We start from the raw sequence: 72089 nt of genomic DNA on the forward strand, positions 1-72089 counted from the left end.
TGCTGCCTCTGTTTACCACGCCGCTTGGTCCTTGGTTGGTGGGTGATTCTGTAACGGTTTTCTTCTGGGGAAAGAGAGGTGGACCAAAATGCAGCGTGGTTAGTTTTGTGCATCTTTAATAAAGATGAAAGTATAACATTCTACAAAACAAGAAACGTGAAAAAACCAAAATAGTCCTATCTGGTGCCACAAACACAAAGACAGGAACAATCACCCACAAAACCCAACACAAAACAGGCTACCTAAATATGGTTCCCAATCAGAGACAATGACTAACACCTGCCTCTGATTGAGAACCATATCAGTCCAAACAAACCAGACACACAACATAGAATGCCCACCCAGCTCACGTCCTGACCAACACTAAAACAAGGAAAACACACACGAACGATGGTCAGAACGTGACACCCGCAGCCTTTCCTTGTTGGGGAAGGAAGTCCATATAAGGCTTGGGGGTGGAGCCAGCTACCTGCAAGATATTTCTCCTCAATTACCACTCCTCTCACCTCTCCATGCCGTCTGCCACAATGTATTGATTAAGGGGTGTGGATACTTATGTCAATTAGTTATCTCTGTATATCATTTTCAATAAATGTACAAAAAAATTCTAAAGACGTTTTCACTTATTCATTAAGTGTGTAGATGGGTTAAGATACAATACTAACAAAAAACAAGTGCACACTCACCGACACATGACACAAACACACACTCTGTTCATCACAAAAAGGTTGCACAGAAGCTGTCATCCTCTACACAAAGGTCCTGACCTATCCCAAAGATGGTTTGTAGAGAAAAGCATTATAGAACCCCTCCTAATTCTACTTTACAATACCCAGAGTGTCACTTCATGGGAATACAGTTCCCTTGTGATTCAGCATCTTCCTGTATGTAAAGAAGGTCGTCACTGAGTCATATGATACAATACAAAAGCCAATTATTTTGACAGGCCTAATTCTGCCATAACACCTTTATTGTACAGTATGTGTGTGTGCATACATGTGAATTAGCTGTGCCTAACGGAGTGCTGAGTCACTGCTGCAGCCTGGTAATGAGGCATTTGGAAACCTGACGTCGCACTGCCCCTCCCTCTCCCTAGCGACACGGAACATTTGTTCTTACGTAACATACGCAAGGACAAGCTTTTACAGGACTCAGAGATGCGCGTCGACGTGTGAGTGTGTGTTTGCATGTGGATGTCTGTGATAGTATTTGCATGTAGGCTTTCCTCCCAAACACGTGGGTAATTCTTAGAATCAAAACTGGTGGTGGTCAGCCATCAGCAAAAGTGCTTCTCGCTAAACATAAAACAATCAAGCTTTCAGCTGATTAGTTTAGAAGCTCACCTATGAATCTTCTGGGTGAGATACATACCAAATATTGAAATGACAAAACACAATGAATAAAACGAAAGACCAACAATGACACACGCACACTCGCATGCGCACGCACACACAACCACATGTCCTGACACTATCCTAACATCCCAAGCCCAGACTCTCAGTCCATAATCCCTATGTAAAGCTCTCCACAGAGTAGAGGAGATAATGGGGAAGGAAGAGGAAGAAGAAAGCCTATGCATTCCACATACTAAGCCAGCGAGAGGGGAAGTCGTGGAGGAATCCAAGAGCAAACATTTTGGGGTTTGTTTGCTGTTGACATTGTGCCCGATGTGTGTTTGGCCCCTGCTCTGCTCCTGGACTGTTTCCTGTCTAGCTGACTTGTGCAAACAGCAAGGGTCATCTCTCCCTCCACCCCTCCATCCTCATTTCCATCCTCTTGTCGCCGCAAAAAGACACAAGTTTTGTGAATGTCTGAAATGTCAAAATAATCTGTCACACTGATCAAAGAACTGACTTTTCGATTGAAGATGGAACAAGAAACACACTTGCTCACACAAAGAAAAAGCCCTGGAAGCATACAGTAACATATGCATAAAAAGCATTATAAGCAAGGCCTAATTTTCAGGTCAAATGAGCACAGCGATATTGACCCATTCTCTCTCGGGCCCACGCTAACCCAGTAAGCCGTTGTGTTTGGCCCTCTCTCTGTTTGTTTGGCTGAGGGCCAATGCAGCCTGACCACAATTTCTTCATACAGCTCAATCCCTTGCTACTTTACACCTTGCTTTCATTAGTAATTGGGTCGGTAACAGATCGCCGGGCCTGACGTGTGTGTGTGTGTGTGTGTTTGTGTGCCCTGGGGGGGGGTCTGTGGGGGGAGGAGCAGTGTGTGAGGGGTGTGTGTGGGCACATCCGGCACCAGCCAGAGAGGCGTGACCGACACAGGGCTGCCGTTCTTTACCTACTGTCAGGTGAGGCTTTGAAGTGGCCCCAGTCGGATGTCAATGTGTTTCTCGTTACACACGTAGCAAATTTTTATTGCCAGTCAGTCACACACTACAAAGTGACCAATAAACAAGGTTTTGGAACCAGGGAACAGTTTGGGGTCACTCCAGTTTATGTCTGTACGCATACAGTCTGGACTCTGTGGAGTGTCGCCATGATAACTCTGACAACATCGGGCCGATCCCTTATTTTCGGTGTACACCAGTGAATCTGTTAAATGATCAAGTCATAAACGTCAGAAAATGTCAGCGGGACTAAAAACATGTTTATGCTAGCAGGAAGTGGATTATATAAGAGCACCCCATTTACCTTGCTGTTGTGTGTTGTGTAAGCAGTCACCCTGGACAATGGCTCCTCTTGAAACAAGTAGGATGTTCCAGGCCTTCCCACCCCATCCCCAAGCCCCTGTCCCTCATTCCTTATCCCCCTGTATCCGTACCACCCAGCCCTAAACCAGCTGGGACCCCTGATCCCTAACAGGCCTTTGAGCTGACACCTCATCTCAGAGGCACTATTGATGATGATGGCAATAGGTAGTGACAAACATTTGGGGACAAATAAGTGGACTGTTACAAGACCTGTTGCGCCACACTGCTAGCCAACATACAGCATGCATGAACACACACACAGTCACACACACAAACACACCCCAGGCACTGACAAATGAATGGATAAACACTCTCACAAAAAAGTCACAAAACCACCCACAAAGCTCTCTCCAAACTCAAGTCTCTCCTCACTCCGCCATTAAACTCCACACATACACACAAAACACACACGCAAGCACGCACACACAAATCCCTCTCTTATCTGTCAAACAATCTATCTCCATGGAGCCCCACCTGGCTACGTACTTATCTGACTCCCTTTGTAACTATTCGGGTCAGCGCCGTCTCATGGCTGTTGCTTTGTCTTGGCCTGGCCTAAGTGATACTGGCTCATCTATCCCCCCCTTCAGAGAAGCCAGTCAGGGCCCTGGCCCCTGTGGCCCCTATAGCCCCTGGCCCTTGGCAGGGATAAAGAGAGAGGTAGTATCCCCTCACAGAGGCACGTCCTGGGACATAATTCTCAGCTTTGTCCAGGGTTTAACTGGTCCTTTAATTAACCCTTCTCTTCACTGCGCCGCAGACTGTAGAGGACCAAAGTTTAACAAAAGTCCACCCAACCAAAGCACTGTCAATGGACGGTGTGACCCCTCTGAGAGACATTCCAGTGACCTGATAGACACAATTACAAAGAGGACGCCTTCAATCGGCAGGCAACGTACACATAATGGACAAACAAATACCACACACAAGGCAAGCACACATGCCAACAAACATCATTATGAGTCTTTAACACATGGACAGATAGACGTGTGTGTGTGTGTGTGTGTGTGTGTGTGTGTGTGTGTGTGTGTGTGTGTGTGTGTGTGTGGGAAACAGCTCTGCACTCAACAATTGACCACTTTCCTTTATAGATCGTGATAAAATAGTGCTTACACAACAATTAGGAGCTGGTTTGACTCCAGCTGTATGCCTTAGAATGAGAAAGCTAGCCTGAGTGCCAGTTTGTTTGTACCATCATGCCAACTCCTTTTCACTCATTGTCATGCCAAACAAAACTTGCCAATGACAGTAATGGAGTTGGCAATAGCACAAAAACATCTGGGACACGGCTATGAGCAAGCATGAAAATTCCCAAAACTCTTCGTCAAACTTTTATGTTCAGGCTCAGCCCACAGACATTACAAGGAGGCCTTACTCACTTTTCACGGTAAGAATGGTTAGTCACTAACCACTGGGCACGTACTGGTTGAATCAACGTTGTTTCCACGTAATTTAATAATGTAATTTAGTAATTGAATTATGTTAACATAATGTTTATAATGTTTATATATTTTGCATTACTCATCTCATATGGATATACTGTATTCTATCCTATTCGACTGTATCTTAGTCTATGCTGCTCTGACATTGCTTGTCCAAATATTTATATATTCTTAATTCCATTCCTTTACTTTAGATTGTGTGTGTTGTTAGATATTACTTTTTAGATATTACTGCACGGTTGAAGCTAGAAACACAAGCATTAACATCTGCTTAACACCCGTATGTGACAAATAAAATGTAATTTGATTTGACTTTGATTTCAATGAAATTCCACATCATTTCAATGAAATTACGTTGAACCAATGTGGAATAGACTTTATTTAGAATTTATTTCTGTGCCCAATGGGTGAACTGTATGGTGATACAGTATGTTCAAACTAAGCTCTACATACAGTCTAAAAATAGTTTTCAGGTTACTCCATTAATCCATATCCTAAGTGCCTGTCTGTTTTTTCTTTCAGCGTTGAGAAGGGAATATTAAACTCTGGAGGGAGAGGGGAGAGGAGAGAGGGCTGACCTTAAGGGTATATGCAGGGGCAGGACATCAGCGTGGCTGACACAGGTAGAGATGGCCTGGCTAATGCCCCAGTGTCTATCCAATGGTCTGCCACACTTCCACAGCTCTGAGCAGTCTGACCATGTGTCTGATACATAGCTGCGGGAAGTAGGGGTGCTGAGGGTGCTACAGTCCCCCTGAAAAATATTTATAAAAAATAAATATGAATAAAAATGCCCAGAAAATCTTTAGAAGAAAAAAGAATGCACAATTTACTGCACTGGGCCTTTACTAGTCCTATATTAGCGGACCTAATAGCTGCCTGTAGAGCGGCCCCAAAAAAGATTCAGCACCGCAGTTTTATAGACAGCAAAGAAGACTGAGGAACAAATACAGACACTTAGGGTGAATATGTGCCTTGAAGTTGGGTAAATGGGACTGTGTGTAAATAGCCAGTGGTCCTTAGGGGTAAATAAAGAGAGGAGCCAGTGCTGGGAGACAGGGGGTCTTTTTTTACTGGACCCCCCCCCCCCCCCAAAAAAAACAACAACCTTGGGTCACACCAGTTACAATAGGGGTCAAGGGTCACACAGGGTGATGTGCTTAATGACTATGCTTTTACTCCAACATTCAACAACTCAGCATCTCTGTACATAGACTGCGGAGAAGAAAGTGTCAGAGAGAGAGAAAGAGCGACAGGGGGAGTGAGAGGGGGGTGATAGAAGATGAGGTTGGATTGATGTAACATATGGAATTGTTTTAAAATGGTCATACAATGGGTCGTTCAGCTATTTGGTTTAGAATTTTAGGACCCCTTTTGGTATCCCCCCCCCCCCCCCCCAAAAAAAAAGGGATAAAATATTGAACTTGGCCTTTATTTCTATAGCCCATATAAACGCATTGAATAATACATTCATAAATGGCAACAAAAAAAAGACAGTAAAACAAGGTTTTTAAGTTTCTGTTCTTTTTCTATGAGATATAAGAAGCTCAGGAAATGTATGTAAAAAAAATTGGGCACATATTTAACCCTTTATTTTTGTTAGCACAAAACTACCTCCATAATTCCATTCATTTGTATTGGATACCTTTAGACGAGTCCCGTGGCACTTGTGGAGGTTGTAGAGGCCAAACTGTTCGGACGCTACAGAGGTTTTCGTGAGAAGACCAATTTTCAGGATGACTTATGATCTGAAAAACACAGCTGTAGCTCGGCCATCTTCCACTGCAGATGCGGAAGGCCGACATAGACGGATGCAGGGGATTGAGAAGCAGCACATGCAAAATAAACTGATATCTCTAGCTTAAACTGACAGATTTTGATGTGGATTTTTTTTATCATGTTACTTAAATTGAAGCACTGGTGCATCAACAGACTCATAAGGATTTACCAATCAATCAATCAATGAAAAAGCCACATCAGTGTTGATTACAGTAGTGATCATTTATTTAACTACATTATCATCTCACAATTTGTATGTTCCTAAAAAAGACAGGGCAAGACAGAGAGAGAAATAAAGAAACAGAAGGACAAAAACAGACAGAAAAAGAGATGCATCTTAAGACACAGACGGAAAGAGTTTGGAGCTTCAGGCCTGCAGCTGTGCTGTAGAGTCGGGTCGATTGAAGACAGCCAGGCCACCCTTTGTCTCTCTGTCTGCATGTGGGTCTGTCTGTCAGACTGGGAGGTTCCAGTAGGTTCCGGGCGGGTCTAGTTGTTCTGGATTATGGTGTTCCAGCTAGCTAATCTTCTCGGCTAGCTGTCATGTGAGCCATGTTCCTCTGTAGGACACGTCACAGAGAGGGATACCACTGACCCAAGACACTGCAGCCCTGCTATTACGCGACAAACCCTGGCCCACTGGCCAGCCGGTCAGGATGTAGCAGGCTCCTGTCCCAGTCCTGCTACCGCTCGTTAAACCTGTTTATTAGATGACAAATCTCAGAGCTATCTCTGCTCTCTGTAATTCACCCTAGTAACAGGACAAACAAGAGCACCAATACAGTGGCGATCTGGAGTCTGAACTTAGTCAAACTGTGTCAAACAGCAGTAATACCTATTGCGAGTGTGTGTGGATGGTGTCATCATTGTTGTCATCATGTGGGTGAACTCTGATTTATAGTGGCAAGTAATGAAAATTGTGAAGAGAGACTTGAATCTCTTGGGCCAAAGAGTCATGTTATATTCATCCAGACACAGACGCAAACTGAGTGAAAGTGCATGTTGCATAACTGCCTCTAAACATACTCTCATTTTCACTTTAACTACACACACACTCTCATTTTCACTTTAACCACACACGCGCGCACACGCACGCACACGCACACGCACACGCACACGCACACACACACACACACACACACACACACACACACACACACACACACACACACACACACACACACTGCTCTGGCCCAAGCGGTTCCTGATTAGTGAGTGTGACGTGGGAGGGGTGTAATGGGAAAGGCAGTGAGTCATGGGAGAATCAGTCTCCCTGGTCTAGGCCTGCGGTCAGGATCCCCTCATCCGGTGGACCAGCTGCCAGGCTGCTTTGGAACATTAGTCAGTCTGCTGTAAGCAGTATACACTGCTGCTCCAATCTGGTCTAGTGGGAGATTAGAGCTGAATAGCCGTACAGATCACAGGGAGGATCTCACCACAGACACCCTCCTCTTCCCCTCGCCACACACACTGGGGTGATTCTTAGAAACCTTATGCAGACTCACACTGGCTTGCGTAGATGAGTACACCTGCTCAGAGATTTGTATCTGGTGAAGTGGATAGTGTTGAATGTTAACATGAGAACGTAGACATATACAATATAAATTCGACTCCTACGCTTTTTTGTAAAGTATTGTTCAGGGTTTTGTTATTCAGCTCCTAGACAGTCAGTTGGTGGTCTGGAACTAGTGGGGAGTGTAAAGCCCTCACAGTCTGACTGCAGAATTCAACTTTTATCCACGTTCTCCAAATGTCACATTTCTAAGTTGTCAAGATTTTGTTGCTCTTGATGTTCTGTATCGTTCCATTTCTCCAAGTTAAGAGTTACGTTTAGGCACTCATTCCAAATGATTAAGGTAAGAGTTAAGGTTTGGAATAGTGTTACAAAATATATACATATATATTCAAATATAAAAACAGTGTCCATGATCCATCCACCTCCCCCATCCAAAACACATTAGCAAAAACCAAGCCTACTTACTTGATGGTAATAGCTGGTAACACTGTTGCCCCCGGTGGTTGGTTTTCAAAACATTTCCTTTCCTCAGGACATGGATAGACGTCCAATTTCGACTTCAATCTTGAACAACCTGACTGTTGGGTCATTTCATGTCATTTCAGCAAGCCATGACTCCCACCATTTCAGATTGTTCTGAAATCGTTTCTGTAGTTAGAAACAGATAAGATTAGCATTCCTGAAACATCGGACTCCTTTTTCTTGTGCTTTTTGAGGTGGAATGACGTGTGTGTGTGTGTGTGTGTGTGTGTGTGTGTGTGTGTGAAAGAGGGTAAAAGAGAGAAAGAACAAGGAAGAGAAAGAGGATTGTTCTGACTACAAAGCATTGAAATCACACAACCAAGGTGTCATTTATCAGGGTGAAAGGGGAAGGCGAGGAACGAGAGGAGAGAGGGTGACCCAGTTTACAAAGAATGTTCTTCTTCTTTATACCTCCTCTACCCTGGTTCCCTCTCACCCAGTGGTCTCAGCTGTTGTTTCACATGGTGAAATGTTTGGTTGGGTTACTAGTTAGGATGTTTATGAGGAGTAGGAGGGCGGTAATTCAGATAGTTCGCATTGAGTTAAGTTGTGTCTCAAGGGGTCAAATTGCCGATACACATTTAGCTCCAGGAACATACTTAGAGTACAGTACAAACTAAACCAATGATCCTAGAACCACTTCAGCATAACAAGTAAACATGATAGTGACCTTTTGCAAGTACTTAACCATTCACCTAGTCCCAGCTTCACTATTCTGAGAGAAGTGAGACCACATGGTACCTTCACAAAGATCTAAGGAATAACCAACACTTGTCTGACAACAACAAACTATTTGTCAATGGGGACATGTTGGTAGAATTAGAGGTCATGCTAGTCATGCTAGAGTGCCTTGCCTTCATCTTCATCTTAAACTAGGAAGGGACCATCACTCAACGTTTGTGGAATAAAAGTGGAAGAAAGGTATGTGTTTCCAGGCTTTGTGTGTATGTGTGTTTGCGCGCATGTGTGTGTCTATGTGTATTTTGTAGCCCAGTGAGTTCAGTGGTTACAAGTTTCCCCCTGCCAACCCAGACACCCTCACAAGGGCAGACAGGACCTCAGGATCAGTGTGTCTAAGTGTTTCAACTGTAATGACCTAGCTGAATTATAGTTATAGTCCCTCATTGTCAGAGTTATCTGGGGTGAACACTGTTTATTTTAACAAACTGGCTTGAATTCAGCAGGCACTGCTACCGAATGCCTTGATCAGCCCCCTGAGCAATCAGGGCAACCAAACACTCATAATGTAACCATACTCCTCTCCAAGCATAAATACCATGCATTCCAACACCATCAACGGCCCATTCCACCAGTCCACAAATCCAGTTGAGTAAAAACATCCAAATACTTTGTCTTTTACCTTCTCATCTCACCTACCCAGACAGACTGATGATGATCTGTACTCTGTCAGAGTTCATGGTGAAAGTAGGTGTGAGCTCCAGTCTACATGAGGGGAAAATGCTGTGTGTGTGTGTGTGTGTGTGTGTGTGTGTGTGTGTGTGTGTGCGCGTTTTAAGACAGGGGTTGGCCGGGGCACTAAAGAAACGTTTGAAGTACCACAGCAAGACCCTCCTGAGCGGTATGACATCCAGCCCTCGAACATGGAGAGCCTGCCACTCAGCGCTATCTGTGTGTGCGCAAGCAGCCTATCCCGCATGAAAAAATGCTATAGTTTTCTATGGTATAAATACTCTAATATTATTATATTTATATACTATAGTATTCACTGTAGTGTTTTTGCAGACTTTACTGTCGTATTACTGTAGTGTTTTTGATGTTGTTTTTCCGCAAACATTTCCATTAAGAAAATTATCTTACTCATAGAATGATTTTCAGCTTTCCACCATGATACATCATATTTTTTTCAATGGCTACATATTTATGGGTACAACTCATTAATTGTGTACAATATTGTCATTGCACAGTAATATGGATAATAAATACCATTATTTACAAAGTTATCATAGTACACATACATTTATTTTTAGGCCTACCATAGTACTCACCATATATACTGTGAAAAACTAAAGTAAATACTATATATAGTACACTATGGTAACATTACTTATGGCACAGTCTATCGCTATGTAGTAAAAAAATCTACAGTACAGTAAGTGACTACAGATGTTCTTAATCACCTACAAGCATTTTTTTGGACAAATGTAGTCGATTTTCAGAACTCTTGGGCCTTTGCTAAACAATAAATGCAAACTTTTTTTAATGTAGTTGCCTATTTAAAACATAAATGCATTCATCAAAACTATATTAAAATGTCATAATTACAAATACATTCATTAAGAACATTCAAATGGTACTGAATTGCTTGCAATAAGATTAACACAAACATCCTCATCTCTGGAATCCAAGCAGGCAAAACTAAAAGTTAGTCTGTGTTTTAAAAATATCAGTAGATCAATACATTTTCTTTGCAGTCACTAAATCATGATGATCAAAATATACACAGGCAATTAGAAAAGCCAAGGCTAGCGTTTTCAAGCAGAAATTAGCTTCCTGCAACACAAACTCAAAAAAGTTCTGGGACACTGTAAAGTCCATGGAGAATAAGAACACCTCCTCCAAGCTGCCCAATGCACTGAGGATAGAAAAGACTGTCACCACCGATAAATCCAATATAATTGAGAATTTCAATAAGCATTTTTCTACAGCTGGCCATGCTTTCCACCTGGCTACCCCTACCCCGGTCAACAGCACTGCACCCCCCCACAGCAACTCGCCCAAGCCTTCCCCATTTCTCCTTCTCCCAAATTCAGTCAGCTGATGTTCTGAAAGAGCTGCAAAATCTGGACCCCTACAAATCAGCCAGGCTAAACAATCTGGACCCTTTCTTTCTAAAATTATCTGCCGAAATTGTTGCCACCCCTATTACTAGCCTGTTCAACCCCTCTTTCGTGTCGTCTGAGATTCCCAAAGATTGGAAAGCAGCTGAGTCATTCCCCTCTTCAAAGGGGGGTACACTCTTGACCCAAACTGCTACAGACTTACATTTATCCTACCCTGCCTTTCTAAGGTCTTCGAAAGCCAAGTCAACAAACAGATTACCGACCATTTCGAATCCCACCCTACCTTCTCCGCTATGCAATCTGGTTTCAGAGCTGGTCATGGGTGCACCTCAGCCAAGCTCAAGGTCCTACAGTGCCTTGCGAAAGTATTCGGCCCCCTTGAACTTTGCAACCTTTTGCCACATTTCAGGCTTCAAACATAAAGATATAAAACTGTATTTTTTTGTGAAGAATCAACAACAAGTGGGACACAATCATGAAGTGGAATGACATTTTTTGGATATTTCAAACTTTTTTAACAAATCAAAAACTGAAAAATTGGGCGTGCAAAATTATTCAGCCCCTTTACTTTCAGTGCAGCAAACTCTCTCCAGAAGTTCAGTGAGGATCTCTGAATGATCCAATGTTGACCTAAATGACTAATGATGATAAATACAATCCACCTGTGTGTAATCAAGTCTCCTTATAAATGCACCTGCACTGTGATAGTCTCAGAGGTCCGTTAAAAGCGCAGAGAGCATCATGAAGAACAAGGAACACACCAGGCAGGTCCGAGATACTGTTGTGAAGAAGTTTAATGCCGGATTTGGATACAAAAAGATTTCCAAAGCTTTAAACATCCCAAGGAGCACTGTGCAAGCGATAATATTGAAATGGAAGGAGTATCAGACCACTGCAAATCTACCAAGACCTGGCCGTCCCTCTAAACTTTCAGCTCATACAAGGAGAAGACTGATCAGAGATGCAGCCAAGAGGTCTCACTCTGGATGAACTGCAGAGATCTACAGCTGAGGTGGGAGACTCTGTCCATAGGACAACAATCAGTCGTATATTGCACAAATCTGGCCTTTATGGAAGAGTGGCAAGAAGAAAGCCATTTCTTAAAGATATCCATAAAAAGTGTTGTTTAAAGTTTGCCACAAGCCACCTGGGAGGCACACCAAACATGTGGAAGAAGGTGCTCTGGTCAGATGAAACCAAAATGTAACTTTTTGGCAACAATGCAAAACGTTATGTTTGGCGTAAAAGCAACACAGCTGAACACACCATCCCCACTGTCAAACATGGTGGTGGCAGCATCATGGTTTGGGCCTGCTTTTCTTCAGCAGGGACAGGGAAGATGGTTAAAATTTATGGGAAGATGGATGGAGCCAAATACAGGACCATTCTGGAAGAAAACCTGATGGAGTCTGCAAAAGACCTGAGACTGGGACGGAGATTTGTCTTCCAACAAGACAATGATCCAAAACATAAAGCAAAATCTACAATGGAATGGTTCAAAAATAAACATGTCCAGGTGTTAGAATGGCCAAGTCAAAGTCCAGACCTGAATCCAATCGAGAATCTGTGGAAAGAACTGAAAACTGCTGTTCACAAATGCTCTCCATCCAACCTCACTGAGCTCGAGCTGTTTTGCAAGGAGGAATGGGAAAAAATGTCAGTCTCTCGATGTGCAAAACTGATAGAGACATACCCCAAGCGACTTACAGCTGTAATCGCAGCAAAAGGTGGCGCTACAAAGTATTAACTTAAGGGGGCTGAATAATTTTGCACACCCAATTTTTCAGTTTTTGATTTGTTAAAAAAGTTTGAAATATCCAATAAATGTCGTTCCACTTCATGATTGTGTCCCACTTGTTGTTGATTCTTCACAAAAAAATACAGTTTTATATCTTTATGTTTGAAGCCTGAAATGTGGCAAAAGGTCGCAAAGTTCAAGGGGGCCGAATACTTTCGCAATGCACTGTCAATGATATCTTAACCATTGAACTTATTCATTGAACTGGCCAAGGCTTTCAACTCTGTCAGTCACCACATCCTCATCGGCAGACTCGATAGCCCTGCTTTCTCAAATGATTGCCTCGCTTGGTTCACCAACTACTTCTCTGATAGAGTTCAGTGTGTTAAATCGGAGGGCCTGTTGTCCGGGCCTTTGGCAGTCTCTATGGGGGTGCCACAGGGTTCAATTCTTGGACCGACTCTCTTCTCTGTATACATCAATGATGTCGCTCTTGCTGCTGTTGAGTCTCTGATCCACCTCTACGCAGACGACACCATTCTGTATACTTCTGGCCCTTATTTGGACACTGTGTTAACAACCCTCCAGGCGAGCTTCAATGCCATACAACTCTCCTTCTGTGGCCTCCAATTGCTCTTAAACACAAGTAAAACTAAATGCATGCTCTTCAACCAATCGCTGCCTGCACCTGCCCGCCTGTCCAACATCACTACTCTGGACGGTTCTGACTTGGAATATGTGGACAACTACAAATACCTAGGTGTCTGGTTAGACTGTAAACTCTCCTTCCAGACTCACATCAAACATCTCCAATCCAAAGTTAAATCTAGAATTGGCTTCTTATTTCGCAACAAAGCATCCTTCACTCATGCTGCCAAACATACCCTCGTAAAACTGACCATCCTACCGATCCTCAACTTCGGCGATGTCATTTACAAAATAGCCTCAAATACACTACTCAATAAATTGGATGCAGTCTATCACAGTACCATCCATTTTGTCACCAAAGCCCCATATTCTACCCACCACTGCGACCTGTACGCTCTCGTTGGCTGGCCCTCGCTTCATACTCGTCGCCAAACCCACTGGCTCCAGGTCATCTACAAGTCCCTGCTAGGTAAAGTCCCCCCTTATCTCAGCTCGCTGGTCACCATAGCAGCACCCACCTATAGCACACACTCCAGCAGGTATATCTTTCTGGTCACGCCCAAAACCAATTCTTCCTTTGGCCACCTCTCCTTCCAGTTCTCTGCTGCCAATGACTGGAACAAACTACAGAAATCTCTGAAACTGGAAACACTTATCTCCCTCACTAGTTTTAAGCACCAGCTGTCAGAGCAGCTCACAGATGACTGCACCTGTACATAGCCCATCTATAATTTAGACCAAACAGCTACCTCTCCCCCTACCGTATTTATTTATTTTGCTCCTTTGCACCCCATTATTTCTATCTCTACCTTGCACATTCTTCCACTGCAAATCTACCATTCCAGTGTTTTACTTGCTATATTGTATTTACTTCGCCACCATGGCCTTTTTTTGTTGTCTTTACCTCCCTTATCTCACCTCATTTGCTCACATTGTATATAGACTTATTTTTCTACTGTATTATTGACTGTATGTTTGATTTACTCCATGTGTAACTCTGTGTTGTTGTATGTGTCGAACTGCTTTGCTTTATCTTGGCCAGGTAGCAATTGTAAATGAGAACTTGTTCTCAACTTGCCTACCTGGTTATATAAAGGTGAAAAAGTTCAACTATCCAAAGATGCAGAATGATGGGCATTTGATCATTGATATACTGCTATAGATATGTTTCAACACAGATCACAACATTGCTTGTGCACTATTGCTAAAAACTGTAATTGCTGAAAGAAACTACAGTTTGTAGTGTATTTTACACTACGCAACAAAATTCTATAGTAAGTACTACATGATCGAGGGATACTACAGTGTGTAGTATAGTATTCTAAAGTATACTACACAATTCTATAGTAAACACTACACGATCAAGATATACTGCAGTGTGTAGTATAGTATTCTACACCATAATACTGTTTCTATAGTCAACTGTAGTTTTTTTTATGTGGGATCTGTCAGTCGTGCTCTCACACACTATTAATCTACAACGCTATTAGACAAAGAAAAACAATTATATGTTAAAGTTATTGTTTGGGATTTTGTCACTGAAGCCCTTTATCTACAGTAGATACTATCCCAGGATAATGTTTGTATGTCTCTGCATCCAGTATGAAGGAAGTTAGAGGTAGTTTTGCGAGCCAATGCTATTTTAGCACAAAGATTGGAAGTCTTCGGGATCACTTCCAGTCTTTGCCCTAATGCTAGCATGTTAGCTGATCTGAAGACATCCAGTCTTTGCGCTGAAGCTAGTTATGAACTGCTTGTCAAGAGGTTTACTTAACTTTCTCACATACAAAAAAAAAAAGTTCATGCAATTTGTCACCTGCGGGAATATAAAAATTGACCTCTGAATCAAAGGAAAGAATACTGGGTTACAGGCTGTAGGCACAGCAATAATTATTTCCATCAGGATAGTTTTGAGTAAATACTTTTAATATAGTACAAAATAATATGTTTAAGGAAGAAATAACTTTTACAGGGAGCAATACATGACATACCAACCTCTGAAATTTGAAGCTTTCTGACTTTCAACACGTGGGACATCTTTCCCAATCTTCTGGTGAAAAAATGTATCTAGGGGCTTATGTGGACTGTTGCAATTTGGTGCAATCCTCTCTTATCCATCTATAAAATACCAATCTGTGACACCTCTCCTTGATGCCGCCATTGTTTCTACAAACCATAGTCTGTTTGCGAACAAATTGTTTCTAGAATGATGAATTGGGCCAAGAGGAGTTGAATGTATACAATTATTGTAAGTAGGCCATCATTGTAAATAAGAACTTGTTCTTAACTGTTCTTAACTTGTTCTTAAAAAAATCTAAAAAAAATAATGATTTACTTTACATGGAAATCACACCCTACACCTTTTCCACCATTTCCTCCTCTTTATATTTTAGTGGTGGCCAGGAGTGTCAGTAATGTAAACCCAGTCTGGGTGGCTGTGGGGCTTGGCCTGTCTCTGTCCCATCTTCCGCTCGCTCGCACGCATGCACGCACACACGCGCACACACACACACACACACACACAAACACACAGCGGCAGGTACAGTTGCCTAGTGGTTAGAGCGTTGGGCCAGTAACTGAAAGGTTGCTAGATCGAATCCCCAAGCTGACAAGGTAAAAATCTGTCGTTCTGCCTCTGAACAAGGCAGTTAACCCAAAGTTCCTAGGCTGTCATTGTAAATAAGAATATGTTCTTAACTGACTTGCCCAGTTAAATAAATAAATAAAATAAAAAAATAAAAAATACTCACTCACACACACTGAGGTCTCCACTCCCCATCTCTAAATAAATACCCCAGGTGTGTAAACATTCCTCATCCTGGTTGCCAGAGCACCCCAGAAGACATTAGGGCCTGCCCTGCCATGCAGGGCAGGGCAAAGCCTGCTTCCTACTCCAACCCACCCCATCCTGGATGGCACTCAACCTTACCCCAGATGGCCCACACATTAACCCTACCTGGAGTGGACCATGGTGGGATTGATGGGTATGTCCACAGGCTCAGGGTAATGACATTGTTGCTCTCATTGACTATGGATCATTAACTCCTTGGACATCCTGCTACTAAACATAGAGGTCACAGAGGTGAGGGGTCATAAACCCAGACCTGCCAGCAAACACTCACTCCCACACACCAGGAAATGTCAGACCACTGTCTGGAGGACAACACACTACCACAGGATACCTGGCATCTATAAACCTTCATTCAGACAGACTGATGAGTTTAATGTCTAACTGTGCTTCGGGATGGGCAGCGTAAGGTATATACACAGAGATGACTGGTCTACACTTACCTGACTGCATAGTGTTTTATTGCAGCTGACAAACCCATTTGAAATCTTAATTGGTTGTGAAACAACTCCATCAAAGTAGTGAGAAATGAAGACTTCAAATTAATGACACAGACAAGGAAGTAACATTTCAGATGGGGAAATTCTGCAGGATATCACATCAATCTTGTCTGAAGACTGAGTCAGTAACTTCCTTCATGGGATTAAATGACAAAGAGGGGTAATAAAAAATAGTTTTCCAGTGGTAGGCTGCACCTTGATACTACTTCCCTTAGGCAGAAGACTGACCTGTGAGGTCATTCCCTATTCTCCTGTAAGTGAACACTCTTTCTAGAAAGTCTTTGATTGATTGCTTATGTGTGTTATGAAAAAGTAGTCCTCTTCTCTGTGATTGGTGTGTTACAGCTTCTGCCTCGCAGGCCTGTACACTGATTGCGTTGAATTAACCTTTTCACGTGTAAGTTCGAAATATCTCTAACCGTCGTCCCTGCTCATGATGTCAGACAGCTCTCACTGTAGCAAAATGTGATTGTTACGCAACAGGACAGTTACCCGCACTGCCCTCACACCAAGGCACGATGCCTGCTAATTATCTGTAGGCTATGCTCCACCTCGTCAATTTCAAATTATTTTAGAATCCGTTTTATTTTCTAACAACAGTTTGAATTGAGGTGTGTTCCGCCTCCTCTTTAATTCACACAAGAAGTAGCCCATTACTCTGTTGAGGACAAACTTCTCTCTTCAACAAGAGCCCAAACGCTTCCCTAGTGTTTCCCCAGATCAAGTATGAAGATATTGCGCATGTCTAGTCAGAACAGGCCTTGCACAAACATTTTCCTCCAGCACATTTTCTGGCTGGCGCCTGCATTGCCTTCGTGGTGTTTTCCTTACAAATTGAACTTTGGACATGTGTGTGTTCCTATCAAAGTAAGCTGGTTATTTTCTGTATATCGTGTGGTCGTGTCTGCTTTAGCACACCATATGTATGTATGGATCATAATGTATTAATTGTTTTTTCCCATGTTTTCAAGTACTGGTGACAAATAATGCATCCTGATTCTTGCATAAATTGTAATGGACACATATGATGTGTGTAAAATACATTTATGAATGTTGTACTGATTATGGCGAACTAATGTTCAGCTATTTGCCGGCTATGTGTGGCGCCATGCTTGTTGACATTATACAATGCATTTTGGTTGTCACGTAAGCGTCTGTCAGACCAAAGATGTTATAACAAGGGATAGTTCACTCGACTGACTTACAAGAATGGTGCTCTGTGAACTCTGAAAAATACTAGGTAAAATCATGACGTCAATGATCTTCAGGTCAGAAAGTCAGAGCTCTAGAAAGAGGCCCGAGTTCCTAAGTTGGAATTCCGAGTTGGATGACCGTTCAAGACGATTTTTCCAAGTCGGAGCTATTTTTCCTTGAGTTCCCAGTTGTCTTGAACTCTCTGAAGTCGGGAGTCTGAGATTTTGCAGTTCCCAGTTGTTTTGAACACGGCATCAGATTATAACTTTGCTACCTCAGGGTTGCCAGCTCAGACCCCCCTTTTCAGGGGGGTTTATTTTGCATATAAACTTATCTTGTGTTTACCCCCATTCATTGATAAATCCCCCATCATAGTAATATTTCCTGCATCATATCCCCCCACGATACCTTCCCCCATTTCTACCCCGCATGGAAAACCCCCTACAAATTAAATGAACCCCCCCCCCCCCCCCCCCCCCACAAACCCCCATAAAATGGTTTCATCCCTGTTTAACTTTTGCACAACGATTAGGCTAGGCAGTAGGCTTGTATTTGGTGTGATGATCTGTGAGGTGAAAACATTTAATTTGGCTTTGTGATTTGTCAAAATCGTAAACGACTTGTCTAGTCATGTGCGCCGGTTCTTGTATAAACTGTAACAAGTACATCCACGACTTGTAATATGCTGAAAAGTGGTTAAACTAAGTTCATATTTTTCAGGCAATGAGCACAGCCATCTTTGACTTTGTTTAGTTTCATGTTATAGTGAATGGCATACTGGGATTAGGGACTTTTTGCCAAATCAAACATAAACAAACATGGCTGCCGTCATAAAGAATTTAGCTGCTGTTAGCTTAGCTGAAACGCATTTACAGTGCCTTGCGAAAGTATTCGGCCCCCTTGAACTTTGCGACCTTTTGACACATTTCAGGCTTCAAACATAAAGATATAAAACTGTATTTTTTTGTGAAGAATCAACAACAAGTGGGACACAATCATGAAGTGGAACGACATTTATTGGATATTTCAAACTTTTTTAACAAATCAAAAACTGAAAAATTGGGCGTGCAAAATTATTCAGCCCCCTTAAGACTTTGTAGCGCCACCTTTTGCTGCGATTACAGCTGTAAGTCGCTTGGGGTATGTCTCTATCAGTTTTGCACATCGAGAGACTGAAATTTTTTCCCATTCCTCCTTGCAAAACAGCTCGAGCTCAGTGAGGTTGGATGGAGAGCATTTGTGAACAGCAGTTTTCAGTTCTTTCCACAGATTCTCGATTGGATTCAGGTCTGTACTTTGACTTGGCCATTCTAACACCTGGATATGTTTATTTTTGAACCATTCCATTGTAGATTTTGCTTTATGTTTTGGATCATTGTCTTGTTGGAAGACAAATCTCCGTTCCAGTCTCAGGTCTTTTGCAGACTCCATCAGGTTTTCTTCCAGAATGGTCCTGTGTTTGGCTCCATCCATCTTCCCATCAATTTTAACCATCTTCCCTGTCCCTGCTGAAGAAAAGCAGGCCCAAACCATGATGCTGCCACCACCATGTTTGACAGTGGGGATGGTGTGTTCAGCTGTGTTGCTTTTACGCCAAACATAACGTTTTGCATTGTTGCCAAAAAGTTACATTTTGGTTTCATCTGACCAGAGCACCTTCTTCCACATGTTTGGTGTGTCTCCCAGGTGGCTTGTGGCAAACTTTAAACGACACTTTTTATGGATATCTTTAAGAAATGGCTTTCTTCTTGCCACTCTTCCATAAAGGCCAGATTTGTGCAATATACGACTGATTGTTGTCCTATGGACAGAGTCTCCCACCTCAGCTGTAGATCTCTGCAGTTCATCCAGAGTGATCATGGGCCTCTTGGCTGCATCTCTGATCAGTCTTCTCCTTGTATGAGCTGAAAGTTTAGAGGGACGGCCAGGTCTTGGTAGATTTGCCGTGGTCTGATACTCCTTCCATTTCAATATTATCGCTTGCACAGTGCTCCTTGGGATGTTTAAAACTTGGGAAATCTTTTTGTATCCAAATCCGGCTTTAAACTTCTTCACAACAGTATCTCGGACCTACCTGGTGTGTTCCTTGTTCTTCATGATGCTCTCTGCGCTTTTAACGGACCTCTGAGACTATCACAGTGCAGGTGCATTTATACGGAGACTTGATTACACACCCGGTTGGATTATATTTATCATCATTTGTCATTTAGGTCAACACTGGATCATTCAAAGATCCTCACTGAACTTCTGGAGAGAGTTTGCTGCACTGAAAGTAAAGGGGCTGAATAATTTTGCACGCCCAATTTTTCAGTTTTTGATTTGTTAAAAAAGTTTGAAATATCCAATAAATGTCGTTCCACTTCATGATTGTGTCCCACTTGTTGTTGATTCTTCACAAAAAAATACATTTTTATATGTTTATGTTTGAAGCCTGAAATGTGGCAAAAGGTCGCAAAGTTCAAGGGGGCCGAATACTTTCGCAAGGCACTGTATTTTCTAAACAACATTACATTAGTCTCTTGTGCTCACCAGAGATATGGTACATTGTAAACTAGTCTAGCTGTTAGGTTGCTAACTTATGTTTTTTTCTTCTTCAGCGCAACCTGTTATTTTCACTGGTTTATGGAATGAGTATGTCTGTGGATGTGTTCCGTGTGATGCATGGATAATAAAGTCTGCATTTATCTTTTAAAATAAAAGGTACAATTCAGGAAAAAATTGAAGGCCCTTTATTTTCCATCAGTTCTAAAAAATATTTAGATGCTTTTCAGACAACAATGCTGTTTAGACGCGTTTGTTGCATCAAACATTCTGTTGCTGCTGTTCCAATCACATATTTGCGATCGTACGCTGTAGGGACTTGTAGGGATTCTTACGCATCAAAGGGTTAAGTTAGAATCTTAATGCTCACCTGTGATTGGTCTTCAATGATGTGAGAACCACTCATTGTTCCTCCCATGGTCCTCCATTGGTCAGAGTTTTAATGACAACGGTGAACAAGCAAAAACTTAGTCCAGCAAACAGATGACTATAAAAATACATCACGTGATCTGTTTTACAATAAGAATCAGGCCACTGCAATGAAAACACATCATTTCCACACATAATCATTTCAAGATGGAGGAAATATCACTTCAACTTAAATGTTTCTACACCCTTAATAACTTCAAGATGGTTCCTGATCAACCAACCGTGTAGAAACCTGAGGCAAAAACCTCACACTGTCATTGAACAAAGACGAGCGTCTCACTTTTGGTGATATTATGGCCGCCCCTCCCCCATAACCTAATGGAAGCGTGCATTAGGTGTTGAGAGAGTAATGGTTAACTGGCTGGCCTTGTGTAATGTGGCCCTGCAGCACATTTGCTTTGTGACACAGCATTATTCACACCAGGGGAGGAAGCATAAATTGTTTCCTGTCTGATACACATGACATGCTGGAGAGTAAGATGGAAACTGGAGGTCAGGGGAGTCCGAGAAGTCTCCACACCACCCATGGTGACTGGATAGTCTACTACCACAATTACCACTCACCACACTTGCACAGGGCTAGAGTCACTGTCATGATACAGCTCCGAGGAAGAATAGGGAGGCACATGGTTTCCTCATTCTTACTGTACATGACTTCCATAAACATCCAATCTGTTTTCACCAAGCAATACTTCTACCAGCTTACTAAAAAATAATCACTTGTCATGTCTGGGTTTTGACCCAAGTCCTTGATAAATGATCAATATTTCCAATATCAGACCACTAATCTAAAGCTTATCTTGATATGACCAATGATCTATCATGTGTAATAGTTTAGCTTCCATCCCTCTCCTCGCCCCTACATGGGCTCAAACCAGGGACCCTCTGCACACATTGACAACAGCCACCCTCAAAGCATCATTACCCATCGCGCCACAAAAGCCACGGCCCTTGCAGAGGGGAACAACTACTTCAGGTCTCAGAGCGAGTGACGTCACCGATTGAAACGATATTAGCGCTCACCACCGCTAACTAGCTAGCCATTTCACATCGGTTACACATACATATTACACATTGTAGATTTTAATTGTATGCACAAGCAGGGACTGAGCAGGTCACATTCATGATTAATTTACATCTAGCAAAAGTGGAAAACAGTAGTTGAATATGTAATTTGAGGAAATCAAAGAAAACACATCATTCTCTGTCAAGGAGTTTCACTTTAAAACTCCACAGGCGAGGTCCTGTATCACCACACTGTGTATAAAACAAATCTCATTTAGCTCTCTCAATAAATCTACTCTTTCCGCATTATTTGTTCTGTTCTTCCACAGCATAATCAATCGTAGCTGTCAGCGCCTCCAAGTTGGCAGCCCAGTCCGGTCCAAAACAATCAGATTCTGCACTGATCCACATTGTCCCAGTCAGATACAGTCCCTAACCCTGCGCTCAATTTAGCCCCACTTAGTTTCTTTGGCCGGGGCTACAATCCTCGGGGTCCTTCTCTGTTTGTGCAAGCTCTAAATTATAAAAGTAAACAGGGCAATAATATAAAGGAATCCAGACACATAACTAGAGAATGGTTCAAAACAAATGATGTTGCTCCTGAAATATGGAGAGATGCATATTTAGATCTGACACTCTTGGACGTAGCATGCGAGGTTGGCTTGGCTAGGTTGTTGTGTAGTGTCAGTGGGATAAGAGAGGAAGCAACCTGACCAAAGCTAGATGGACCACATTCTACTAATGAGCTAAAGTCCAAAACTGCTCATGCTGACAGAAAGACATATTCACATTATTAATAGAAACAACCCATTTATCCATTTTGGAAATGGGAAAATAAACAAGCAAAATGAGATTCTCTCATAAAAATCTGAATCTGTGACCGGGCATTCATTGTGGGGTCAGGGGATGCTCACCTCGGTGAAATGGTGTCTGGATGGACATGTCTGTTGAGTGAGAAAACAAAGCAAAGAGGGCCTCATCCACATGCATGCAAGGGCGTTCAAACACAAGAACATGTCACGGAAGTGGTTCATACAACCACACTCAAATGATGAGTAACCTTGCGTAAGACCTTAAGACTTGTATTAGCTCCCCAATCTATTGCTGAGGCTTTAGCTCAGCAGGCTATCACAGTATTATGGCATGCAGAAAGCCTGGGTTAATATTCAGGTGTTCACACTTACACAATTGTGCATGTACACATGCACACACAAACCAGCAAAACATGTACCAGCATTTTAGACAAAAATGTAATCAGATAGGGGTTGGTTTTCTATGGTAATGTTTGCATTGTGAATGTCAGAGGATTTGTGAATGTCAGAGGATTTGTGAATGTCTCCCAGCCATGTTGTTGGTCTCCAGCCTGCCTGGCTCCATGCTCTCGGCCTCAGGTAAGAGGGTTTAGGGTAAGGTGTTCCAACCCTCCTCACTTCTCCCTCTCCATGCAGTTGATAGGTGGAGGGTTTTGAATGAGACCACTGAGCAGTAAAGCCATTCTCCAAACATCATGAGCTGCTGGTTGCTGAGTGATGGAAGCCCCAAAGTCACTAAACCCTCCAGACCAGAACCTAACACTGGGCCTCTCAGATTTACTCCAGCCACATGTGCCCCGCCACTAGATCACTGACCAACCAGCACACACTAGCCCCAGCCCTGGCGCCAGCCATGAAACTAACAAATCACACCAATGTTGCAACTCTCCAAAAATTATTTAAAACCTAGCATGATGTGCCTTTTCATGTCCCACTTGGAAAACCTTGCCATGACTGAATTGGGGAACATGACTCTCTAAGTGACCTGGTCTTCCTGGCTCTTTTATATTAGCACTCTAAGGCCTTTAAACAGAGTCTGTCACTTCACCTCACTTTCCTTCTTTACCCTCAAAACATGTACATACCAACAGGTCCATAAGCCCACAACAATCCTTTTGTATCACTTCCAATCTTTCTTCATTTATCAAATAACTTTTACTTCTACCTCTCTGCCTCTCTTTTCTCATTCTCTCCCTTTCACTCAGTTTCCAACTCTCCATTGTGTTATTTATTGAGTCGTTGATGCTGTCAGGCTACAGAGCTGAGTACTGTTGTGATATTGTTGTGCCAATGGCTGGGGGTGTTCTGTTGGGTGTGAGAGAGGAAGATGGTGAGCCCATGTCTTGAAGGGTAGGCAGACTAAGCCATGCCAAAAGCAGGACACAGGGAGTTCTGCACTACAACCATAACAACAAAAAAATATCTGATATGCTGTGACTCAATGCAACACCATAACGCAAGCACTTTCTTGTAGCCAGGGGTTTAACGCCAAAAGGTATGGTAAGAACGACAAGGCCAAGATGTTTTCCTCAATTTGGCTATAGAGTCTCAATTTGACAGTAAACACGTACTGTAATGTCATACCTTGCCTGTGGTTTTTCAATAGGTGTGGGTGGACAGGCATTGTCTGGAAATGTCTTCTTCCTTTGCCAGCATCTGATGTATCCCGTTATTGACCACAATTTTAGTATAACCACTTTGGGCCCTTTAAACTCATCCCTTGTACTCACCAGAACCTACGTGCCTGTGAAAGTAAACACTACACTGTCCCAGTTGAGAGAAACCAAGGAGGAGATAAAAGCTATGACTCTATCAGTGTGCTTATGATACAGTGCTTTGATTGAGCCAGGTTTGTCATTACTACACCTCGCCACCGTTCCATTTAAGGACCCGAATCGTGCTCTTTCCGCATTGTCAACGAATATAATATGAATATGTGGTTACCAAGTAATAACAGTGATAACAACGATTTTGATGTTATGAGACTGATGATGATGATGATGATGATCAAATTACATTTTCCTTGTCATATGCGCCAAATAATCAATCAATCAAATTTATTTATATAGCCCTTCGTACATCAGCTGATATCTCAAAGTGCTGTACAGAAACCCAGCCTAAAACGCCAAACAGCAAGCAATGCAGGTGAAGAAGCACGGTGGCTAGGAAAAACTCCCTAGAAAGGCCAAAACCTAGGAAGAAACCTAGAGAGGAACCAGGCTATATGGGGTGGCCAGTCCTCTTCTGGCTGTGCCGGGTGGAGATTATAAGAAAACATGGTCAAGATGTTCAAATGTTCATAAATGACCAGCATGGTCGAATAATAATAATAATAATAAATAATAATAAACAACAGGTGTAGACTTTACCGTGGAATGCTTACTTACAAGGCCTTAACCAACAATGCAGTTTTAAGAAAAATACAAACAAAAAAAAGAAAGAAAATAACCAAATAATTAAAGAGCAGCATTAAAATAATAATAGCGAGGCTTTACACAGGGGGTACCGGTACAGAGTCAATGTACGGGGGCACTGGTTAGTCAAGGTAATTGAGGTAATATGTACATGTAGGTAGAGTTATTATAGTGTCTACGCATAGATAATAACAGAGAGGTGCAGCAGCGTAAAATATGTGGGGGGGGGGGGGGGGGGGGGGCAATGCCAATAGTCTGGGTAGCCATTTGATTAGATGTTCAGGAGTCTTATGGCTTGGGAGTAGAAGCTGTTTATAAGCATCTTGGACCTAGACTTGGTGCTCCAGTACCGCTTGCCATGCAGTAGCAGAGAGAACAGTCTATGACTAGGGAGGCAGGAGTCTTTTTCAATTTTTATGGCTTTCCTCTGACACCGCCTGGTATAGAGGTCCTGGATGGAAGGAAACTTGGCCCCAGTGATGTACTGGGCCGTACACACTACCCTCTGTAGTGCCTTGCAGTCGGAGGCCGAGCAGTTGCCATAACAGGCAGTGATGCAACCAGTCAGGATGCTCTCAAGGGTGCAGCTGTAGAACCTTTTGAGGATCTGAGGACACATGCCAAATCTTTTCAGTCTCCTGAGGGGGAATAGATTTTGTCATCGTGCCCTCTTCCCAACTGTCTTGGTGTGCTTGGACCATGTTAGTGTCATGACGTGGGTGTAGATTGTGGCTTCCCCCTCTCTCTCCTACACCCAGGTTCTGTTATCTCAGGCCATAAATTCCTGGCGGAGACTCTCTCCCCCTGGTCATACAGAAAGAGAGACCACAGAGTGAAACAAAGGATTTCACTTGGCCAAACTACTACATCCCCAGAATTTGAGAATGGAACCATATTCCTATTTTGGAGAATGTGTAAATGGTCGGTGGAGAAGCCAGCTACGACCCGCATGACAGACAATACAGCCACATTACCCTAACTCTGTTCATACAGGTGCCTCAGTTATGGGGTTTGCATCTAATTCTTGTATAAAATGAATGAGTAAAGATGAAACTATTTGTGAAATGATGTAATGTGAGGTTAACTTTTAATTTGAGAGAACTGTATTCCCTGTAAAGTCTAACTAGTCAGCGGCCACGCCCCCAAGAGCACAGACATGATCTGGCGTCATGGAACCGCCTTTTCTATTGTTACGAACTAAACCCACTCCTGAGGAAATTCACATCAGACCACGCAAACTCCAGTGTAAGCTAAGGTTGCAATGGTTGTTGAATTCCTAACCATACCACGTGGAGCATTGGCTACACAGCTGGAAATGATTAAACTCTGAGACTATCGATCCCTATCGAATAAGAGCAAATATTAGATACTAAGTACTAGACCACTAGACACCATGAAAGACATTCGGACTTCTAGGGAAGTAACCAGAGACTCTCTGATTAACTGAATCTCCAGCAGATGGACCGACGATTCCAACAGAGAAAACACAACGACACCCGGGCACAAATATATTAATTTCAATTATTCTCGAATGACCGGCCGTTCATGTGCAAACGATTTGCATTTCAATTAGTATAATTATCCACTGTGTGTAGTGATCCATTTGGTCTTTCCTGCTCCCTTTTCAGTCCACATCGCCTTTCCTTTGTATGCCAAGCCGTCATATCGGTTTAGCCCACCATGGGATCTTCCCTATCATTGTTAGTAAACAAAATCTTCTGTTGTTTGTTATGCATTTCTGTGATTATTTAGTTAGTTAGTAAATAAATGATTAAGCCAATTGGTGTACGGATGATTCATGGTGTAGGCTGGGTTCATGCAGATAACCAAGAATTCTACAACGTTTGAAATGAGACTGACGTAAGGTAAAGAATAATTAATAAATAGATGACTAATTGATCAGATATTACAATATCTGAGGAGTTATATTTGGAAAACTTGGTCATCTGAATATTTTCCGTGGTGCCCCGAGTTCCTAGTTAATTACATTTACATGATTAGTTTAATCACGTAATAATAACTACAGAGAATTGATTTGATAAAATAAGTCTTCACCTTTAATGATACTAAAGACACAATGTTAGTTAGTTGTTGATGTGGACACCAAGGAGCTCTTGAAGCTCTCAACCTGCTCCACTACAGCCCGTCGATGAGAGTGCTCAGTCCTCCTTTTCCTGTAGTCCACAATGATCTCCTTTGTCTTGATCACGTTGAGGGGGAGGTTGTTGTCCTGGCACCACATGTCTCTTCGTTGTCCGTGATCAGGCCTACCACTGTTGTGTCATCGGCAAACTTAATGATGTTGTTGGAGTCATGCCTGGCCGTGCAGTCATTAGTGAACAGAGAGTTCAAGAGGGGACTGAGCACGCACCTCTGAGGGGCCCCCGTGATGAGGATCAGCATGGCGGATGTGTTGTTACCCACCCTTACCACCTGGGGGTGGCCTGTCAGGAAGTCCAGGATCCAGTTGCAGAGGGAGGTGTTTAGTCCCAGGGTCCTTAGCTTAGTGATGAGCTTTGAGCGCACTATGGTGTTGATCGCTGAGCACCCTCGTAAAACTGACTGTCCTACCGATCCTCGATTTCGGCGATGTCATTTACAAAATAGCCTCCAACACACTGGATGCAGTCTATCACAGTGCCATCCGTTTTGTCACCAAAGCCCCATATACTACCCACCACTGCGACCTGTACGCTCTCGTTGGCTAAGTTTCGCTCCATACTCATCGCAAAACCCACTGGCTCCAGGTCATCTACAAGTCTTTGCCAGGTAAAGCCCCTCCTTATCTCAGCTAACTGGTCACCATAGCAGCACCCACCCGCAGCACGCGCTCCCGCAGGTATATGTCACTGGTCACCCCCAAAGCCAATTCCTCATTTGGCCGCCTTTCCTTACAGTTCTCTGCTACTGGAACGAACTGCAAAAATCACTGAAGCTGGAGACTCATATCTCCCTCACTAACTTTAAGCACCAGCTGTTAGAGCAGATCATTGCACCTGTACATAGCCCATTTGTAAATAGCCCATCCAACTACCTCATCCCCATACTGCATTTATTTATTTATCTTGCTCCTTTGCACCCCAGTATCTCTACTTGCACATCTATCACTCCAGTGTTTAATAGCTATATTGCAATTACTTTGCCACCATGGCCTATTTATTGCCTTACCTTATCTAACCTCATTTGCACACACCGTATATAGACTTTTTCTACTATATTATTGACTGTATGTTTGTTTATTCCAAGTGTAACTCTGTGTTGTTGTATGTGTCGAACTGTTTTGATTTATCTTGGCCTAGGTCGCAGTTGTAAATTAGAACTTGTTCTCAACTAGCCTACCTGGTGAAGTAAAGGTGAAATATATATATTTTTTTAAATCTGTCTTTCATCAGACAGACAGACAGACAGACACACACACACACTCTCTCTCTCTCTCCCCAACTCTCTCAGTCGCTCTCTCTCTTGCTCTCTCCTCTGCTTTCTATTCTCCAGCTTCTCATCCTTACTCCTTTAAAGTTAGTCTCTCATTCCAGGGAGGATTGGAGCGCAAGTGAAGCGGATCACAGCCAACAGGTCACATTCAACATACATCCTTCTATACCTCTCACTCTATTAATCACCTATTGCCTCTCTCTTCCCCTCCTTCCAACATTTCAGCCACACTTCCATTATATCAACCTCTCCCTCTTCCTCTCTCTCTGTCTGTGGCATTGGGAGGGGTTTCTACAATAAAATAATCAAAGCATGATACTGAAACAATGAGAACTGTCAGCAGATGTCCCGCTATTTATCCCACCCATTTAAACTAAACTATCATTTTGGTTATGTGTATTAAGTCATTTGGCAAGCATCTTCGCCCACTTCTCCAGTGGTTCAAACTGCAGAGAAAAGAGAAGGAAAAAATAGCCACGAGCTATTGTTCCTGAAGAATGTCTCTGAGGGCATATTAAGGCATGTTTCCGGGGCCTCCTTGCAAGGAGGGCCCCTCTTTTAACCAAAGTCCTCCCACCTTGAGAGGATTTGCGTGTGTGTGTGTGTGTGTGTGTGTGTGTGTGTGTGTGTGTGTGTGTGTGTGTGTGTGTGTGTGCTGCGTGCGTGTGTGCGTGCGTGCGGGCCCCTCACGTGCTCTCTCTCCCCAGTATGGCACCCTGCAGAGAGTGTCACAATGGGGAGCAAATCAAAACTCAATTTGATACTAATCCGTCTAATTGAGGTGCCAGATCCTAAGGTAGATGTTTTCTTTGATCTAGGAAGAGGAATGGGGTGGAGGGGTAAAGATTAGGACTGCTTAAGCTATTTACGTGCCATAGAGAGAAAGCGGACTTTCCTTCATTCCCATGTTCTTTCTATTCTTCCTCATACTTTCCTCTCTTTTTTTCTTCAAAACTTGAGGACAAGGTGGGAGGAGGTGCAAGAGGTGGCGTGGCAGCCAATGGCGAAATGTGTTACAGCAACCTCACACAGATGCACATGCACATGCACACGCACACACATACAATGCCTTCAGAGTATTCATACCCCTTGACTTATTCTCAATGTTGTAAAAAGTACAATGACTCAATCGTCATACTTGAATAAAAGTAAAGATACCTTAAAATAATTGAAAAGTAAAAGTGAAAGTCACCCAGTAAAATACTACTTGAGTAAAAGTCTAAAAGTGTTGGTTTTAAATATACTTAAGTATCAAAAGTAAATGGAACTGCTAAAATGTACTTGTGTCAAAAATAAAAGTATAAATCATTTCAAATTCCTTATATGCAAGTCAGACAGCACCATTTTATTTTTTATTTTTTTATTTACGGATAGCCAGGGGCACACTAACACAGAGACATAATTTACAAAAGAAGCATTTATGTTTAGTGAGTCCAACAGGTCAGAGGTAGTAGGCATAACTAGGGATGTTCTCTTGATAAGTGTGTTAATTGTAACATTTTCCTGTCAAAATGTAACGAGTACTTTTGGGTGTCAGGGAAAATGTATGGAGTAAAAAGTACATTATTTTCTTTAGGAATGTAGTGAACTAAAAGTAAAAGTTGACAAAAATATAAATTTCAAAGTAAAGTACAGATTACTTAGGAAGGCATATTAAATTTAAATTTGTTCTTAGCCTAGTGGTTAGAGTGTTGGACTATTAACCGAAAGGTTGCAAGATTGAATCCCCAAGCTGACACTGTAAAAATCTGTCGTTCTACCCCTGAAAAATGAAGTTAACCCACTGTTCCGTCATTGTAAATAAGAATTTGTTCTTAACTGACTTGCATAGTTAAATAAAGGTAAAATATAAAAAGGTGTTTTTGCTTAAGTACTTTACACAACTGCTAATTCCACATTTTGTTGTGTTTACAGCCGGAATTCAAAATGGATTAATAGATTTTTCCCTCACCCATCTACGCACAATACCCCATAACGACAAAGTGAAAACGTGTTTTTAGAAATTTTTGCAAATGTATTGAAAATGAAATACAGAAATATATAATTTACTGTACATGAGTATTCACACCCGAGTCAACACATGTTAACCCTTACGGATTAGTGGGACGCTAGCGTTCCATCTGGCCAACGTCCGGTGAAATTGCAGAGCGTAAAATTCATAATATTAAACATCCATGAAAATACAAGTGTTATACATCAGTTAAAAGCTTAACTTCTTGTTAATCCAGCCGCTTTGTCAGATATCAAAAAGGCTTTATGGCGAAAGCATACCATGCAATTATCTGAGGACAGTGCCCAGCACAAAACAGCATTAAAAACATTTTCCAACCAAACAGAGTCGTCACGAAAGTCAGAAATAGCGATATAATAAATCACTTACCTTCGAAGATCTTCCTCTGTTTGCAATCCAAAGGGTCCCAGCTACATCACAAATGGCAGTTTTGTTTGATAAAGTTCTTCTTTATATCCCAGAAAAGTCTGTTTAGTTGGCGCGCTTCATTCAATAATCCACCGGTTTCCCTCGTTCAAAATGTATCCAAAATGAATCCCAAACTTTACCAATAAACTTCGTCCAAACAATTCAAACAACGTTTCTAAACAATCCTCAGGTACCCTAATATGTAAATAAATGGAGATAAATAAAGAAGTGCGCGCCCTCACTGGAACTCGCTACAAACACTACAGCCAAAATGGGAGCCACTTAGAAAAATTACAAATTCTAGATAATTTTTCAAAAAACAAGCCTGAAAAGCTTTCTAAAGACTGTAGACATCTAGTGGAAGCCCTAGGAACTGCAATCTGGGAGGATTTCCTTTTATATTCCCATAGACAGCCATTGTAATCAGTATTGAGCTCAAATTTCTTTGGGATGGATTGCCCTTGTGTTTTCGCCTGCCATATCCGTTCTGTTATACTCACAGACATTATTTTAACAGTTTTCTAAACTTTAGTGTTTTCTATCCAATACTACCATGCATATGCATATCCTAGCTTCTGGGCCTGAGTAACAGGCAGTTTACTTTGGGCACCTCAGTCATCTAAACTTCCGAATACTGCCCCCTACCCTTAAGAAGTTAAAATCACCGGGTAGGTCTCTAAGCACTTTGCACACCTAGATTGTACAATATTTGCAATATTTGCATGTTATTATAAAAAAAAAAATTCAAGCTCTTTTCAAGATGGTTGTTGATCATTGCTAGAAAGCCATTTTAAATTCTTGCATTGGATTTTCAAGCACATTTCAGTCAAAACTGTAACTAGGCCACTCAGGGACTCAATCTCATCTTGGTTAGCAACTCCTGTGTATATTTGGCCTTTTGCTTTAGTTTGTTGTCCTTGAATCTGTGGGAGACAGATTCCTTGAAGTGAATCTGTTTCCCACTCTCTGTTGGAAATCAGACTGAAACAGGTTTTCCTCTAAGATTTTGCCTGTGCTTACCTCTATTCCATTTATTTTAATCCTAAAAAACTCCTTAGTCCTTGCCAATGACAAGCATACCCATAACATGATGCAGCCACCACTATGCTTGAACATATGAAGAGTAGTACTCAGCGATGTGTTGTGTTGGAATTGCCCCAAACATATCAGTTTTTTGCAGTTTTACTTTAGTGCCATGCAAACAGGATGCATTTGGAATATGTTTCTCTTTACAGGCTTCCTTCTTTTCACTGTCATTTAGATAAGTATTGTGGAGTAACTACAATGTTTATCCATGCTCAGTTTTCTCCTATCACAGCCATTAAACTCTGTAACTGATTTAAAGTCACAATTGGCCTCATGGTGATATCCCTGAGCAGTTTCCTTCATTTCCGGCATCTGAATTAGGAGGTACTCCTGTATCTTTGTAATGACGGGATGTATTGATACACCATACACAATGTATTGTATAACTTCACCATGCTCAAACTAATATCTGCTTTGAATTTTTTACCCATCTACCAATAGGTTCCCTTCTTTGCGAGGCATTGGAAAACCTCCCTGGTCTTCGTGGTTGTCTCTGTGTTTGAAATTCACTGCTTGACTGAGGGACCTTATAGATAATTGTATGTGTGGGGTACAGAGATGAGGTAGTCATTAAAAAATCATGTTAAACACTATTCTTGCACACAAAGTTAGTCCATTCAACTTATTATGTGACTTGTTAAGCACATTTCTACTCCTGAATTTATTTAGGCTTGCCCTAACAAATGGGTTGAATACTTATTTTCTCAAAGCATTTCAGCTTTTAATTGTTTTATTCATTTTCAAGAATTTCTAAAAACATAATTCCAGTTTGACATTATGGGGTATTGTGTATAGGCCAGTAACACAAAATCTAAATTGAATCCATTTTAATTTCACAAAATGTTGAAAAAGTGAACAGGTCTGAATCTTTCTCAAGGCACTGTAACTTTAATAATACTGTCAAGCTAAATAATTTATTCCAGGATGTCTATTAAGCCTGTAAGACTCCACATGTCACAAGTGCACGGCCTCTGTGTGCTGAACATAACAGAGGTTGTGATTGATTTAAAGCTCAGTTTATTCCCGATACTCTAATTGAAAAGTAGGTTTTCAATTTATCACAGTGTGATACTGCCTCAAAATAGATTTGAGTCAATGGGAGGATCAGGCTGATGGGAGCATGTGAGACAGAAAGGTGAAAATGGCCAAACCGTCCTCAATCACTGGTCAGCTCTGAGCTTGACAAGCTGTTTAAACAATTCCACCATGTTCTCTGTGAAGCCCCATTGCACATGCTTTAACATCAACTGTATTGATTATGTCGTTGGGCAAGCAGTACTGTCCAGCCCTAGAGGTTTGTGGGATTTTTATTTAACCAGGTAAGTTGACTGAGAACAGAATCTAATTTACAGCAACGACCTGGGGAACCGTTACAGGGGAGAGGAGGATGAATGAGCCAATTGTAAATTGGGGTTTATTAGGTCACCATGATGGTATGTATGAGGGACAGATTAGGAATTTAGGAGAATAGGACAAACACCCCTACTCTTACAATAAGTGCCATGGGATCTTTAGTGACCACAAGAGAGTCAGAACACCCATTTAACATCCCATCCAAAATCACTGCCCAGGGCATTTTTTTTTAGACCAGAGGAAAGGGTGCCTCCTACTGGCACTCCAACACCACTTCCAGCAGCAGCTGGTCTCCCATCCAGGGACTGACCTGGACCAACACTGCTTAGCCTCAGAAACAAACCAGCAGTGGGATGCAGGCTGGTATGCTGCTAGGTTAGTGAGAGTATGTGAGACAGAAAGGTGAAAATGGCCGAACTGTCCTTACAGTTCTCTCTCTCAATCACTGGTCAGCTCTGAGCTTGACAGGATGTTTAAACAATTCCACCATGTTCTCTGTGCAGCCCCATTGCACACACTTTAATGTCAACTGTATTGTGTTGGTGTCATGCAACCCAACAGATGTACAGGTTTGTGAGGTCCTACAGTGAATGTGATTTACTCGGTTCTATTCTGAGTCTGTCTGATAGGTCAGCAGTTGGGTCAGGTTGGTCCCTGACTCTGTTCCAGGGATGACTGGGGATGTGTGGACAGGGCACTGCCAGCAAATAGGCAGCCGGACTGGGCATGGGGCCACCACGATCTGCCGCTGCCCTCCCCACAGCACCATGGGGCCTAGACTGAGCACGAGTCACACTGTTAAGGAGCTTATCGCTCTGAGACAATGGAGGACTGATCTTCTGAGACAGTGAAAGCATATATACTAATGGTCAAGCATGACCACATGGGCAGAGAATGTTTAGGTCCAGGTGTCTTCGTCAAGTCAGTGACACACACATACACACACCCACACACAAATGCATGCACAAGCACACACATACACACACTTGCACACACATACACGCAAATGCATGCACGTACTCACACGTGCACGTGCACAAACAACATGTACAACACGAAAGGCTGATAAATGACAAAGAAATCGATAACAAAAACATTGTTCAAGCTGTTTTGTTAGACTTCAGTGCAGCTTTTGACATTATCAATCCTAATCTGCTGCTGGAAAAACTCATGGGTTATAGATTTGCATCCCTGCTGTATCGTGGATCGACACGATCGACACGACATAACACAGACAGTATTTTTTAATGGAAGCATCTCCAACATAATCCAGGTAGAGTCAGGCATTCCCCAGGGTAGCTGTCTACCCCCCTTACTTTTTTCAATCTTTACTAATGACCTGCCACTGGCACTGAGTAAAGCCTATGTGTCTATGTATGCTGATGACTCAACATTATACACTTAACTACCATACCAAGTGAAATCACTGCAACACTGAACAAAGAGCTGCAGTCAGTTTAAAAATGGGTGGGAAGTAATAAGATAGTTTTAAATATTTCAAAAACTAAATGCATTGTATTTGGGACAAGTCATTCACTAAAACCTAAACCTCAACGAAATATTGTAATGAATCATGTGGAAATTAAGCAAGTTGAGGAGACTAAACTGCTTGGTGTAACCCTAGATTGTAAACTGTCATGGTGGTCAAACATATTGATTCAACAGCGGCTAAGATGTCATTTGCCCATGTCCCTCTTTGTGTATGTATGGTCAAGTGCCACAAAGAGGGACATAGGCAAATTACAGTTGGCCCAGAACAGAGCAGCACGGCTGGCCCTTAAATGTACATGTAGAGCTACATCAATGACATGTATGTCAATCTCTCCTGGCTCAAAGTAGAGGATATATTGACTGCATCACTACTTGTCTTTGTGAGGTTTCGACATGTTGAAAGCACCAAGCTGTCTGTTCAAACGACTAGCACACAGCTCAGACGCCCATGTATACCCTACACTACATGCCACCAGGGTCTCTTCACAGTCCAGAACAGACTCTGGAAAATGCACAGTACTACACAGAGCCATGGCTACATGTAGCTCAACTCCACATCAAGTAAATCATGGAAGCAGTCAAATCTGATCAATTGATTAAACTACACCTTATCGAACAACTTCGGACTGTGAAGAGACACACATACAGGCACACACACATGCATACGCACACAAGATAGCACACACACTCTACACACATATGTGATATTGGTGATGGTGTGTGTGATATGGTGATATTATAAATGTTGTGTACTGTTTTGGCAGCAGCTAAAGGGGATCCTTAATAAATTAAAATACAAATTCACACACATTGCAGTGAAGAGGAGCTCCTGTTTCAATGTGGCAGCATTCCTCCTGTTCCGACGGGTGTCCTGACAATAAGGGTAGTGTTTGCATCAGAAAGAAATGTGCTGTGCTGCTCACCTTAAGGCCAGAGGCCATGCATTCACTCACTCTGTCTTTTTCCTTTGTTTCTGCCATTGTCAGGAGTGTGACAGTGCCCTCCGTCTGTCATGGCATGGAACTACACAATATTCACCCCTTGTCTCTCTGCACATAATAACGAAAATAACTATGTTCATTTCAACCACAATTGGACCTGAAACGTACAGCACAGTATATTTATTCCAACAACTGGAGAATATTTTTTTAAAGTGATAATTCAGTCCTAGTAGGCTGGGCTGGCTGTGTGTGTGTGTCTGCCCCAAGGCGGGTGTATCTGTGTTTGGCTGTGCAAGAGGCGAATGCCCCCAGGGATCCAGGGCTTTCCCATAGTGAGAATCCCCATCCTGGGTGTATATTTAACCATGGGATCACCTCTCTCATGGCTCTATTTATCTCCCCCATAATCCATGCTGTATGTTCACTCTGTTGGTTTACTCTGGGGGCATCCATGGTAACTGGTACGGAGTGCAGGCCTATGTAACTGGTACGGAGTGCAGGCCTAATCTACTCCCTTATCTGTGGTTTCTTTATCTCCCACTGAGGGCCAGAGCCACAGCAATAACCAACCCCTTAATACCCCTTAAGTGTGTGTTTTCTCATCTCAAATCTCCTTCTCCTCTCCTGAGTGTGGCGGTAGGTAAGGAGAGGGAAGGAGAGTTGAGGGGGGTTTGGTTACGCTGGAATGCCAAGCGAGCTCCGGCTGCTCTGGTTCTGGTCAATCCACTCTACCATGACCGGAAAAATGAGCGATAAGAACATATGCATAAACATCTCTCTCTTTTTATCTCTCTCTCTCTCTCTCTCTCTCTCTCTCTCTCTCTCTCTCTCTCTCTCTCTCTCTCTCTCTCTCTCTCCCTCTCCCTCTCTCTCTCCCTCTCCCTCTCCCTCTCCCTCTCTCTCTCTCTCTCCCTCTCCCTCTCTCTCTCTCCCTCTCCCTCTCTCCCTCTCTCTCCCTCTCTCTCCCTCTCTCTCCCTCTCTCTCGTACTTTTCCATCCACTGACAAAGCCCTGGATGGAGAGAGAGTACGATAGTGAGAGAGAGGGTGGGGAAGAGAAAGGGAGGAAGAGAGTGTCTAAGGGACGGGAGAGGGAAGTCTTAGAGATTACATAATGCTGTGAGTCTGCAGTCTGTGTGCCGGATTGTTCATTGTCTTGTCTAATTGCCCTGATTCACACCACGTAACTAGTGCACTACATCCCTATGACACAATGAATATACAATGACCAAGCAATGTAAGTGAAGTCACCAGTCTGAGTGGATGTACAATAAGCAACAACTACACATCATTATACTAAGTTAGCCAGTCATTAACCTCTCTTCACTCTATGACTGAGGTTCTCCACACCCTAGTGTCCAGGTTCTTGTGAGGTTGGAGAGGATAGAGTATTTGGAAACTATTTCTTTGTGTGTGTAATCAAACTGGCCCAGAGTAACCCAAAGACAACTGGAGAGCATAAATCAATAGTTGTGACTTGGACTGCGTGCTAATGATAGGAATAGATTTCATCATGGCTAAAAGTTTTAATGACAAAAATCTGATATCTGAACAACTGAAAATGGCATAATGTGATTTCTGGTGGATGATCAAGTTGTCAATCTAACCAAACAGTCCTGATCACTGAACATTAGAACAAGGGTTCTACATGGAACCTAAAAATGTCCTACCTGGAACCAAAGAGGTTCCTCAAAGAGTTCTCCAATGCTTATGGGGACAGCCAAATCACCCTTTTAGGTTCTAGATAGCACCTTTTTTTTCTAAGAGCGTACATCCCCTGAAACTGTCACGCCCACTTCACATAGTCATTTGCCATTTGCTGGTGTTGACTAAAGCTTTTACTATCAATTAAAACAGTCCTTGATATACAGGATTCCATCTAACAGTGTGAGGTAAACGAAAAATGAAAAATAGCCAAGCAGGCCAGGTGTCCTGTTACCCGGCTCTGGTTTCATACAGAGAGGGAATAAATATGTCGGTGTTGAAAGAATCACACAATTTATATGTTGAGAGCCTGTCAAACCCTGTCTGATGCTCTTAACCTCTCCCAGATGTCAGAGAAGAGGGGGAGATGAGTGGAGGGGGAGAGAGGGGAGTGTGGAGAGGGAGGGCAAGGGGGGGGGGGTAGAGAGAGGGAGCGGGGAACGGGAGTGGAGTGGAGTGCAAGAGTGGGGAGAGGGAGATGGGTGAGCGATATCTGGGTAACTCCTAAGCCCCTGGAAGAGGAAAGCAGGGTAGGTGGGCTTTCCTTGGAAGGTGGTTGTAGGGTGACATGCTCCAGGTGTGTATGCGTGTTTGGTTCCTAAGAGTTAACTACACCCCAGGGAGATATCAGAGGTACCCATGAGCCCAGAGGCTCCAGAGAGCCTCACAGGAACAACATTGATCGAGAAAAAGTCCTATAGCTCCATTGGGGTCCGTTCACCCACAACTTAAAGAGGACATGACACAGCGAAAGTGAGAGGAAGCCTGTGACGTAGAAGTCCGTCACTGGCCGCGGGCAGCATTTGGTTCTTTAACGCACACACATATTCATCACTCCTCCCTGCGCAATTATACCATAAGTTAACAATGTGGGTCGACACACAAATTAACTTCTGTCTTGGTGCAGGCATTTCACACTTGTCAATGTTCATATTTGAGAGATACAATAAGTATTATACTTATCAATGTTGTGGATGAGCGCATTGTTTGTTTGTTCTGTTCCTCTCTCTCCATCTCTGTAGCTTCCGGGTATGCTGGAAAAGGACCCGAGCTAAGGGAATTGGGTTGGCTTTATAGTGCCTGTCCCAAATGGCTCATTAATGCATATGGGCATATTGAAAGATATTGTCAGTAGTGATGTAATGTTGTAAATGTTATGTTGTGATATTGTTTAAAACCGTGTTGCAATGTATATCCTTTAGTATGTTTAGTTCATGGAAAATGTAGGTTTGTATTGTTAATTGATTAATTAATTAGGGTTAATTGTTCTGAGGGGAGGGGCTAGCCCTACAAAAGGAGCCTCTCTCCAGTCTCTAAGGAAGGCATTTTTTGGATTGAGCTGTGGATGGGGCAGCATTGTTTTTAAGCTGTCCCATAAGGTAGACGTTGATGGCAGTACTGTTGTTTTTTGTTCCGGAATCACTTGTAAATAAACACCTTTGCACAGAAGAACTTTTGCGGCTCCGCCATCTTTTTATTTTGATAGAGGTTAGGTTATCCAGTTTAGCCTTCTGGCCTACTCTACGTGACATATGGTGGCAATGGTGGGATGGCGTACCACAAATCAGTGAATTCCAACAAGAGGTAAAGGAAAGCGTACAGGATTGCGTTCTCAGCAACAGCAGCAACTGTCAGACAAGGTACCTGAAGTTGAACCGGGGTGGAATACCATGGAATCGTCTGGAGAAGAAGAGGTCAAGTATGAGAAACTAGGAGCCCGACCGCGGGGCCAAAGACAACCAGAACTGGGTGAGCTGCTGACTGAAGGAGCAGTTGGGGGACCAGAACCACACCCAACCATGGTAACCCTTTTTCAGCAACTTTTCACCTGCCTTGAGAGGAGGGACGAAGACCTCAAGCAGGAGTTACGTGGCCTACGCCAATCTATCCTCACAGCTCCCCACCAGGCGGAACTCGTCAGTGAGAGCCCAAGATTGGGTCTTCCAACACCAGGACGACAAAGGCTCGATGCAGCAGGGACTTCAACTCCACAGCAGGCACCCCAAGCAGTAATGAGGCCAGCACCAGGAGACCAGTCCAGCAGTGTTAACGTCCATCTTCCAGCATTCCTGACGAAGGAGCCAAAGATGCCCTCATACCAGCAGGGGGAGGACATTGAAAACTACCTGCTGAGGTTTGAGCGCATGGCTAAGACGTGGCAGTGGCCTGAGGTAGAGTGGGCCTGCAGGCTTGTCCCATTGCTCACAGGCAAGGCCTTAGAGGCTTACACAGCAATGGATGAGGGGCTGGCCAATGTCTACAAGGGCTTGAAGGAAGCGCTGCTGGTGAAGTTTGACATCTCACAGGAAACCTACCGTCAACGCTTCAGAGCTGCATCAACACCATCGGGTGAGTCACCGACAGAGACGTACCACCGCCTCAAGGGTCTCTACCGACGATGGGTTCGACCGGGGGAGAAGACACAGGACGAAATCGGGGAGGTCATCATTCTCGAGCAACTTCTACAAGTTCTACCACACGACATTCGAACCTGGGTCCGAATGTTTTTTAAGCTGTCCCATAAGGTAGACGTTGATGGCAGTACTGTTGTTTTTTGTTCCGGAATCACTTGTAAATAAACACCTTTGCACAGAAGAACTTTTGCGGCTCCGCCATCTTTTTATTTTGATAGAGGTTAGGTTATCCAGTTTAGCCTTCTGGCCTACTCTACGTGACAAAGCCAATGCGACAGGAAGAAGTAACCAGGGGTAACAGATATGTTTTTGCTATAAAATAAAATAAACTATGGACACAGCTATGGACACAGCACAGCTGCTTAGAGCCTAAAGATGGAGGGATGGAGTGAGAGGGTCAGTGAAGGAACAGGAACAAGAAAGACAGAAACAGAGGGCAAGGGGATGAGGTGATTGCAGACTGTAGCAGATGTCACCAAACAAACACAGGAAGAACCAAGTGAATTGCACAGCGGAGAAGATACGGTGGGATTCGAAATGGTCAGTTATCTGTTTATTAACTTGGCTTTCGAAGACTTTAGATAGGCAAGGCAGGACGGATATAGGTCTGTAACAGTTTGGGTCTAGGGTGTCACCCCCTTTGAAGAGGGGGATGACCGCGGCAGCTTTCCAATCTTTAGGGATCTCGGACGATACGAAAGAGAGTTTGAACAGGCTGCTAATAGAGGTTGCAACAATGGCGGCGGATAGTTTTAGAAAGAGAGGGTCCAGATTGTCTAGCCCAGCTGATTTGTACGGGTCCAGGTTTTGAAGCTCTTTCAGAACATCGGCTGTCTGGATTTGGGTGAAGGAGAAGCTGGGAAGGCTTGGGCGAGTAGCTGCGGGGTGGGCAGAGCTGTTGGCCGGGTTGGAGTAGCCAGGAGGAAGGCATGGCCAGCCGTTGAGAAATGCTTTTTGAAATGTTCGATTATCATGGATTTATCAGTGGTGACCGTGTTACCTAGCCTCAGTGCAGTGGGCAGCTGGGAGGAGGTGCTCTTGTTCTCCATGGACTTTACAGTGTCCCAAAACTTTTTGGAGTTATAGCTGCAGGATGCGAATTTCTACATGAAAAAGCTAGCCTTTGCTTTCCTGACTGACTGCTTGTATTGGTTCCTGACTCCCCTGAACAGTTGCATATCGAGGGGACTATTCGATGCTATTGCAGTCCGCCACAGGATGTTTTTGTGCTGGTCAAGGGCAGTCAGGTCTGGAGTGAACCAAGGGCTATATCTGTACTTAGTTTTGCATTTTTTGAATGGGGCAAGCTTATCTAAGAGGACATTACTTTTAAAGAATGACCAGGCATCCTCGACTGACTGGATGAGGTCAATATCCTTCCAGGATATCCGGGCCAGGTCGATTAGAAAGGCCTGCTCACAGAAGTGTTTTAGGGAGCGTTTGACAGTGATGAGGGGTGGTCGTTTGACCGCAGACCCAATGCGGATACAGGCAATGAGGCAGTGATCGCTGAGATGCTGATTGAAAACAGTGGAGGTGTATTTGGAGGGCAAGTTGGTCAGGATAATGTCTATGAGGGTGCCCATGTTTACGGATTTAGGGTTGTACCTGGTGGGTTCTTTGATGATTTTTGATCAGTTCACAAATGGTGTCCAGGGCACAGCTGGGAGCGGAAGGGGGTCGATAGCAGGTGGCAACAGTGAGAGACTTATTTCTGGAGAGGTTAATTTTAGAATTAGAAGTTCAAACTGTTTGGGCATAGACCTGGAAGGTATGACAGAACTTTGCAGGCTCTCTCTGCAGTAGATTGCAATTCCACCCCCTTTGGCAGTTCTATCTTGGCGGAAAATGGTGTAGTTGGGTATGGAAATCTCAGAATTGTTGGTGGCCTTCCTAATCCAGGATTCAGACACGGCAAGGACATCAGGGTTGGCGGAGTGTGCTAAAGCAGTGAGTAAAACTGTCATGGCTGGCTGAAGGACTGGACCAAGGTGCAGCATGGTTAGCATACATTTTCTTTATTTAAAAATGACGCCGACAAAACAAAGAACAAAACCAAACTGTGAAGCTTTGGGCTATGTGCCCTGAACAAAGTCAAAATGAACTTCCCACAAAACAGGTGGGGGAAAAGGGTACCTAAGTATGGTTCTCAATCCGAGACAACGATAGACAGCTGTCCCTGATTGAGAACCATACCAGGCCAAGACATAGAAATACATAGAAATATTTTGTATTTCTATGTCTTGGCCTGGTATGGTTCTCAATCAGGGACAGCTGTCTATCGTTGTCTCTGATTGAGAACCATACATAGAAAAAAGGACATAGAATTCCCACGCTAGTCACACCCTGGCCTAACCAAAATAGAGAATAAAAAACTTCTCTATGGCCAGGGCGTGACAAAAACAAACTTAGGGAGGAGGCGTCTGATGTTGCATGAAACCAAGGCTTTTTCGATCACAGAAGTCAACAAATGAGGGTGGACGTTGACGTTCCAGGAACCCGCAGAGAGCAATGTGGTCTGCTAAACAAGGCATCATTTCAATTAGCTCTATTTTCCTTACAGGCCTCTGCTGGAATGTAATTTAAGGATTAGAAGAAGGCATTGTGTCTTTCATAGAGTACATAATGAACACATGGTATAAGACATTTGAGTGACAATCGTTACAGTATGAGGCGCCCTAAATGTAAGACTATGGATATTAGATATATCATCATAAACGGTATAATAATTCCATAATTCTATTGTAGTGACCCTTAGGTAAAATAGTTACAATCTCCCCCAAGTGGGTAATTGGAGCATTGGTTAGCGAGTTTGCCTATGGGCTGGGAGACCCACATAGAGTGTTGCACTGTCACCGTTCGCTACAATCTATATAACATATTCTCATTCACATACGAGGTTAATTTAGATCACTCTGTTGCTTTAGACCATCTCCAGTGTTGTGGATATTACATCCATCAAGCCTAACACCTGTGAAACGTGTCTATCATCCTATTTCCCTGTACTAACAAAATACAGTCAGACAAGATAAGCATGCAGGACAAATAAGCATTTTTTTATTTTTACAAAACGTTAATTTCTAAGCTCTGCTGGGATTGTTGTCCAACATGTGGTTCAAAATAGTTAATTCTGTCATTTTTCGTTTAGTACAGTTTAAGATAGCAAAAACAATATAAATTGAAGCACCAGGAAATCAATATTTCACTCAAGGGGGGTTTTCTGTCAGTGCAGCTGCCAAATCAAACGTTGTTTGACAGAACTGAACACCAATGAAAAGAGACTGATGTGTTTTCTTTCCATGGTAAAACACAGAGTGAAAGAGAGCTGGGCCATTCATTAAACTTGTGCTTTTGAAAATATGCATCATACAGAATCAAGCTGAAATAATGAAACACTGCTCTGTATCTATGACATCAAATCAGAGTATATTGGTCACATACACGTCTTCAGCAGAAGTTGTTGTGTTTCTAGCTTCGACAGTGCAGTAATATCTAACAAATAATATCTAATAATTTCACATATACCTAATACATACAAATCTAAGTAAAGGAATGGAATTAAGAATACAGTATATAAATATATGGACGAGCAATGTCAGAGCGGCATAGACGAAGATACTGTATAATAGTATAGAATGGAGTATATACATATGAGATAGCAGCTGTTTATCAGTCTCTCGGTCCCGGCTTTGATGTAGCTGTACTGACCTCGCCTTCTGGATGATAGCGGGGTGAACTGGCAGTGGCTGTTGTCCTTGATTATCTTTTTGTCCTTCCTGTGACATCGGGTGCTGTAGGTGTCCTGGAGGGCAGGTAGTTTGCCCCGGTGATGCATTGGGAAGACTGCATCACCCTCTGGAGAGCCCTGTGGGTACGGGTGATGCAGTTGCCGTACCAGGTGATGATACAGCCCAACAGGATGCTCTCAATTGTGCATCTGTAAAAGTTTGTGAGGGTTTTAGGTGCCAAGACAAATTTCTTCAGCCTCCTGAGGTTGCGCCTTCTTCACAACACTGTCTGTGTGGGTGGACCATTTCAGCTTGTCAGTGATGTGTACACCAAGGAACTTAAAGCTTTCCACCTTCTCCACTGCAAACCCATCGATGTGGATGTGGGGTGCTCCCTCGGCTGTTTCCTGAAGTGCACGATCATCTCCTTTGTTTTGTTGACATTGAGTGAGAGGTTATTTTCCTGGCACCACACTCCCAGCGCCCTCACGTCCTCCCTGTAGGCTGTCTCATCATTGTTGGTAATCAAGCCTACTACTGTTTTGTCATCTGCAAACTTGATGATTGAGTAGGAGGCGTGCTTGGCCACGCAGTCATGGGTGAACAGGGAGTACAGGAGGGAGCTGAGCCTTCACCACCTGGGGGCATCCCTTTAAAGAAGTCCAGGACCGAGTTGCACAGGGCGGTGTTCAGACCCAGGGCCTCGAGCTTAATGATGAGCTTGGAGGGTACCATGATTTTGAATGCTGAGCTATAGTCAATGAACAGCAATCTTACATAGGTATTTCTCTTGTCCAGTTGGGATAGGGCAGTGTGCAGTGTGATGGCGATTGCATCGTCTGTAGATCTATTGGGGCAGTAAGCAAGTTGGGTCTAGTGTGACAGGTAAGGTAGAGGTGATATGATCCTTGACTAGATTCTCAAAGCACTTCATGATGACAGAAGTGAGTGCTACGGGGCGATAGTCAACGCATTCAGTTACCTTTGCTTTCTTGGGTACAAAAACAATGGTGGCCATCTTGAAGCATGTGGGGACAGCTGACTTGGATAGGGAGAGATTGAATATGTCTGTAAACACACCAGGCAGTTGGTCTGCGGATGCTCTGATGCGGCTAGGGATGCAGTCTGGGCCGGCAGCCTTGCGAGGGTTAACACGCTTAACCTTTTCACACGTACCAACAAATGGGTGTGATCCTTCTACAGTGGTCCCTGCCGTGTACGATCAAACCGGTTTGATTAGAAAGCTTATGTAGAATGTCCAGTTTCGATTGATGCAATAGTCAGCATTTGAGCTAGCCACATTGTGAAAGAAAATGTGAAAAAAAACGCAGTCCTTACAAAGTTATGTCCTGAATGTGTCCAGTTTTTTTTGGGATGCAATGTTCAGACATTCACTGAAACAGCGACAGCATACACAGTCATCCAAATGGGAAAAATTGTAGGCTACTAGCGCTAACTGAGGAAAGGTTGACGTAACACAAGTGGTCATATTTAGAGAACTCTCGGCTGACAGAAACTACAAAATAAATTAGCTAATAGAAATGACTATTTATAAATCATCACATCACGGTTGAGCTCAACATTCATTGAAATAATGGAGTAAAACACTTTTCTAGAAATCAAAACTATTCCGTCGATGGGAAGTTTGTGTGTGCGCCGCCATGTTTGTTTTTTCACGTCAACCAAAGAAAATAATAGGCCTGTTTGCAGTATGCATGTTGAAGGGGGTGTGCCGTCTACGATCATTCACTTCCCTTCATTCACTTCCGAAAGTTTACTCGAAAGATGAGTGAACCATTCCTTCACCTCGTCATAACATCATTGGTCGTGACACCAATACACTATGCTCCATACAGACATACAGTTGAAGTGAGAAGATTACATACACTTAGGTTGGAGTCATTAAAACTCATTTAACAACGACTCCACAAATTTCTTGTTAACAAACTATAGTTTTGACAAGCCGGTTAGGACATCTACTTTGTGCATGGCACAAGTAATTTGTCCAACATTTGTTTACAGACAGATTATTTCACTTATAACTCACTGTATCACAATTCCAGTGGGTCAGAAGTTTACATACACTGAGTTGACTACCTTTAAATTATGTAATGGCTTTAGAAGCTTCTGATAGGCTACTTGACACAATTTGAGTCAATTGGAGGTGTACCTGTGGATGTATTTCAAGGCCTACCTTCAAAACTCAGCGCCTCTTTGCTTGACGTCATGGGAAAATCAAAAGAAATCAGCCAAGACCTCAGAATAGAAATTGTAGACTTCCACAAGTTTGGTACATCCTTGGGAGCAATTTCCAAATGCCTGAAGGTACCATATTCATCTGTACAAACAATAGTACGCAAGTATAAACAACATGGGACCGAGCAGCCTTCATACCGCTCAAGAAGGAGATGCGTTCTGTCTCCTAGAGATGAATGTACTTTGGTGCGAAAACTGCAAATCAATCCCAGAACAACAGCAAAGGACCTTGCGAAGATGCTGGAGGAAACAGGTACAAAAGTATCTATATCCACAGTAAAACGAGTCCTATATTGACATAATCTGTATGGCCGCTCGACAAGGAAGAAGGCAGTGCTCGAGAACCGCCATAAAAAAGCCAAACTACAGTTTGTAACTGCACATGGGGACAAAGATCGTACGTTTTGGAGAAATGTCCTCCTCTGGTCTGATGAAACAAAAATAGAACTGTTTGGCCGTAATGACCATCGTTATGTTTGGATGAAAAAGAGGGAGGCTTGCAAGCCGAAGAACAGCATCCCAACCGTGAAGCACAGGGGTGTCAGCATCATGTTGTGGGGGTGCTTTGCTGCAGGAGGGACTGGTGTACTTCACAAAATAGATGGCATCATGAGGATGGAAAATTAGGTGGACATATTGAAGCAACATCTCAAGACATCAGTTAAAGCTTGGTCACAAATGAGTCTTCCAAATGGACAATGACCCCCAAGCATACTTCCAAAGTTGTGGCAAAATGGCTTAAGGACAACAAAGTTAAGGTATTGGAGTGATCATCACAAAGCCCTGACCTCAATCCTATAGAACATTTGTGGGCAGAACTGAAAAAGTGTGTGCGAGCAAGTGTAACCGATGTGAAATAGCTAGCTAGTTAGCGGTGGTGCGCGCTAATAGCGTTACAATCGGTGACGTCACTCGCTTTGAGACCTTGAAGTAGTGGTTCCCCTTGCTCTGCAAGGGCCGTGAGTGATGGGTAACGATGCTTCGAGGGTGACTGTTGACGTGTGCAGAGTGTCCCTGGTTCGCACCCGGGTCTGGGAGAGGGGATGGACTAAAGTCTATACTGTTACACAAGGAGGCCTACAAACCTGACTCAGTTACACCAGCTCTGTCAGGAGGAATGGGCCAAAATTCACCCAATTTATTGTGGGAATGTTGAGGAAGGCTACCCAAAATGTTTGACCCAAGTTAAACAATTTAAAGGCAATGCTACCAAATACGAATTGTGTCTATGTTAACTTCTGACCCACTGGGAATGTGATGAAAGAAATAAAAGCTGAACTAAATCATTTTAGCTACTCTTATTCTGACATTTCACATTCTTAAAATAAAGTGGTGATCCTAACTGACCTAAAACAGGGAATGTTGACTAGGATTAAATGTTAGGAATTGTGAAAAACTTAGTTTAAACGTATTTGGCTAAAGTGTATGTAAATTTCAGACTTTCAACTGTACATAGATACATGCGTATGCTACAGTAGAAACGACAACACGATATAGAGAAAACAAGGCACTTACTTTGATAGTAACGCACACATGTCCAAAGTTATTATTTGTAAGGAAAACAACAATGCAATATTGCGAGCGCCAGTCAGAAAATGTCCCAGTTCGTGGAAAACTGTGCAAATGTATACATACTTGATGTGCAAAAAAAGTGGTGAAGGGCTCTCCTCGAATATGGAAGTTTGGTCTGGCTCAGTAAAGCGTCAAACATAAATTGTCCGCAACAGTGAAATGGGCTACTAATATCTGAATTAATGAGGAGGCGGAAAATACCTCAATTCAAACTGTTGTTAGGAAATACTACTTGTTAGAAAATAATTTTGAAATTGACAAGTTGAAACATGGCCTATAGATAATTAGCAGTGTTAACTCTCCTATTGTTTAGCAATCACATTTTGAATTCTGACATCACATGCATAAAACAACTCATACTGGGGGTGACCGTTAGAGATATTTTGAACTCACATGTAAAAAGCTTAAATGTCTTACTTATGTCAGCCCCCGGAGAAAGTGTGCCCACAGTCCTTGGTAGCGGGCCGCGATGGTGGCACTGTGTTATCCTCAAGGCAAGCAAAGAAGGAGTTTAGCTTGTCCGGAAGCACGACGTCGATGTCCTCAACTTAAATTTGCCTGTTTGATTGTCTTGCAGATGGAATAACTACACTGTTTGTATTCTGCCATATTCCCAGTCACCTTACCATCGTTAAATGCGGTGGTTCGCGCTTTCAGTTTTGAGCGAATGCTGCCATCTATCCATGGTTTCTGGTTGGGGTAGGTTTTAATAGTCACAGCGCGTACAACATCTCCTATACAATATTATTCTCGGAAGCTACCTGGAACATATCCCAGTCCACGTGGTAAAAACAATCTTGAAGCGTAGATTCTGATTGGTCAGACCAGCGTTGAATAATCCTTAGAACGGGTGAGAACTGTTTGAGTTTCTGCCTATAGGAAGGGAGGAGTGAAATGGAGTCATGGTCAGATTTGCCAGGGGGGGGGGGGGGGCTTGTAGGCATCACGGAAGTTGGAGTAGCAGTGGTCGAGTGTTTTAGCAGTGCGAGTACTACAGTGGACGTGTTGACAGAACTTCAGGAGCCTTTTCCTCAAATTTGCTTTGTTAAAATCCCCATCTGCAATAAATACGGCCTCAGGATATGTGGTTTCCAATATGCATAAAGTCCAGTGAAGTTCTTTGAGGGCCGTCGTGGTATCAGCTTGAGGGGGGATATACACAGCTGTGACTATAACCAAAGAAAATTATCTTGAAGATAATATGGTCGGCTTTTGATTGTCAGGTATTCTTGGTCGGGTGAACAAAAGAACTTGAGTTCCTGTATGTTATCACAATTACACCATGAGTCATTCATCATTAAACATATACCCCCGCTCTTATTCTTCCCGGAGATATATTTATTCCTGTCTGTGCGATGAACTGAGAACCCAACTGGCTGGGCCGACACAGACAGTATTTCCCTAGAGAGCCATGTTTCGATGAAACAGAGTATGTTACAATCCCTGATGTATCTCTGGAAAGAAATCCTCGCCCTGGCCTTGTCAAGTTTATTATCCAGAAATTGAACACCAGTGAGTAATATTACTCGGAAGCGGTGGGTGGTGCGTGCCTTCTAAGTCGGACTTGAAGACCACTCCTAGTACCTCTCCTCCGCCGGCGTTGTTTTGGGTCGGCCTCTGGATTCAGTTCAATTACCCTGGGGGTGCGACCAAAGGATCCGCTTTGGGAAAGTCTTATTGCTGGTCGTAATGCCGGTAGTACTGGTGAGTTTCCGTCGGTCTGATATCCAATTGTCACACCCTGATCTTAGATATCTCTGTTTTCTATATATTTTGGTTAGGTCAGGGTGTGACTAGGGTGGGTACTCTAGGTTTTTGTATGTCTAGGGTTTTTTGTATGTCTAGGGTTTTGTATGTCTAGGGGTTTTGTATATCTATGTTGGCCTGATTTGGTTCCCAATCAGAGACAGCTGTTTATCGTTGTCTCTGATTGGGGATTATATTTAGGCAGCCCTTTTTCCCACTTTCTGGTGTGGGATCTTGTCTACAGTTAGATGCCTGTGTGCACACTAGTAGCATTACATTTCATTTGGTTGTTTGTTGTTTTGGTGAGTTTCAGTTCATAAAATATATGTGGAACTCTATTCACGCTGCGCCTTGGTCTCACTCATACGACGATCGTGACACCAATATCTGTATGTAATAACACAAAAACACAAAAACATTTCTGGTCTAATAACGTATGAAATAATACATTAAAAAAACAAAATACTGCAATGTTTCCTAAGAACTAGAACCAAGGAAGCCCTCTCTGGCACCATTTTTCTGATAAATGACTTATCACAATTGCGATGACACCATGACAGTAATTGTAAAAAAAATTATATATTGAGTTGAGGGAAGTTCAAACTCCCGTGCTGTGATCTGAGCAGAACCGGAAAGAGTTTGCCTCTCTGGGAAGATCAATTCCAGGTGGAGTTTTAGGTGTAAACTGACAACAAATATCTCTCAGATCTCTCTCATCTACAAACTTAACTGTCTCCCCATCAACAGAAAAACGTATGTTCTCACATACAATCTTTCCACAACATTTACCAATGGGCTTTACCTCTTAAGGCTAGCGTCTCTCCTGGCAAATAATCTGCGGAAATGCGCAACGCCAAATGCTAATCGTACTCGATAAAACTCAAACTTCCATTAAAACACACATGCAGGGTACTCAATTAAAGCTACACTTGTTGTGAATCTAGCCAACATGTCATATTTTTAAAATGCTTTTCGGCGAAAGCATGAGAAGCTATTATCTGATAGCATGCAACACCCCGAAATACCTGAAGGGAACGTAAACAAAAGAATTAGCATAGCCGGCGCTACACAAAACACAGAAATAAAATATAAAACATTCATTACCTTTGACGAGCTTCTTTGTTGGCACTCCTATATGTCCCATAAACATCACAATTGGGTCTTTTTCCCGATTAAATCCGTCCATGTATACCCAAAATGTCAATTTATATAGCCCGTCTGATCCATGGCAAAACTCAGTTCCAAAACGCAACGTCATTTTTTAAAATTAAAAAAGTTGCCTATAAACTTTTACAAAACACTTCAAACTAGGTTTGTAACCCAACTTTAGGTATTTGTAAACGTTAATAATCAATCAAATTGATCACTGGGCGATCTGTATTCAATAGCAGCTACTCTTGAAATCTCCCATAAGCCTCTTCCTGTTCCTGGAGGACAGGAAAGGCCTATTTCTTATTCCACCAAAGATTTAAACCAATGAAAATGCCAGTACTGGCGACATCGTGTGGAGGTTGTAGGAACTGCAACCTCACCGTTATCTATTTTCGCTTGCGATAGACAATTCAGAGACTGGCGGATGAATACTTTTTTGTGGTTTTTGTGACCAGGTTTTTCTTGGGATTTCGCTTGCTGTTCACGTTCTGTTATAGTCACAGACATTATTTAACCAGTTTTAGAAACTTCAGAGTGTTTTCTATCCACACATACTAATCCTATGCATATACTATATTCCTGGCATGAGTAGCAGGACGTTGAAATGTTGCGCGATTTTTAACAAAATGTTGAAATAATTCAGGGGAGCCCTAAGAAAGCACATCCCAAACTAAATTATTTACTCAGAATGAGACGAGGCACCCAGAAAACAGCCTAACTGTCAGAGTCTATCTAGAAGATAGCGAAGGAGTCAGGCGCAGGACACAGGTAAGAGTAAAAAAAAAACATTGTATTTACACAATCCAAGAATTTAACAAAAATCCCGTTATCAAACAAGGACAAAACAGGATAGAACTCCAACACACGAAAGACAATCACGCACCAACAGAAAGGGAAACCAGAGGGTTAAATAAGGAAAATAATTATTATATTATATTATAATTAATAATTATAACTTCGGTGGAAGTCGTGACACTAACTGAATTTCCAGCGGAGACAGCAGCAGCTTTGAGTCATTGGCACAGTTGGCCGGTTGCCATGGGTGCATGCCAGAAGGCAGATATTAAAGACTGACCAAATTTTTGCTACAGAGATATTTGGTTGGGAAGAACAGACAGGGACGTACAGGCAGCTCAGCTGGGTGGGCAAGGGGCTAGGTGCAGCTGGAGCTCACAGTCAATAAACACACAATGCATGCATACCCAGAGATGTGAATACACACGCACACATACACACACTTGCAATCACCTACACGAGCTCACACTCACATGTACACACACATACAGTGGGGAGAACAAGTATTTGATACACTGCCGATTTTGCAGGTTTTCCTACTTACAAAGCATGTAAAGGTCTGTAATTTTCATCATGGGTACACTTCAACTGTGAGAGTCGGAATCTAAAACAAAAATCCAGAAAATCACATTGTATGATTTTTAAGTAATTCATTTGCATTTTATTGCATAGTTTTTCTTTAAGAAGGCCTCTTGTTCTCCACTCATTACCTTTATTAACTGCACCTGTTTGAACTCGTTACCTGTATAAAAGACACCTGTCCACACACTCAATCAAACAGACTCCAACCTCTCCACAACGGCGACGACCAGAGAGCTGTGTAAGGACATCAGGGATAAAATTGTAGACCTGCACAAGGCTGGGATGGTCTACAAGACAATAGGCAAGCAGCTTGGTGAGAAGGCAACAACTGTTGGCGCAATTATTAGAAAATGGAAGAAGTTCAAGATGACGGTCAATCACCCTCGGTCTGAGGCTCCATGCAAGATCTCACCTCGTGGGGCATCAATGATCATGAGGAAGGTGAGGGATCAGCCCAGAGCTACACGGCAGGACCTGGTCAATGACCTGAAGAGAGCTGGGACCACAGTCTCAAAGAAAACCATTAGTAACACACTACGCCGTCATGGATTAAAATCCTGCAGCGCACTCAAGGTCCCCCTGCTCAAGCCAGCGCCAGGCCCGTCTGAAGTTTGCCAATGACCATCTGGATGATCCAGAGGAGGAATGGGAGAAGGTCATGTGGTCTGATGAGACAAAAATAGAGCTTTTTGGTCTAAACTCCACTCGCCGTGTTTGGAGGAAGAAGAAGGATGAGTACAACCCCAAAACACCATCCCAACTGTGAAGAATGGAGATGGAAATATCATTCTTTGGGGATGCTTTTCTGCAAAGGGGACAGGACGACTGCACCGTATTGAGGGGAGGATGGATGGGGCCATGTATCGCGAGATCTTGTCCAACAACCTCCTTCCCTCAGTAAGAGCATTGAAGATGGGTCCAGCATGACAACGACCCGAAACACACAGCCAGGGCAACTAAGGAGTGGCTCCGTAAGAAGCATCTCAAGGACCTGGAGTGGCCTAGCCAGTCGCCAGACCTGAACCCAATAGAACATTTTTGGAGGGAGCTGAAAGTCCGTATTGCCCAGCGACAGCCCCAAAACCTGAAGGATCTGGAGAAGGCCTGTATGGAGGATTGGGCCAAAATCCCTGCTGCAGTGTGTGCAAACCTGGTCAAGAACTACAGGAAACGAATGATCTCTGTAATTGCAAACAAAGGTTTCTGTACCAAATATTAAGTTCTGCTTTTCTGATGTATCAAATACTTATGTCATGCAATACAATGTTAATTAATTACTTAAAAATCATACAATGTGATTTTTCTGGATTTTTGTTTTAGATTCCGTCTCTCACAGTTGAGGTGTACCTATGATTAAAATTACAGACCTCTACATGCTTTGTAAGTAGGAAAACCTGCAAAATCGTCAGTGTATCAAATACTTGAACTCACTCATGTGCACACACAGATGCATGCACACACTCACTCACTGGCGCACACATGCACACACAAACCATATTTTGCTAGAGATAGGCAATGGTGCCACACTGCAACACTACTACTTGCTGTCAAATCTCTCCTTCCATCAACAGTTGAGCTGTAAAGGCCCTGACAGTAGAACATTGACGTCATGACGTTGCCCTGTTGGGTGAGGTTTATGACCCCCCCATGAATACCTTTCCCCCCTTTTCTCTCCCCTCTACCGAATGGACTCTTGGAAAGCCTTGTGTTACCCCAGAGAAAGTACGGTAACATCAAAAGTTTGGGGAATGGAACAATATTTCCCTTTCTCAACCAGTTGAAAGTGTCCGTTGGTACTTAAAGAAAATAATGTCAGATCAGTTGTTTTCTGGGACATTATATCTGATGATAGGACGACATAAATTGTATTCTGGAAAGTCTACACATTCTGGTTCACATGGAATTGTTGTGCAATTTAAATGTTTAAATATTAAACTATTTGTTAGAAGATGAAATGTGATTTAAGCTTCTAAATGGGAGAATTGTTTTCATAAGTAAACTTATGCTCACTCAGTGGCCACGCGCATGTGAACAGACATTGGTTGAGAACTATGAAACACACTCTTCTCTCCCTCTGTTGATGGAAGTCAACCTAATTTCCCGATGACGTGAGGACTGGTGTCCATACGTTTAAAAGGGACAGTTTCAACTACAACCTGACACAATTAGCATTTAGTTCCAGAAATGTTAGGACTGCTGTCCTAACATTAAAAAAGAGTGAATTTCAACGTGGAGGTAACGATCACCACGCTGTAATGGTGAATTTCGACTAGACCAGCTAGAATACAGCGCAAGCTGATTATGGCAACTTGGTATGAATTTGAACAGTTATTCACTAAAGAAGAAGTGATGCCTCCTAGACGTCAAGTTATCAGCTGCAGCTGTAAAAGTACATGGCCTAGGAAAGGACAAACAATCTCCTAAGAATGATAGGGTACTGTAACATATCCGCTCTACAACACTACGACCAGAAAGATCCAGGTAATTATAGAAATTTGAGAAATGGAGCATTTGGCCAAATGTAGTGCTATTTCTGCCTCCCGTTTCAGAACCGGATAGAATTGGTCATTATTAATATATTGTCAGGGTCAGCAGACTTAAATTTGAGCAGATTGACTAGCAATAATTATCTCTCACATTTCCACAAGAGTAGACCAATGGTGTATGTCTTTGTCTTTTCTCCGGCTTGGGCGACGGAAGTCTCTGTACTTTTGTTCGAGTTCAGCTTTGAGTGGCATATCCCGTATGATTGATGAGGATCTCCATATTGCAAATGTACGGTCTCTTACTAGACTTCTGCAGGTGTTATTCCACCAGATGGCGACTGGCTGTATATTGCAAATGGACAAAACATCCCCAAATCGACATGGCCGTTTCTCGTAAACGGAAAAGGCTTCGAAGAAGAAACTCTATCAAATGTACTTTTAGTCCAGAAACAAGATGGCATCGAGGCTTCGACACTCTATGAGTTAATGCACATTTTCTGGGATTAAAGGTTGAAATCGGTAATACAGTACTGATTTGACCACTTCACGTCGAAGTATATAAAGCTACAGTGTAAGGAAAAATAGAACAAGCCATGTATCTATCATAATATGAGAAATCGTACAACGTCCGTTTGATGATGGTTAATCATATGTGTGGGTTTTTTCCAAAAAGTTATAGATCCAGTTGCGGCGTATTAAGGTGGTTTTCTGAGCTCTACGTCATTTCTGGGATTTTCTGTACTCAAACACAGTCAATGTGGAGTGACACAGTGTGGGGCTTACAGACACACAGAGCCTGCAATAGTTACCTGTGTTCAAACCATCAAATAAACTTTATAAACCTGTCCTAGAGCTTAAGTCGGTAGTGCACGGCGAATTATGTGGAACTAGAAGGTTCTCAGGCTGAGAAACTGTCACCCCCTGACCTTAGAGAGCTTTTTACGTCTCTATTTTGGTTTAGTCAGGGTGTGATTTGGGTGAGCATTCTGTGTTATTTTTTCTATGTTTTGTATTTCTTTGTTTTGGCCGGGTATGGTTCTCAATCAGGGACCGCTGACTATCGTTTCCCACCTATGTTTTGTGGGTAGTTGTTTTCTGTTTAGTGTTTTGCACCTGACAGGACTGTTTCAGTTTGTCATTTTTGTTTCAGTGTTCTGTTTAATTCATAAAAGTCATGAACACTTATCACGCTGTGCTTTGGTCCGATTCCTCCTAATCCGACGACGACATCCGTTACAGAAACAGCCTCATCCATTTGCAATAACTTCAATTAATTTCTAACGTTGCGAAAAGTCCCAGAATCACAAGACTAGGTGCATTGAAACTGCCTCGGCCCATAAAGTTTCTGTCTGATAGTTCTTTCAGGGACACCGTAGCAACACCCGTAAAAAGTGAATTTTCAGCACTAATTAAGGTCGCTGCTAGGGCTCCAAATGACCTATCGAGCCGAACCTCAGAATTCGGGGTCGCCTCAGTTAGGCCTACACAAAATGTAAGAACTGGACCCGCAGCTAGAATGCAACTACGTGTTTTATTTTTATTTTTTAACAGTGAAAACATGGTGTTTTCTTCTAACAGTATACATTAACATCTCTCACCATAGGAATACATTACCTGCTCCCCTAATTTCAAGCTGGTTCCTTTTGTGGGTTATGATTGCCATATAAAACTGTCTACAATGACAATCCATCAGGCCACAATGAGGATTACCTGTGTTGATTTTAAGCTTCCTGGAGAAAACGGAAGTGGTTAAATTGACCATGAAAGTGGTTTTGATTTCACAACCTACAGTTAGTGAAAATCAATCCATTCAACCCTCTGTAAATCAGTCAGTTCTTAACATAAAAACTTGAAACTCAGGATTATGTAAAAGCCTGCCCCAAATAGGATATGTGTTTACTTCACCCGTGACAACCAGAAGGAACTTAAATTGGAGTCATAGAGGCTGTTTCGAATGGTTAAAAAGGTCATATATATTTCTAAAACTTCGTATGTGTGATTAGGCAACACTCATGAGCCAGTACATATTAGAAAACCATGTTTTTATCTGTTTTTTCCCCCTTTTTGAAAGACTTACAAGTTCCATCTACTAAGTGCTAAGTATCCATGTGTAGTCTGAATTTAATACATTTCCAGATTATGGTTGGGGAATATAAAGAACCACATTTGTGAAGAGCAGCTGTCTCTGACTTTTTTTGGGGGTAAGATGTAGACATCCAGAAAGGTCATAGCAACAAGACCCAAAATGAAGCCTGACCTAAATCTCAGGTGCTTTTGGGTGACAGTGGCAGAACCGTTCAGGCTAGAAGCACAATTTAACCACAGAAATGTTCCAAAGGTCCTCCCTATCTGTTCAAGCATAACATTGACCGTGTGGAATTAATCCTTAACAGTGAAAACATGGTGTTTTCTTCTAACAATATACATTGACATCTCTCAACACAGGAATACATTTCCTGCTCCCCTAACTTCAACCTGATGCCTTTTGTGGGTTATGATTGCCATATCAAACTGTCTTCAATGACAATCCATCAGGCCACTATGAGGATTACCTGTGTTGATTTTAAGATTCCCGGAGCAAACAGAAGTGGTTAAATTGGGGTCATAGGGGCTATTTCGAAAGGGTTAAAAAGGTAATCTATATTAAACTTAATTTGTGTGATTAGGCAACCCTCATGAACCGGGTAAATATTAGAAAACCATGCTTTTATCTGGGTTTTTTGCCCTTTTTGGAAGACTTACAAGTTCCATATAGGTAGTGCTAAGTATCCATGTGTAGTCTGAATTTAAAATATTTCCAGATTATGGTTGGGGGGCATCCGAAGAGCCACATATGTGAAGAGCAGCCATCTCTGACGTTTTTAGGGTAAGATATTGACATCCAGAAAGGTAATAGCAGAAGGCCCAAAATGAAGACTGACCTCTAGTGGTAAAGATCCGAAAGTAATAAAAATAAAAAACATTTAATTTTTTTATTCTATTTGAAAACAAAATGTGTTCTTATTTGGTGTAACTATGGGTACACTTATGATAATCTTGACAATCTCAATTGACCCTATAATTGTCTCATCCAATTTAATAAGTGAAATTGTTGAATATACCTTTTCAGGTTCTTCCAATTAAATGTGATATTTTTTAAGTTTTCCATATTAACCTAGATGATGCAACGCTCTCAGGTTAATTCAAGTTTAATTCCCAAATAGCCTATACAGGTTTGATTTATCATTAACATTCATTAAATCAGTAAAATTAGCTTTTGAAAAGATCATTCAGGACTACCCAGTTATGTATGAAGTGCCTACTCCAGCGGAAATCACATGTGACTTCGGCCTTAGAGACATGTGAACCTGGTGATGAATGTACCCTAACATTTAAACTACTGTTCACACTTAAAATAATCCAGACAATCTCAATTGATTGGATATCATCGTCTCATTCACTTTAATAAGTTAAATTGTCAAACATACCTTTTCAGGTTCTTCCAATTAAATGAGATATTTTGAACTTTTCCATATTAACCCAGATGAACCAAACCTCTCAGGTTGATTACAGTTTAATTCCCAGATAGGGAACGCTCTTCAAAATCAACCATCGAACGCAGGCTTTGTAACGGTTCTCTCCACTTTAGCCCTTATGTATCGCCATCAAAGATGGGCATCGGTCCAATACTGCAGTGCACAGCTGAAGCACATGCAAGACATGGCTGACATGAAGGGACAGGTCGAGAGAACCGAGAAACTATTGACAAAAGCAGGAAATGAAAACATCCTGCTAGCCGAGGAACTGCGTTTGAAATCGGAACAATTAAAAGTAATGGCAAATACTTATGACGATGAACGAGCACAAACTCTTCAACAAAATAGTTCTCTCCAGGAACAACTCAATTTCGCCAAAACTAAATACGATGTAGTCCACTCCAAACTAGATAAATCTGTCGAGTTATCTACGAACAGAAGCGTGCAATTTGATAACATGCAGGCAGTTTTGTTGACCGTTACTCAAAGTAACAATGTTCTACTCCAAATGCTGCAGACTAAATACGATCAGTTAATGAACACAATGACTAAGTTGGATGACAAATAAGCAGAACTCATTGAAGTCGCTGACCAAATGAATGATGAGAGAACTCAGGTGATGAAGATGGAAATATTGATTTTTAAGTTCTTGGTGCACCCATCCCGTTAGCGGGATCATTTTCGTCAACATCCGCTGAATTGCAGAGCGCCAAATTCAAATTAAATTACTAAAAATATTTAATTTTCATGAAATCACAAGTGCAATATAGCAAAACACAGCTGAGCTTGTTGTTAATCCACCTGGCACGTCAGATTTCAAAAAAGCTTTACAGCTAAAGCAAACAAAGCGTTTATGTAAGGACATCTCTCTCAACAGACAAAACATTACAAACAGCTAGCAGCAAAGTAGATTGGTCACGAAAGTCAGAAAATAAATCAAATGAATTGCTTACCGTTGATGATCTTCGGATGTTTGCACTCACGAGACTCCCAGTTACACAATTCCTTTTGTTCCAAAAATATTATTTTAAAATCCAAAATACCTCCATTTGGTTGGCGTGTTTTGTTGAGTAATTCACAGGCTCGAGTGGCCACGACAGGGCAGACGAAAATTACAAATAGTATCCGTAAAGTTCGTAGAAACATGTCAAACATTTTTTATAATCATTCCTCAGGTTGTTTTTACAATAAACAATCGATAATATTTCAACCGGACCATAGCTTTTTCAATAGGAGAGAGAGAGAAAATGTCTGCTCCAAGCTCTTGCGCATGCAAAACTCTGCTGGCACCCAGCCATCCACTGACGCGATGTGATCGTTCTCGCATATTTTTCAGAATAAAAGGTTGAAACTATGTCTAAAGACTGTTCACACCATGTGGAAGACATAGGGAAAGGAATCTGGTTGATATCCCTTTAAATGGAGGGAAGGCATGCAATGGAAAAGGGAGCTTTCAAAATAAGAGGCACTTCCTAGTTGGATTTTCCTCAGGTTTTCGCCTGCAATATCAATTCTGTTATACTCACAGACAATATTTTGACAGTTTTGGAAACTTTAGAGTGTTTTCTATCCTAATCTGACAATTATATGCATATTCTAGTTTCTGGGAAATAGGCAGTTTAATTTGAGTACGTTTTTCATCCAAACATCAAAGTACTGCCCCCCTACACTCAACAGGCTAAGCAAGCGGAGGAAATCTAATCACTGAATCTCTCGCTCTGTACTCAAAACCTCTATCTGCAAACAATGACAGATAAGTTTGAGACCGAAAGGAGCAAGTGCGACACTCACGTGTCCAAATCAGTACTCTAAGCACTCAAGTGGCCTCTGCAATGCAGCAGAATACCACCCTTAACTATAATCTGGTGGAGCACGGTACTCAAAGGAGTGAAGACGATAGAATGTTTCAGACTTTGCCTCCCTCGTGTCCCTCAGTCTTCTCCTCTTGGCCATTCGGCAATGAGTAATGTTGCACCTCTTCGCCAACTCCTCTTGGCCTTTCGGCCCCAATTTCCCCACAGGATGAAGCTAATCCTCTCCGCCCGCTTGGCACGGAACACATTGACAAACTTCCCCACCTTTGGCCCCATTCCAGGTCGGCCAAATGATACTGAGACGTTCCTAGCTGACATAGAGGACACATTGGATGGCTACCCGGACACTACGAGTTCTGACAGGCTTTACCTGTGTTGAATAGACACGTGACAAGGTTAATTTGTCTACAACAGCAACACATGCTAAACGACTACACTAAACCTGCCACCACTTTGAAATTAGAATTCAGTGGTTCTGCGACTCACAAACACAATAGCTCACTGACAAAAAAAATTGCTCACTGGCTAAGACTGTCACACACCCACAAGCTTACTATCATGGGCTTCGTTCAGCTTACTTTGGCCTACTCACTGAAACAGGAATGGAATAGATGTTACCATTCAAACAAATGTTTCTGTCGAACATGTATCTTCTTGGGCCCTAGAGCCCATGTTGTCTTGCCTACATAACAACTCAGAGAGTTTGCAAGCACAGCTTTTGAGGCATCAAAAGATCCCTGGCCACTCGGTTTTGAAGTTTGACCAGGAGCACTCACTCCAGTTAGAGGGTGCATTATCAGGTATTGGAGCGTTGAGAGATGACCCACAACAACGGTTTCTACCACAAAACCACAAATCCAATGACCACTGCGGTCTAAATAACTGTAAAGTAAGTCATCATCGAAACAACTACTGCTACAATCGACATCACTACGTTCCTGCACCCAACCCACACAAAGTGTCAGAGCACAAGGGTAATAAAGAGTTAAAGGATGATCAAAACGTAGACCAATATTCTCTAGAAGTTCCACTACGTGAAGAACTAAAGCGAGAAAAATTTGAGAAAAGGGTCAAATATAATATTCACAAGTCCTAGACGGGGAATTGCCGGACACCAGGTCCGCAGCAATTAACACCCTTAGCAAGGACGTTAAAAATCACATTTCTGACCGCTATCACTCGAGACACTATCCAAGGCCTGCTTGATCAAGGAACAAGCCCACAGGCCTTGTCTATAGACTCTGAAACAAAGGTTGCGAAGAAAAAGTTAAAAAGCTTTGTTAATTAAAGGCAAGCCCACTCAAAATCTGAAAAGTCGCTCGGCTTTCACCATGAACAGAAATGGCACATCACGTCATTGTGAACGACCACTCCATTTTGTAGGGAATATGTCCATTAAATGCGACTCTAAACGGCCATACTTGGAAACAGTCCAAAAGGGCTTTGAAGCCAACTAAACGTTGGTCAAAAGGGGAACGTGTGACACTACACTTCGAGGTTTCACTCAGACTACAGTGGTTACTCCTTTAAAAGTTGTGAGCTTACACCGCGGGACTTAGAGGTACCCAGCGTAACGGCTTCATTGCTCCAGACCACCGTAAGGGGGAGTTAGAGCACTTATTATGCATTTGGGTCCCAAGGTTTTTATATGACCAATCATTGCAAGTGGTTCCAATGACAAATTTCAAGCGAGCCACCTGTCCCTGGTGACTTTCTTCAGCAGAGATGGTTGACAAAACATTACGGTGGAAGCAAATGTAAGTAATTATAACGTCATAACGAGTCAAGAAAAAAAAGTACAATTGAGAGGAATATGTTAATTAAAGAAGAAGTTACAGGTCTGTAAGAGCCAGAAATCTTGCTTGTTTGTAGGTGACCAAATACTTATTTTCCACCATACTTTGCAAATAAATTCATAAAATATTTTGCAAATAAATTCATAAAATCCTACAATGTGATTTTCTGGATTTTTTTTCTCATTTTGTCTGTCATAGTCGAAGTGTGCATATCATGAAAATTACAGGCCTCTCTCATCTTTTTAAGTGGGAGAACTTGCACAATTGGTGGCTGACTAAATACTTTTTTGCCCTACTGTATATGCATATTATTATTAGTATTGGATATAAAACACTCTGACGTTTCTAAAACAGTTTGAATTATGTCTGTGAGTATAACAGAACTCATATAAGCAGGCAAAAACCTGAGAAATTCCACCTCCTGTTTTTTTTCTGGGGTGGCAGATCTTCAACCAAGCTCTCATTGAAATTACAGCGAGATACTGCATGAATGTGTTTTCACTTCCTACGCCTTCCACTAGATGTCAACAGTCAATAGAACTTTGTCTGATGACTCTAATGTGAAGGGGGGTCGAATGACACAGGAAATAGTCACCACTGCCACGAGTTGACCATGCATTCACTATGTGCGTTCACAGGGGAAGCACCTGCGTTCCACCGCTCATTTGAAGTCATTCTAATTCTCCGGTTGGAACGTTATTCAAGATATATGTAAACAACATTCTAAAGATTGATTCAGTACATAATTTTACATGTTTCTACTGACTGTTATGGAACTTTTGGACATTTTGTCACGTTATAGTGGCTTTGTGACTTTGGAATTGTTTACCAAACGCGCTAAACAAAGTAGCTAATTGGACATAAATAACGGACATTTTCGAACAAATCAAGCATTTATTGTGGACCTGGGAATGGTTTCTGTTGACTCCAACATGGCGGCTAATTTGGCTTCTGTTCTGAGCGCCGTCTCAGATTATTGCATGTGTTGCTTTTTCCGTAAAAAAATGTTGAAATCTGACACAGCGGTTGCATTAACGAGAGGTATATCTATAATTCCATTTGTATAACTTGTATTATCATCTACATTTATGATGAGTATTTCTGTTGAAACGATGTGGCTATGCAAAATCACTTGAAGTTTTTGGAACTAGTGAATCTAAATAGCCAATGTAAACTCAGATTTTATTATATAAATATGAACTTTATCAAACAAAACATGCATGTATTGTGTAACATGAAGTCCTATGAGTGTCATCTGATGAAGATAATTCAAGGTTAGTGATTAATTTTATCTTTGTTTCTGGTTTTTGTGAATGCTATATTTCGCTGGAAAATGGCTGTGCTTTAATCGTTTGTAGTATTTTCGCTGAAAAGCCTATTTGAAATCGGACACTTTGGTGGGATTAACAACAAGTTTACCTTTAAAATGATATAAGACAAATGTGTGTTTTAGGAAATGTAATTATGAGATTTCTGTGGTTTGAATTTGGCGTCCTCTATTTTCACTGGTAGTTGTCATATCAACCCCGGTATTGGGATTGCAGCCATAACAAGTTAAAACCTGTTAGGGAAACGACGTGCCGCTAGCGGGGCACCTCGACAACATCTGGTGAAATTGCAGAGCGCGAAATACAGTGTTCTGTACAGTATTACAGTATTATAAATATTTAACTTTCAGAAAATCACAAGTGTAATACATCAAAATAAAGCTGCCAGGAGTTCCTCTAGAGGAACACCTCCCCCCCGTTCAGCTCAAACCGTGGCGCATGGAACGCAAAAATATTCTTAGAAATATTTAACCTCCACACATTAACAAGTCCAATAGCTCAAATGAAAGATAAACACCTTGTTCATCTACCCAGCATGTCAGATCTTTTAAATGTTTTACGGCGAAAACACACCACATATTTATATTAGACCACCACCGAAACCAAGACAAGCGGCAGCCATTTTGTCCCAGAAAATATACAATTATAAAAGCAGGATTAAAAAATAAATCGCTCACTAACCTTTTGAAAATCTTCATCAGATGACAGTGATAGGACATGTTACACAGTACATTTTTTTTTTTCAATAATATGCCATATATATCCATAAATGTCCATTTACAATGTGCTCATGTTCAGAAATTACTCAAAAATGCCCGCAGGAAATCTAGGTAGCTCGGCAAGACGTAAATAGACATCATAAACTTTGGCTAAATATACATGTTCTACATATAGTTAGAAAGATACACTGCTTCTTTATGCAACCGCTTTGGTACATTTATTTTTAACGTTACAGAAATCGCACACTATTCAATTTGCTGAGACGGCGCTCAGATATAAGCTACATTTCTCCGTAATGTTGGAGTCAACAGAAACACAGATTTAAGCATAAATATTCCCTTACCTTCGATGGTCTTCGTTCAGAATGTTCTGGAAGGGTTCATACTTACCCAATACATCGTTTGGTTTCAAGTCTTGCGTCTTTGTATTAGCTACAGCTAATAACATCAGCTGAAATGCACCCAAAACGTCCTCTGGTCCGGAAACGTTGCGCATCAAAACTTCAAAATTACATATTATATGTCGACTAAACAGGTCAAACTAAGTGCAGAAGCAAGCTTTATGATGTTTTTAACACACAAAACAAATTTCAATTCAACCGGGCATCGTTTGCTCTTCCCAGGAGTGCTGGAACAAAGGAATGGCTGTGACCAATTCGCGCCCTAACGCACAGGTTTTTTTCTCGCGGCACTTACTCAAATCACTCCCATAGGGCCAATTCTCGTGCGATTTGAACGATTGAACGCTCTACAGAAAGAGGACATCTAGTGGAAGAGATGGAAAGTGTCCCCAGATACATAAGTGGTCGGGAAGGGTGGGGGCGATGACGTCAAAGTTGCTCCAACTTTCATGACCACAAAAACTAGTTTGGAAGAATGCATGCCCTGTGAGTTCTGCTATACTTACAGACATAATTCCAACGGTTTTAGAAGCTTTAGAGTGTTTTCTATCCAATATCCAATAATTATTATATGCATATATTAGCAATTTTTGAGAATTTTTTTTTCAGTTTACTAGGGGTACCCAATTTCTCCAAAGGGGGCGTAAATCTGCCATGCCCTCAAAAGGTTAACTTCTTCTTAATCCAGCCGCTGTCAGATTTAAAAAAGGACAGCGCCCAGCACAGAAAACCATACAAACATTTTCCAGCCAAGTAGGTTAGTCACGAAAGTCAGAAATAGCAATAAAATTAATCACTTACCTTTGATGATCTTCATATGGTTGCACTCACAAGACTCTATGTTGCACAATAAATGTTTCACAATCATGAAGTGGAACGACATTTATTGGATATTTCAAACTTTTTTAACAAATCAAAAACTGAAAAATTGGGTGTGCAAAATTATTCAGCCCCTTTACTTTCAGTGCAGCAAACTCTCTCCAGAAGTTCAGTGAGGATCTCTGAATGATCCAATGTTGACCTAAATGACTAATGATGATAAATACAATCCACCTGTGTGTAATCAAGTCTCCGTATAAATGCACCTGCACTGTGATAGTCTCAAAGGTCCGTTAAAAGCGCAGAGAGCATCATGAAGAACAAGGAACACACCAGGCAGGTCCGAGATACTGTTGTGAAGAAGTTTAAAGCCGGATTTGGATACAAAAAGATTTCCCAAGCTTTAAACATCCCAAGGAGCACTGTGCAAGCGATAATATTGAAATGGAAGGAGTATCAGACCACTGCAAATCTACCAAGACCTGGCCGTCCCTCTAAACTTTCAGCTCTTACAAGGAGAAGACTGATCAGAGATGCAGCCAAGAGGCCCATGATCACTCTGGAAGGAACTGCAGAGATCTACAGCTGAGGTGGGAGACTCTGTCCATAGGACAACAATCAGTCGGATATTGCACAAATCTAGCCTTTATGGAAGAGTGGCAAGAAGAAAGCCATTTCTTAAAGATATCCATAAAAAGTGTTGTTTAAAGTTTGCCACAAGCCACCTGGGAGACACACCAAACATGTGGAAGAAGGTGCTCTGGTCAGATGAAACCAAAATTGAACTTTTTGGCAACAATGCAAAACGTTATGTTTGGCGTAAAAGCAACACAGCTGAACACACCATCCCCACTGTCAAACATGGTGGTGGCAGCATCATGGTTTGGGCCTGCTTTTCTTCAGCAGGGACAGGGAAGATGGTTAAAATTGATGGGAAGATGGATGGAGCCAAATACAGGACCATTCTGGAAGAAAACCTGATGGAGTCTGCAAAAGACCTGAGACTTGGACGGAGATTTGTCTTCCAACAAGACAATGATCCAAAACATAAAGCAAAATCTACAATGGAATGGTTCAATAATAAACATATCCAGGTGTTAGAATGGCCAAGTCAAAGTCCAGACCTGAATCCAATCGAGAATCTGTGGGAAGAACTGAAAACTGCTGTTCACAAATGCTCTCCATCCAACCTCACTGAGCTCGAGCTGTTTTGCAAGGAGGAATGGGAAAAAATGTCAGTCTCTCGATGTGCAAAACTGATAGAGACATACCCCAAGCGACTTGCAGCTGTAATCGCAGCAAAAGGTGGCGCTACAAAGTATTAACTTAAGGGGGCTGAATAATTTTGCACACCCAATTTTTCAGTTTTTGATTTGTTAAAAAAGTTTGAAATATCCAATAAATGTCGTTCCACTTCATGATTGTGTCCCACTTGTTGTTGATTCGTCACAAAAAAATACAGTTTTATATCTTTATGTTTGAAGCCTGAAATGTGGCAAAAGGTCGCAAAGTTCAAGGGGGCAGAATACTTTCGCAAGGCACTGTATATCCTAGCTTCTGGGCCTGAGTAACAGGCAGTTTACATTGGGCACCTCATTCATCCACATCCACGTTGGAACTGTGAATTTCGACTAGACCAGCCAGAATACAGCGCGAGCTGATTATGGCAACTTGGTATGAATTTTGAACGATTATTCACTAAAGAAGAAGTGATACCTCCTAGACGTTGAGTTATCAGCTGCAGCTGTAAACATATGTGGCCTAGGAAAGGACAGACAATCTCCTAAGAATGACAGGGTACTGTAACATATCCACTCTACAACACTACGACCAGAAAGATTCTTCAAAGGACAATGGAAATCTCTGCTGGGAAAACCAGTCTTCCATCTTCGACCCATCTATCGAAGCGCTGCTCAGAGTAAATATATATCTTGCATTTTTCTTTTCCGAATGGGTGGTTATTAGAATGCATAAGATTCTGTATTTACGGTAGCATAGCTTCTCACGGTCCGATAGAGACCCAATCCCTTTGTCCCTCAGTCTACCCACTCTTTCATTCAAACCCAACCCCCTTTCTTTGTGTAACCAGCCATCATATCAGGTTAACCCACTAGGGGCTTTTCATGACATGATTAGTAATCGATGTGTGATGTATCCTGTGTATAAATGTATATATGTCATTCTGTGTGATTATTTCGTAATTTAGCAAATAAATAATTAAGCCAATTGTGTATTGCTGATTCAACTTGTTATCCAGGGTTTATGCAGATAACCAAGTACTTTGCGACCATCCGAATGAGACACACAGTGACGAAGGCCATACAATACATGACATGGCCTCCTGTACTTGATAAATGTCAACATACCAGACGTCCTACAGCTCCTGGATGACTTTAGCCTTGGGGGAATGAATCATGGACATGCTGTCATGTCTGAGAAGAAACTATGTGGATGTAATTTAATGTGATTAGCCAAAAGAGAGTAGAGGAGGAAACCGATAAGCCTCCAAAACAGCATGGCGTCACATCACAAGAGACAAACTTGTTTTGGTAATATCACAATGTTATTTCGATTTTTCCTCCAGGCTCGTGCCTAAACACACATGCATTTGGCATTCTGTTACCCATGTAAAAACATAGTTTATATTGAGCTGAATATACGGAATGTGAAGGGTGTAATTCGATGACTGTTTCTTTTAGTGGCACAAGCACATGGAGAGATGCTGGAGGTCTCATGCATCTCATGTAACGTTCTCCGAAGTTAACCTCGATATGGAACCAAAGTATACAGAGATGGAATTTCATACCATTTAGAGAATGTTCATAGAATGTTTTCAGTGAAGGTATCTTAGCAATGGTTTTGTGGATACATAAATGACTAAGCAAAACAGATCGAGCGGCAATTTCCCAGCAACATTGGACAGACTGCAGCTCTTCTGTTGTTGTTACATAATTCATTGTCTCACATTTCCCACAGGTTAGAGTTTTGCGTCATGAATCTTGTTCTGTTGCCAGCTCTGCATTCTTGTTTTCATTAAAAAAAAATGAATATAGCCGATTTCAATTTTGCAGCTGGTGAAACGGTAAGCAGCCTCCAGGGTAAGATTCATGACAATGAATGTCAACCTGCGTATTTCCCCATGCCTCCCCTGAGAGAGTAGAGCAGGGGTGTCAAACTCATTTTTTGACAACGCACAGGGCCGCACTGAAAATTGGTTACATTTCCTCGCTGTCAAAATGTGCAAGAAAAATAGTTTTCTATCCATCATTTTGGCTCCCTATCTGTCTAGCTTTCATTTCAGTGAGTATTAGCGAGCTGGACACAGTCAAGAAACTGTCAAGACACAGTCATGAAACTACACAGTTTTGATTTGGTTTTTAGTCATTTTAAAGTATATTGAGTTTGTTTTCCCCCTCAAAGAAAACATTTACAAAAAATATTGGATTTAACACACCTGGAGTTGAGTGCCTCTCTCTGGTTTTGTGGTGTCATTGTCCTCATTTGTCTTTCTATCCGGCCGGCCCTGATGGCAAGCTGCCTGTTATACAGATGTTCTCAGACTAAATATTTGGACGTTTCTAGAGAAAACAGTCCAAATGCCGTGAAACAGGGTGAGGCTGCAGCCCTGGTCTGTGTAAAAGACAGGCGCTAACTGCAGAATGAACTGCAGAGCTGAGCGAGGCTGTGATCAGAACTACATTAAACCTTTATAGCTTTGTTCACTTTGGTTCATAAAAAGGTATGACTCTGACCAGCATGCAGGTTCTCCTGAGGTGCTTCTCTGCAGGCCTAGTTGTGAGGTCTTTAATAAGACCTGGAAGGTTTCATCACGGGCACTAAACTAGCAGCCCTTTTGTTTCTGTGTGTGTTTCCTGCAGCCGCGCCCCTCTGTGAGATCTCCTCACTGTACGCCCCCAAGGTCAGCCGTGAGGGCCACAACAGAACACTCCCATGGAAGACATGTCTCCGTGTTGCTGGGTGTGTGTGTGTGTGTGTGCCTGAGTTCGTTTATATGCATCTGTGTCTGTATATGTGTCTATATCTGCGTCTTTATGTGTGTGACTCAGTGCCATCCCATGCCTGACCAAATATGCTCATCCACTCTGTTGAGGCCACAGGGAAGCATTCTTGGGTGGATCTCCAACACTTGTCTCACCCTGGTCTTCTTTTGCAGCTGGGAACCCGCAGATTTTAAAGGGATGGGTTGCCATGATGTAATGCAAACATGGGGTGTGGAGAGAGCGTGGAGGGTGTGTGATGGGTCCTTTGATGTTTGAGGCAGGGAGGCACACACGGCAGGCTCATGATGAGGCCTGGTAGAGCTCTCTTCAGGGCCGGGGCCACTCTCTCGTCAAGTCTCATCTCTTTTTGGCTCTCCTCTCTTCTTCGTTGTTCTCCTCTTCTCTCATCTTCTCTCCTCCCCTTTTCTCCTCTCTTCTCATTTCCCCTCATCTCCTATCCTCCGCTACCTCTAGGTGGGCTTCCCTCAACAACTGGCAGCATCGGGGCCATGTGGAGCAGAGAGAGAGAGAGAGAGAGAGAGAGAGAGAGAGAGAGAGAGAGAGAGAGAGAGAGAGAGAGAGAGAGAGAGAGAGAGAGAGAGAGAGAGAGAGAGAGAGAGAGAGAGAGAGAGAGAGAGAGAGAGAGAGAGAGAGAGAGAGAGAGAGAGAGAGAGAGAGAGAGAGAGAGAGAGAGAGAGAGAGAGAGAGAGAGAGAGAGAGAGAGAGAGAGAGAGAGAGAGAGAGAGAGAGAGAGAGAGAGAGAGAGAGAGAGAGAGAGAGAGAGAGAGAGAGAGAGAGAGAGAGAGAGAGAGAGAGAGAGAGAGAGAGAGAGAGAGAGAGAGAGAGAGAGAGAGAGAGAGAGAGAGAGAGAGAGATCAGCTTTACTGAGGAGATTCCAAGTATTTGAAGCCCGGGCCCAGAATCAGACAAGCCAGATGGTTCCGGATGACAGACCCTTTTAAAAGTAGGGCTGCTGAAAGCCATCCAAGGTTGGTTCTGATTTCCTTTTACAGAGATCATATGATGTCTTACAGAGCAGTGAGCCAGACAACAGAGGCAATGTGCTGCTCAACATCTGATCCTGGTGCTGCTGCGTCATCGGCAAGATGGTAAAGACACCCTGTCAATAAACACATAAATACAACAGGATGAAATATACACCATCTGTCATCCCCTTCAAAGATTGGCCACGTCCTGTTAATGTAACACACACACGGGCTGTGGTAGACTGACCTTTAAGAGGGCGTGTGTGTGAGTTCATACGTGCGTGCGTGCATTTGCGAGACAGACAGCGGAGGTGCAGGTTGAGAGAGAGAATAAACGGTATAATGTAAATGTGTGAACAGAAACAGATAAAATATCCAGATAAATCCAATTTGTCAAAGTGCTTCGAGAACAGAGAGAGAAAATAATGTAATCATAACATGTTTCATATTGACCTGACTTTTGCATTAGGTGTAGGGAGTAAATTTGATTTCTGGTGTGAACCTATGCAGCACGTGTTGGTCTAACATGAGAGTCACGTGTGATCCTGGAACAGCGGGTCCTGAGCAATGCAACTACCAAATGTACCAATCACAGCCCTGGGTTGCAGGCTAGAGATGGGGGGTAAAATCAAATATCCACTATTGTATTTTGATTTTAGGAAAGCAACCTGCCCCCTTTCTAAGGTTGTGTTGCATTTGAACTTCAACCAACACGAGTGGCGCAATGGTCTAAGGCACTGCATCTCAGTGGAAGAGGTACCACAACAGTCCCTGGTTTGAATCCAGGCTGTATCACTTCTGGCCGAGATTGGGAGTCCCATAGGGCGGCGCACAAGTCGTCCGGGTTTGGCCGGGGTAGGCCGTCATTGTAAATAAGAATTTGTTCTTAACTGACTTGCCTCGTTAAATAAAGGTTACATTTAAAAAAAAAATTATAATAATTAAAACCGATATTGGCCCGGGCTCCCACGCCTCAGTCATGAGTCCACCATATCTGTCAATGTAAAACAATATCAAGCACTCATCTCCACTTTCATTGCCACCAGATAGACCGAGAGAGAAATAGACAATGGTTGAATAAAGAGAAAGAAAGGTTGAGTAAAGATCTGGGGAGACTCTGCTGTGTGAGCGATTGCCTTCAGTCGAAGGTAAAGACATCCCCAAACACTCATGACGGGGCAGCTGATGGTTAGGAACCAGAATGAAGTTTACCCTTTCAACTCCCAAACAGTGACAGGATTCACTTCCATGGAATTTATGAGACAGGATTTTGTGACAGTTGTTTAGTGTTCGTTAACTCTTTCATAGGCAATAGGCTTAGGGTTAGGATTAGGGCTAGTATTCATTGAAGTATTCATTTTTACCAAGGTTGAAGAATATTGCCCTAAGCATACACTCAACTCCTTAGAAAGGGAACGGCTTGGGACTCCCACGCTAAAACTGATATTTTTTCTAAACGAAAGGGCAGTTATGCAGTATCCATAGACAGTAGGGTTAAAGTAGTTGGTAGGACACCAGGATGTTGTGCCCTGGCCAGTGAGATCATGGTTGGACAGGGCCAGTGACCTATTTCTCCGCCCAAAAGATGGCTGTTGCTGCAGCAAGAGTGCCCCCTACCAAGTGTGTGGCCCACTGCAAGTGCACAACCTTTCCATCACTCCTATAGAAATTATCTGTAGGATTGCCACACGCAAGCACACACACACACACACACACACACACACACACACACACACACACACACACACACACACAATCTTTGGTGTCACAACACCATATTGTTACACCATTCCTTTCTACCCAAACATTGAGTATACAGTCAGTATAGGCATACATTGTCCCAGTCGCAGTAGAAACACGAATGGTCTCTTTCCTGCACTATTAAAAAGAGGCAAGTAGTGAGTGTCCTGGTACCCTCCACATACAAAACACTTCCTGTCCAATCAATAGTAGCAGTTCACATCCCACAGCTTTGACATTAGGAAGGACACAGAGCGTGTGTGGGGGTGATCTGCTGGGGCACCCCAGAAAGACCAAGGCCCCTGCTTTCATTTTGGGTCAGTAGGGTTGCAATCACCCACGTCCCAATGCCAGTCCCCTGAAGCAGCGAGTCGTGAAGTGACGATGTCACACAAAGACCTTCCCCTTCTCACCCTCCAGGTGAGGGGTGTCCCCCGTTGCCCCTTGGCAGTGCCCCCCCCGCCCCTCCAACGTCCCCCTGTAATCTTGGCACGAGCACCACATGGACGGCTCATGGCTGGCAAACTATGAAGGGCCTCTGCAGAGAATTCCAACATGAGAGAAAGAGCCTTCTCAAAACCCAAACTACTGTATCAATGTGGCAATGTAATAATAATACATATTAATACATGGAACTTATATAGTGCTTCAAAGGACCCGAAGTATTTTAAATGTAATACAATATCTGAAGTTAACAAGGTGTGTAAGAGACTGAGGTTTTCTGATCTTCAACCACTCAATGTGTGATGACTGTGATTAAGGACTCAGAGGACTACTAGAGCAGTGTCACAAGCAAGAGAAGTGGGGCAAGATTTAATGGACAAATCGATAGAAGGAGAGATCAATGACAGAGGACGGATGCAGTGCAACAGAGGGTTATTAGCGTATATCTCTGTGAATGTCTTGTGAAAG

The sequence above is a fragment of the Oncorhynchus mykiss genome, chromosome 3 (genome assembly GCF_013265735.2).
Source record: "Oncorhynchus mykiss isolate Arlee chromosome 3, USDA_OmykA_1.1, whole genome shotgun sequence".
NCBI classification, from domain to species: Eukaryota; Metazoa; Chordata; class Actinopteri; order Salmoniformes; family Salmonidae; genus Oncorhynchus; species Oncorhynchus mykiss.